The 59,309-nt window shown below is 44.0% G+C and overlaps 2 protein-coding genes across 5 annotated transcripts; one reads left to right on the forward strand and one right to left on the reverse strand.

Annotated features, from left to right (window-relative positions):
- Positions 1-18,727: 18,727 nt before the first annotated feature.
- Positions 18,728-36,290, reverse strand: LLPH (LLP homolog, long-term synaptic facilitation factor). Of its 3 annotated transcripts, none has more exons than XM_056574275.1 (3): positions 36,033-36,290; positions 24,063-24,276; positions 18,728-19,100 (listed from the first exon to the last, which is right to left on the reverse strand). In XM_056574275.1, exons 2-3 carry the CDS (start codon positions 24,268-24,270, stop codon positions 18,934-18,936), a joined length of 375 nt encoding a protein of 124 aa, XP_056430250.1. In that variant the 5' UTR covers positions 24,271-24,276; positions 36,033-36,290; the 3' UTR covers positions 18,728-18,933. The 3 variants fall into 3 exon arrangements, with proteins under 3 accessions (XP_056430250.1, XP_056430251.1, XP_056430249.1); XM_056574276.1 differs by lacking the exon at positions 36,033-36,290 and adding an exon at positions 35,967-36,017; XM_056574274.1 differs by lacking the exon at positions 36,033-36,290 and adding an exon at positions 35,861-35,965.
- Positions 36,291-36,302: 12 nt separating this feature from the next.
- On the forward strand, positions 36,303-56,803 carry TMBIM4 (transmembrane BAX inhibitor motif containing 4). 2 transcript variants are annotated; one of them, XM_056574272.1, is made up of 7 exons: positions 36,303-36,489; positions 41,805-41,913; positions 43,358-43,463; positions 47,160-47,193; positions 47,288-47,405; positions 48,318-48,363; positions 54,308-56,803. In XM_056574272.1, the coding sequence occupies exons 1-7, from the start codon at positions 36,396-36,398 to the stop codon at positions 54,512-54,514; spliced, it is 714 nt and encodes a 237-aa protein (XP_056430247.1). In that variant the 5' UTR covers positions 36,303-36,395; the 3' UTR covers positions 54,515-56,803. The 2 variants fall into 2 exon arrangements, with proteins under 2 accessions (XP_056430247.1, XP_056430248.1); XM_056574273.1 differs by lacking the exon at positions 36,303-36,489 and adding an exon at positions 39,068-39,217.
- The last annotated feature ends 2,506 nt before the right edge of the window (positions 56,804-59,309 follow it).

Consider the following 59,309-nt stretch of genomic DNA (forward strand, 5'->3'; position numbering starts at 1 on the left):
GTGGAGGCAGGTAGGGACTCTCCAGCCATCATGTAACCTAATTGGAACCCCGCAATTACCTTGCGGTGGTCCCAGGTGTTTATTTTTACTGTGCAAAACATGGGACAATCTATTCTGGTGCCCATTGTAGGGCATTCGCAATTAGTTATGAAGGGTTGTTCCCCCATCCAGTATAGAACATATTGTTACAAATCAGTTACTTTAATATTGATAATTCTAAGAATTGTCATAGTCCACTTACCGTATTTTTCGCTGTATAAGACGCACTTTTTCTTCCCCAAAACTGGGGGGAAAAATTCGGTGCGTCTTATACGGCGAATACACCCCTATCGCGGCGGTCCCTGCTGCCATCAACGGCCGGGACCCGCGGCTAATACAGGACATCACCGATCGTGGTGATGCCCTGTATTAACCCTTCAGACGTGGCGATCAAAGCTGACCGCCGCGTCTGAAGGGAAAGTGACACTAACCCGGCTGTTCAGTTGGGCTGTTCGGGATTTCACCGCGGCGGTCCCGAACAGCCCGACTGAATAGCCGGGTTAGTGCTTACAGGACACCGGGAGGGGCCTTACCTGTCTCCTTGGTGTCTTCTCCGTTCAGGGATCCCCTGTATGGCCGGCGCTCTCCTTCTTCGTCATCACGTCGTCGCGTACGTGCGTCGGCATGCGTAATGACGTGATGGTGGCGACGGAGAGCAAGGATACCCGGCCGGAAGCAGAGACGTTCCGGAGCGACGGCGACAGCGATGGAGCGACATCCAGGGCAGCGGTGACGGGTCCGGAGCGGCGGGGACACGTGAGTATTACCTCCTATGCAGTGGTCTTCAATCTGCGGACCTCCAGATGTTGCAAAACTACAACTCCCAGCATGCCCGGACAGCCAACGGCTGTCCGGGCATGCTGGGAGTTGTAGTTTTGCAACATATGGAGGTCCGCAGGTTGAAGACCACTATTGGGTTCAAAATCTTTATTTTTTTTAGATTTTGCACCTATAAATTGGGTGCATCTTATACGCCGGTGCGTCCTATAGGACGAAAAATACGGTATATAGAATGTTACACTATCCATTTGTTATTAATAAAGCTGCAACCTAAATCTTTAAGTCCATGGTGAGCATGTATGTACAGTATAAAAGTTGTCTACGATAACAGCAACAAACCCCAAAGAAAGACAGTATATAACATCACCTACAGGAGAGTATGTATTAAATGTAGAAGCTTCCATACTGATGAAAGTAGCAATTGGCATTGAAGCAATTGAAGATCTCATATGTCTAAAATGTATCATTGTTTTTAAATCTCAAGAAATCATATAACACTAAACTGTATGAGCCATGTCTTTATATTCTCAGCAATCCTTCACATTTCACAGCCTTAAAGGAAAGGTCTCATTGGCCAGTGAACTTCAAGGAGTCCATTCTATGGAGAGCTACCAAAGAAAAGATCTTGATTGAAAGCATCCTGCATGAATTGAAGTCAAATACAAAGCATCTGGAAACCCAGCAAATAAACATTAACAGTAACACACTATCTCTAGAATAGATCAATAAAATGTCATAACCATGCTGAGAAAAGTAATGAAATTTCAAGACGGTGAAATCAAAACATCTGATGTGCATTAACATATTTTCTCATTTGTTCTACTTCAATACAAATGAGCATTTAAGAAAGAATCTGGTTTTCAAAAACTTGTGTTTTGTGTGTTTCATTAAATGCCGACGAGTAATGGAGACCAGTAAAGCATTACATTCCTGCCGCACAGGTCAACATTTGTGTTTTTACAGACTTTTTATAAGGTACAAAAAGACATATTAATCCTCTCCATCTTTAAGCATGACTGTTCCATCTTGAAAGATACAAGATAAGACCAAGTAAAAAATGATTTTTTATTGTTTTCCATTATGATGCCAAAACATAACCTTCTGGGGGCATTGTTTAACCAGACACTAAATAACCAAACTGATCTGATAACAGTTTTGGGAAACAAATATATGCATTGCAACAGAAACTACAAGTATGAAATCTATTATTTTAAGGGAGGTTTCAGTATAGGACATTCAAAGCATATTGTTAAAATTGGGGGCAGTGCACATACAGCTTTTTGGCAGTTTCTATGGCATTTTTTAAGTGCAAAGGAGGGAAACCAAGGTATTAAGGTAATGGGTGGATTGCAGTTTCAAGACAGTTTAGCAAATTTGGGGTTAAGTCATATACTTACCTCTTCCTGGTCCAGCGGCTACCCTGGTCTCCTCTTTTCTCTGCCAATGGCACCGCTCTATTGCTAGGGTGACCAGACCACTGACATTAGGGCTGCTTTGCCTATCAGGGAGCAGGGACGCTGTGCCAATCAGATTTGGTGGCAGTGTCAGATTTAAAGGGGTATTCCAGGAAAAAACATTTTTTATATATATATCAACTGGCTCCAGAAATTTAAACAGATTTGTAAATTACTTCTATTAAAAAAATCTTTATCCTTTCAGTACTTATGAAGTTAAGGTTGTTCTTTTCTGTCTAAATCCTCTCTGATGACACCTGTGTCGGGAAACGCCCAGTTTAGAAGAGGTTTGCTATGGGGATTTGCTTCTAAACTGGGCGTTTCCCCAAACAGGTGTCTCAGAGAGGATTTAGACAGAAAAGAACAACCTTAACTTCAGAAGCTCATAAGTACTGAAAGGATTAAGATTTTTTAATAGAAGTAATTTACAAATCTGTTTAACTTTCTAGAGTCGGTTGATTATAGATATATATACATATATATATATATATATATATATATATATATATATATATATAAAAAGTAGAGGTGCACCAAAATGAAAATTTCAGAACCGAAACGAAACCGAAATAAAAAAAAATGTCCGGCCGAAACCGATACTAAAACCGAAAATTACTTCTCCTAGTCTTCTGGTAAAATGCAGCCAGGGCTGGTGCAAGGATTTTTGCCGCCCTAGGCAAAAGCTCATTTTGCCGCCCCTTGACTCCGCCCATTGGCTCCGCCCCTTGACACACGCCTTACCCTACTACTGGGGTGTCGCACTGTAACAAACCTCCTCCTCATATAATATCCTTACTACTTGGGTGACACACTGTAACAAACCTCCTCCTCATATGATCTCCTTAATACTGGGGTGACACACTGTAACAAACCTCCTCCTTATGTAATCTCCTTAATACTGGGGTGACACACTGTAACAAACCTCCTCCTCATGTAATCTCCGTACTACTGGGGTGACACACTGTAACAAACATCCTCCTCATGTAAACTCCTTACTACTGGGGTGACACACTGTAACAAACCTTCAGAGTGCCTCTAGTTGTTGCAAAACTACTATGTCAGGGCATGCTGGGAGTTGTAGTTTTGCAACAGCTGGAGGTACTCTGTTTGGGAAACACCACAATAGCCCCTTATAAAAGCCCAAGTGTACCTGTCCCTTTAATAAATTAAATTACAACAATAGAGTCAGACACAGGCTGACTATCAATGGCTGATGGACTACTATACCCAGCATGCCCTGAAAATCTGCAGCAGAGATAGTGCCAAGCGCAGTGCACATGCTGCAGCCCCATGTGAGGCCACTAACCCTACCCCTCCTTCACCATGCCGGTACCTGCTATGCTCCAACTTCCAGGGATACATGGCAGCATGGTGCCCGGGGTTTCTCGGCCCCAGGCGGTCTGTCCCAGGACGCACCAACTACAGCCCTGTAGGCCTTGGGGCTTTTACTAAGGAACCAGAGGCTGGCGGGCGGTATGGACCTGGCTGGTCACCAGGCAACCAGGGTGCAGAGGCAGCGGCCCATTCTGTCTATGGGTTGCGCCGGCCCTGATTGAAAACAATAGCAAACCTGCTATTGGCTATTTCAAAATGCAATAGCCAATCGCAGGTTGGCTATTGGACCCGCCCACTATCTGCAGAGGAGCGGACCTGAAGGAGAACTTACTCCTTCAGCAGGCAGAGGGCGGGTCCAAAAGCCAACCTGCGATTGGCTATTGCATTTTGAAATAGCCAATAGCAGGTTTTTCTATTTGGTAAATGGTATACGGGAAGCGGAGCTTGCAGAGGCCCCGGAGCAGATCGGCCAGCGGGAGATGGTGAGTTGGGATGGTCTTGGGGGGAGGTGGGTCATTATCGGCAAATTTTTTGTCGTTTCGGCATTTCCCCAAAATAGCTATTTTCGGCCGATACGTTTCGGCCGCCAATATATCGGTGCATCCCTAATAAGTTTTTCCTGGAATACCCCTTTAAACTGGTGAATGTTGTCCACGTGTTATCCTGAATATACAGAGCCTCACGTGTTATCCTGAAATTAGATTCCAGGATTGCTGACCCTTGCCTGACTTCTGATTTTGCCATTGTTGATCCCTCCTGGTTTGGACCCCTGCTTGGTGTACTGTTTTGCTTTGGTTCTAAGTCTGCCTTTCGGATTCTGACCCTGTATGTCTGACTATTCTCCTTTCCTTAAGCTCAGTGTTTCTCAAGCACGGTCCTCAAGTACTCGCAACTGGTCATGTTTTCTGGATTTCCTTAGTCTTGCACAGGTGACATTATTCTGGTCAGTGAATCAGACATCACGACAGTTGTATCACCGGTGAAAGACTAAGGAAATCCTGTAAACATGACCTGTTGGGGGGACTTAAAGGGGTACTCTGCCCCTAGACATCTTATCCCCTATCCAAAGGATAGGGGATAAGATGTCAGATCGCTGGGGTCCCGCTGCTGGGGACACCCGGGATCTCCGCTGCGGCACCCAACTATCATTACTGCACAGAGCAGACTCGCTCCGTGCCTAATGACCAGCGATACAGCGTCCGCAGCATCGTGACGTCACGGCTCCGCCCCTCGTGACATAACGGCGCGCCCCCTTAATGCAAGTCTATGGGAGGGGGGGTAATGGCCGCCATGCCCCCTCCCATAGACTTGTATTGAGGGGGCGGGCCGTTATGTCACTACCTGACATCCTGGTAGTTAAGAACCAGGGCGTACCTGTATGCCCGTGTGAATTTCGGTACCCACCACGTGTCGGGCTGGGACCGGACCGGAATGCCCGCTGAAGTCATTCAGCAGCAAACCCCCCCCCCCCCCCCCCGTGCAAACCCCTGGGGGGGTCCTGAGAGCCACCCCCCGCACACGTCACCTCAAATCGCCTGCCAATTCAGACCACCGATTTGCGGCGATTCCGGTTCAATCGGGTCTCTGGTGACCTAGAAAAAAAAAGGGTGAATGGGGCTGTGCGAGACAACTCCATTCACCCTTACCCAGCAGGAGTGATGTGGCATGGGTGTCACCTCACGATCACGATTGATCGGTTGGAAGTACCGACCAATCACTATCCTGCTGAGTGGTGATCGGGGTGGCAAACGGGGACTGGCGGGGTCTCTTACCTCTCCCTGGCTCAGGGAGGGTTCCCTCGGAAGCGGTGGCAGGGACAGGAGCGGTGGCAGCAGCGGCGGCGGTCCCGGCGGCAGGATACAGCAGGAGGTGAGGCCTGTTCACCTCCTGTTGTTGCTTAGCAACAATTCTCAGCATGCACAGCCAAAGGGCATGCTGGGAGTTGTAGTTTTGCAACAGCTGGAGTTCCAACTACAACTCCCAGCATGCCCTTTGGTAGTCTGTGCATGCTGGGGGTTATAGTTATGCAATAGCTGGAGGCACATTTTTTCTATGAAAAAGTGTGCATCCAGCTGTTGCATAACTACAACTCCCAGTATGCACTTCAATTGTCAATGTATGCTGAGTGTTGCAGTTTTGCAACAGCTGGAGACACATTGGTTGTGAAACAGTTTGTGTCCTAACTCAGTGTTTTGCGACCAGTGTACCTCCAGCTGTTGCAAAAATACAACTCCCAGCATGCACTGAGAGACTGTACATGCTGGGAGTTCTAATTTTGCAACAACTGAAGGCCCACTGGTTGCGAAACACCGAGTTAAGAAACAAACTCTTAGTGTTTCGTAACCAATGTGCCTTCAGCTGTTGCATAACTACAACTCCCAGCATGTATGGTCTGTCAGTGCATGCTGGGAGTTGTAGTTTTGCAACAGCTGAAGGTTTTTTGTGGTGGATGCAAATCCCCAATTTAGGCTTCAAATGCACATGGAGCTCTCTCGCTTTGGAGTGCTGTCATATTTCAAGGCAACAGTTTATGGCCACATATGGGGCATTTCCGTACTCGGGAAAAATTGTGTTACAAATTTTGGGGGGCTTTTCTCCTTTTATCCCTTATGAAAAGGTAAAGTTGGGGTCTACACCAGCATGTTAGTGTAAAAAAATAAAAAAATGTACACTAACATGCTAGTGTTGCCCCATACTTTTAATTTTCACTAGCGGTAAAAGGAAAAAAAAGACCCCCAACATCTGTAGCCCCATTTCTGTAAGAACATACTCCATATGTGGATGTAAAGTGCTCTGCTGGCGAACTACAATACTCAGAAGAGAAGGAGCACCATTGGGCTTTTGGAGAGAGAATGTGTCCGAAATTGAAGGCCATGTGTGTTTACAAAGCCCCCATAGTGCCAGAACAGTGTACCCCCCCCCCCACACATGTGACCCCATTTTGGAAACTACACCTGCATAGAATTTAATAAGAGGTACGGTGAACATTTGCATAGACCCCCCCATGAGTGAGCATAGACCCCCACAGCTGAAATTTAATTTTTCATTTGCACAGCCCACTGTTCCAAAGATCTGTCAACACCAGTGGGGTGTAAATGCTCACTTCACACCTTATTAAATTCTGTGAGGGGTATTGTTTCCAAAATGGGGTCACATGTGGGGGGGGCTTTGTAAATGCACATGGCCCTCGACTACTATTCCAACCAAATTCTCTCTCCATAAGCTCAATGGCGCTCCTTCTCTGCTGAGCATTGTAGTTCACCCGCAGAGCACTTTACATCCACATATGGGGTTACAAATTTTGGGAGGCTTTTTCTCCTATTACCCCTTGTGAAAATGAAAAATTTGGGGTAACACCAGAATTTTTGCGAAAAAAAAATCTCATTTTTAATTTTCATGTCCAACTTTAGCGGAAATTTGTGAGCCTTAACACCTGTGGGGTGTTAAGGCTCACTGTACCCCTTGTTACATTCCTTGAGGGGTGTAGTTTCCAAAATAGTATGCCATGTTTTTTTTTTTTTTTTTGCTGTTCTGGCCAGAGCTGTGGAGTCGGTAGAAAAATGTTCCGACTGACTCCTCAGTTTTTTGTACTTCCGACTCCTCTGTATTAATATGTGAATGTATTTATAAACACTTACATTTGAATCCAAGAAGCTGTTCCACCAAGTTCTTCTAAGCTCTTCTAGCAGAAAGAGATAGTTGGGCAGAAGCTGCTGCCTTCTCCTTTTTGTGTGCTGATCTGCTGCTGAAGATAGGGCAGTGGGAGGATCCAGGAAGGGGCATTTAATATAAAACATGATTTCCCTAGTAGAATCCCATAGTCATGTTTAAAGTTTAAGCTAACAATCAGAGTTTACAAGTTTCTATAGCCTTAGCTGAATGACAGCAGTTTTTCCAATGGTTTACAGCTTTATTTGGCATGTCCATTTTCCTTATAGCAGAGAGTTTCAAAGTAAAAAAAAAAATGCAACATTTTTATCAAATCCTTTCTTGGTGAAAAATCCCAAAATTTGATGAAAAAGTTGAAAATTTAGCATTTTTTTTTACTTTGAAACTCTCTGCTTATAAAGGAAAATGGACATACCAAATAAATGATATATTAATTCACATATACAATATGTCTACTTTATGTTTGCATCATAAAGTTGACATGTTTTTACATGACAAGTAACAACGAGACTTTACCACTATGTTAAAGTAGAATATGTCACGACAAAACATCTCGGTATCAGAATGAAAAGTAAAAGCATTCCAGAGTTATTAATGCTTAAAGTGACAGTGGTCAGATTAGCAAAAAACGCTCTGGTCCCTTAAGGTGAAAATGGGATTGGTCCTTAAGGGGTTAAACATGATTTTTACTTTTTGATTCCTTATGCCAAATAAATAACTTTTGTAATTGGCTTTCATTAAAAAACAAAAAAAAAACATTAGTTTTCCGGCTGTATACCTCTGGCCACCTTCTCCCTTCTTGGCCAGAACACATTCCGTCTGGTCAAAATCTCAGATTTTGGTCTCCTGCTTGTAATGGCAGGAGACCAAACTCAGGAAGTGTTTCTCTGCACTGAGCTTGATTGACAGCTGCAAAGATCCTCACTGACAGCTGCACAGACTAAAAGCTGCACAGAGCCTCAATGAAAGATACACAAACTGAAAGCTGCTACACAGAGCTTGAGGTCTTCTATTCATCACATCACCAACAATGTGAGGGCAGAAGTGGTCCCCCCAGAAGACTTCAGTGATGTCATGCCTGCTGGGAAACGCCCACCTTCTTCTGCCGGTAGATTTCACTATATGAGCAAGAAGAAAGGTATGATACACAGCTTTTTAAAGCTCTGAATTTTTTTTCTAAGGGTGGGAGGGGTGATAGGAGTAGTAAGGGAACAAAGCCTGAGTTAGTTTAGAAAAGTTTATTTAGTGACAGGTGCTCTTTAAGGACTTTTTTTTTTGTGCAAATCAATCATTTCACCACAAAATCTACGTTGAAACCCCCAAAAAATTATTTGTGGGGCCAAATTGAAAAACAAAATCCCATTTTGTAACTTTTGGGGGGCTTCCGCTTCTAAGGAGTGCACTTTTCAATAAAAATGACACCTTTATTGTGTAGGTCCATACAATTAAAATGATACCAAACTTATATTAGGTTTAATTTTTACTTTTTAAACAAAAATTAAAACTTGAAAATTAGTATGTTTTAAATTTTCCTCTTCTGACGCCTATAATTTTTTCCCGTTTACGGCAGGGGTACTCTATTTTTAGTGAGGGTCCGCTTATTCAGGTCTGCCATTGGTAAAGGTCCAAGCAAAGCGCTGAGGACTGGTTCTCACCTAGTGGCCGCAGTGCCATGCAGGAAATAGGCAAAATGACTGAAGTCTGGAGGATGTAAACCTACTTTTTCCTGTATTTTCTGAATACTGCCAGAGACTGTACCCCTGAATATAATACTGCCACACGCTGTGCCCCTAAATATAATACTGCCACACGCTGTGCCCCTAAATATAATACTGCCACACGCTGTGCCCCTAAATATAATACTGCCACACGCTGTGCCCCTAAATATAATACTGCCACATGCTGTGCCCCTGGTATATTACTGCCGGACACTATGCCCCTGAATATATAACTGCCGTACGCTGTGCATCTAAATATATTACTGCCGCACGCTGTGCATCTAAATATATTACTGCCGCACGCTGTGCCCCTGGTATATTACTGCCCACGCTATATCCCTGGTATATTACTGCCATACACTGTGCCTCTGAATATATTACTGCCACACGCTATGTCCCCAAATATAACTTGGATGAACACTGTACCATAAAACAATGAATGAGGCCACCGTGCTCCCACAATTATTGAGTACTGCTGGTATATATGAGTACAAATTTTTTTTCATAGTAGACTTTTTGATCGCTTTTTATGCACATTAGGTATACGCCATTGTCCGTGCATTTTAATTAACATTATATTTCATAGTTTGCACATTTACACATGCCGCGATACCACATATGTTAATTTTTGTTTACATATTTTCTTTTAAAATGGGAAAAGGGGAGTGATTCAAATTTTTGTTAGGGAAAGGGTAAAATCACATTTATTAATATATTATATATATATATATATATATATATATATATATATATATTTTAACACTATTTGTTAGTCCCCACAGGGGACTATAACATGCAATCATTAAGTTGCATACACTGTTCAATGCTATGGCATATCATAGCATTAATCAGTGTTATCAGTGCTCCAGCCTGCCATGGCTGACTGGAGCCTTGGGGAACCGATCGGACGGCAAGGAGGTGGGTAAGGGCCCTTCCGCCATCCCCTCAGCTGTTCGAGGCATCGCATGTTTTTTTATTTTTTATTTTAAACGCCATGATCAACTTTGATTGCAGCGTCTAAGGAGTTAATGCCAGGCATCACAGATCGGTGATGTCCAGCATTAGACACGGGTCCTGGCGGCTGATAGCAGCCAGGACCACCCCGCTATGACGTGCGCTCAGTTCCTGAGCCAGCGCCACAGAAGGGGAGCGGGCGCAGGGAGTACATGTATGCCCTGTGTCCTTAAGGGGTTAAAAGTGAAAAAAGCCAGCTGACTGGTTTAAAAATACAAGCAGCATGAAAACAGACACAAGCTTCCTTATTACAATGAGCAATGACTTATTCTGACTTGCTGTAGTGTTTAGAGAAATTATAAGTTTTAAGACAAGCTGGGAATAAGGCATATAGACAAAGAGACCATATATCCGCCAGCTACTCCCTACCTATGTAAGGAGACAAAAATGCCACCAAAACACCACTAACAAAAAAATCTTCTAGTTTTAAAATTGCACTATAGACTTCAATGTAAACACCTGGCCACACATATAAAAATAAGAAAAAATTTTATTTGTGAAAAGCAACGGGAAATAAAAAAAATTATTAAGTTAGAATTATATAACTGTATATATTTGGTAACAGTACAATCATTACAACCTATAAATAGAGTTAACATGTCATTTATGCCCCAAAAGGGTGTTACTAAAATCATTAACATTATGGTTAATGACCAATGAAAACGAATGAAAACAAAAAATTGCTGTATCCTTAAGGGGTTAATAAATGTACTTGAACAGAGTGGATATGTCCCAGTGTAGTAGCACTGATGCTATAGAATATACAGAAGAAAAATCTCATATGGTTTAAACCAAAGATAAAAGGTTTCAGGTGCTGCTCACATGTGGATGCCATTTGACATGATGAAAGTCCTCACTGTGTAAGCAACATACTGCAGACCTCTTCAGAAACTGACGCTGCAGATATAAAAAAAAAGGCAGCTGAACAAATGGAAGATACAGACCATACATATAGAAGTGTTACAAGTAAGGGGTTAGCACTAAATATAAAGAGGCGAAACTGGATCCGTTATCTGTTTACAGAGCACTTCCACTTTGGGATTTTATAAAATATCTTAGGGAATTGCTTAAACAGAATTCCCCTCAGATAGTATTCAGAGATGGACAAAACATTTTGAGATTTGCTGCAAAAGTAGGTTTTAAAAAGTGGAAAACATCCAGGTTAACCTGAACAGCAAATTAAATGTGGACCTTGGATCCCCCGCACCAAGAAAAGTTTGTGCACTACAAAATCCTATAATGTTGGTGTACTGTGCTATTTGGATTCTGTGGTGGCGGAGCCTTGTGGGGGTGTAGGGTAGTTAGGGTGTTGCTGTTCGGGATAGTTAAGGGCGCTGTTAACCCTTGTCACTCGTGATGCCAGGGTGAGGGTTAAATGCTGTATTCATGGTAGGCCTATTGCCACCCTTCCCAAGAGCAATAGGTGATGCAGAAATGAAGGATTGTCCACAACCACTGTTAACTGAAAACTTGCAGGAACTTTTACTGAAGAATTTATGTACATGCAGCAATAGTAACAGTCCAGATAACAGTCTCTATAGATATAGCTGAGCAGCGATTGACAGTTGGTTGGGATCAGATAAGCTCAATTTAGCTTCTTAAGGATTGTATAGCTGGATTTAAGGGTGCGTTTAGGTCCAGTGATCTTGCGGTGAGTGGCGGGGAATTGCTTAGTCTATCCGCTATGTTAGAGGCCTAGGCCGCAAGGCTTTGGCCTAGTAAATCATCTTGTAAGCTGCGGAGGTCCTACCTCTTCCAGAGTCAGCAACCCAAGAGAGATGCTGCTTGATTGGCAGCACAGGAACAAGAGAAAGATTAATGGCTGCAGCTCCCTTATATGGGCAGGGGGTTGAGCGGTTTTAGATTGGTCCATACAGCTGTCACTCACTATTACAATGGAATGTGGGTAATCACATGACTAAACCACCAAAGGTCCTGTAGCAAAACCAGAGTTCTAACCTAATCACGTGACCCGCAGGTCCTGCTACGCTTGAACAGGTAGGCAATTAAATGTATACATATCTATATATTTATATTGATAAGAACTTCCATACAGTCATTGACTAACTGAGGGGTGACAAGGGGGAAAACTACAAAAGAGGGACCCCGACGTCCTAGGGACTCTGACTATGGGGACCTCTATAAAGGTAATGTATACAATACGGTACAGGGACACCACAGATTCCAGAGATGCTGAAGGACATGTCAAATCACAAGGGTGATTTCAGAGTGCTGTATACATCAAATTTTTCATTACTGATACAAACAAAGCACAAATCAAAACATCAACACCAGTATCACCCTTATTACATAAAGGGAACCACTGCTCCCATTCTAAACTTAAGGGGGTTATCCACCACAAGTGATTTTAGTATGTACCTACCAGACAGTAAAGGACATGCTTAGGAAGGATCCATGCTTGTCTTGGGGATAACTGGCTATTTCCCCCCTCCATTAAAATACACCTGTGATCCTTTCCATGCAATACACCATCCATCTCCATCTGTTGCAAACCAGCAGGCAGAATGAATCTCACTATCACCAAGGAGTCGCTCCACTGATTAAAGCAAAGACAGGCTCCCTTTCAACACCTGACTAGTGATGTAATGTCTTGGGCCGCACTACAACTTGAAAAAATCTGAGACAACAGTAATTGTGTATGCAGTTAACCTGTCCTTAACCAGCCCTGATGTCCTGGTACTTAAGGACCAAGGGCGTACCTGTACACCCTGATCCTGATAACAGGGTTTAACCCCTTAAGGACCAAGCCCATTTTCACCTTAAGGACCAGGCCTATTTTATTTTAGCGTTTTCATTTTTTCCTCCTCGCCTTCTAAAATCTATAACTCTTTTATATTTCCATCTACAGACCCATATAAGGGCTTGTTTTTTACATGACCAATTGTACTTTGTAATGAAACCTCTCATTTTACCATAAAATGTACAGCGAACCCAAAACAATTTTTTTTAAAGAGGAAATTTAAATGAAAGCCAAAATTTTGCACATTTTGGAGGAGTTCGTTTTCACACTGTACACTTTACGGTAAAAATGACATGTGTTCTTTATTCTGTGGGTCAATACGATTAAAGTGATACCCATGGCAAGATACTTTTATATTTTTGTACCACTTAAAAAAAAATCTATTTGTACAAAATCAGTAATCTAAAATCACCCTATTTTGACCACCTATAACTTTTTCATTTTTTCGTATATAGGGCGGTATGAGGGATCATTTTTTGCGCCGTCATCTGTACTTGTTTTAGATACCACATTTGCATATATAAAACTTTTAGATCATTTTTTGTAAATTTTTAAAAATAAAATGTGACAAAAAAGCAGCATTTTTGGACTTATTTTTTACGCCATTCACCGTACGGGATCATTAACATTATATTTTGATAGTATGGACATTTACGCACGCAGCAATATCAAACATGTTTCTAAAAAAAATTACGCTTTTTGGGGGGGAAATGGGAAAAAACTGACAATTTTCATTTTTATTGGGGGAGAGGATTTTTCACTTTTTTTAACTTTTTATTTTGACATTTTTAAAGAATTTTTTTTTTTTATTACACTTTTTACGTCCCAATAGGGGACTATCTATAGCAATCCTTTGATTGCTAATACTATGCAGAGCTATGTATAGGACACAGCACTGCTCAGTATTATCGGTGATCTTCTGCTCTGGTTTGCTCGATCTCAGACCAGAGCAGAAGACCACGGGAGACAGCCGGATCCAGGTGAGGGGACCTCCAGCCGTCATGCTGGACGATTGGATCGGCATTGCAGCGCTGCGGGCGATTCGATCATCCAAAGTACTGCAATGCCGCGATCTGTATTGATCACGGCATCTGAGGGGTTAATGGCAGATATCAGCGCGATCGCGGGTGTGGCCATTACGGGCGGGTCCTGGGCTGCTTTTAGCAGCCGGAACCTGCTGTGTATGACGCGAGCACCGTCCGTGGTTGTTAAGGGGCTAAACCGTTTTCACGAGCGGAGAATGGGTTAAAACCGGTGAGTCCTGGTTGCTACCTTTTCCCATTTTTTAAATAAAATAATGTAATAAAAAATAATCATGTAGTACCACCGCGTGTGCAAATGTCCGAACTATTAAATTATAAGGTTAGCTAAACCGCACAGTCGATGGTGTACATGTAAAAAAAAAAAATACCAAAGTCCAAAAGTGTGCAGTTTTGGTCACTTTATATAACAAAACCTGCATGAAAGATAAGGTGTCATTTTTACCAAAAATTGCATTGTGTAGAAACGGAAGCCTCCAAAAGTTACGAAATAGCTTTTTTTATTTTAGCACACAAATATATATTTTTGATTTTGCAGTAGATCTTGTTATTAAATGATTGATTTAATTACAAAGTATAATTGGTGGTGCAAAAAACAAACCCTTATATGATATGAGTCTGTAGGTGCAAAATTGAAAGAGTTATGATTTTTAGAAGGGGAGAAGAAAAAAAAAAAAAAAAGTTTGAAAATGAAAATTAGCCTGGTCCTTAAGGGGTTAAAAATAAACATTGGGGTAAAAATCTGAAGAATTGCGAGACCCCCATGAAAAACACAGGTACAGACACTATATTATGAACTACACTAACTTTACAGCATAGTCAAATAAAAAAAAATCCTGGAATATCCCTTTAGGGTACATTCACACATACAGGATTTGTAACTGCAGATTAGATGCTGTGCTCAGTCATTTAGATTACATTGAAATCTGTTGCAGAAAATCCTGTGCATCAAATCTGCATACGTGAGAATGTATCCTTAACCCCTTAAGGACTCATGACGTACGTGTACGTCATGAGTCCCAGTCCTGTGATATAACGCGGGATCACACGGCGACCCCGCATCATATCGTGGCGGCCCGGTGTCATAGTGACGCCGGGACCCGCCGTTAATAGCGAACGGCACCGATCGCGGTGCCGCGCACTATTAACCCTTTAACCGCGCGCTCAAAGCTGAGCCGCGCGGCTAAAAATTAAAGTGAAAGTTCCCGGCTAGCTCAGGGAGCTGTTCGGGATCGTGGCGGCATAATCGCGGCATCCCGAACAGCTGCAGCACAGGAGGAGGTCTTCTTATCTTCTCCTGCGCTGTCCGATCGCCGAATGAATGCTTCAAGCCTGAGATCCAGGCTTGAGCATTCAATCGCCGAAAACACTGATTGATCCATTCTTATGAAGATGCATCAGTGTTAAAGATCAGTTAATGCAATTAGAGATGAGCGAATTTACAGTAAATTCGATTCGTCACGAACTTCTCGGCTCGGCAGTTGATGATTTATCCTGCATAAATGAGTTCAGCTTTCAGGTGCTCCGGTGGGCTGGAGACTCTTTCCTAGGACTGTATCCACCTTTTCCAGCCCACCGGAGCACCTGAAAGCTGAACTCATTTATGCAGGATAAGCCGAGCCGAGAAGTTCGTGACGAATCGAATTTACTGTAAATTTGCTCATCTCTAAACGCAATGTTATAGCCCCTTATGGGAGATATAATATTGCATAAGAAAAGTGTAAAAAAAATCATTAACCCTTTGAATTATCCCTTCCCCTAATAAAAGTTTGAATCACCCGTCATTTCCAAGAATAAAAAAAAAAAAAAAAAACTGTAAATAAAAATAAACATATGTGGTATCGCCGCATGCGGAAATGTCCGAATTATAAAAATATACCGCTTTTTAAATCGCACGTTCAATGACGTACGCGAAAAAAAAAAATCCAAAGTCCAAAATAGCGCATTTTTGATCACTTTTTATACCACAAAAAAGTGAATAAAAAGTGATCAAAAAGTCTGATCAGAACAAAAATGGTACCACTAAAAACTTCAGATCACTGTGCAAAAGAATTAGCCCTCATAGCGCCCTGAGCACAGAAAAATAAAAGTTATAGGGGTCAGAAGATGACCATTTTAAACGTATACATTTTCCTGCATGTATTCATGATTTTTTTCTGAAGTGATACAAAATCAAACCTATACAAGTAGGGTATCATTTTAAACGTATGGACCTACAGAAGATAAGGTGTCATTTTTGCCGAAAAATGTACTGCGTGAAAATGGAAGCCCCAAAACTTACAAAAGTGTTTTTTTTCATCAATTTAGTCGCACATTGATTTTTCTTCCCGTTTCACTGTCGATTTTTGGGTAAATTGACTAATGTCATTACAAAGTAAAATTTTCACCTAAAATTCTATATGATGGCTTATTTTTTGCGTCACTAATTCTAAAGAGTTACGGAGGAAAAATTGAAAATGAAAAAACTGAAAAAGTCTGAGTACTTAAGGAGTTAATGCTGCGTTCACACACTGGTAACTAGCAGCAGGTTTTCCTCTGCTGGAAATCTATTGCGAGTGACCATGGGTTCGCACCACGTTTTTAACCACTGTTTTCAGTTTTTCTAAAGAAAACTGTATGGCAAAAAAACGGATGGAGCAATATGCGGTATTAAACCATATACTGTTTCTAAAAGTGCATACGGTTCCGTCCGTTTAAAAAAAAAACACATACATTTTAAAAAATGTTGTCCATTTTTAATGGGAGGGGACTTTAGAATGCAAATGCGCATGTGCAAAGTAAAAACCATATACGGTTTCCCGTATGGAACTGTATACATCTGCGTTTCCCACTGACGTCCATGCAAAAAATTAAAAAAAATAAACTTAAAGCGGTTGCAGTACGGTTTTTAAACTGAAGACAAAACCGTGGTCAACCACGGTTTTGAGTACGGGGAAAAAAAAACATATTGCAAGCAAACCGTACGCAATAGGATGCATCCAGGTGCATACGGTTTTCAATTATTTGTATATGTATACGGTTCCATACGTTTTCAATAATGAAAACGTATACGGGAAACAGCACCTGAAACTACGGATACTGGAAGCCTGTGCTAGCATTTCTCCTGCGGTGTTGCTATCAGTGTGTGAAGAGTGGGAGAAGAGGGTTGCATTGACAATCCAACACAATGGGCAGCACATTGAACACATTTTATAAGTGGTCAGAAACTTGTAAATAACTTCTATTGGATTGGATTCAAAATGGCCGACTTCAAAATGGCCACCATGGTCTCCCCCCCCCCCCCCCCCTCACATATACTAATGTGCCACAAACAGGAAGTTAATATCACCAACCATTCCCATTTTATTAAGGTGTATCCTTATAAATGGCCCACCGTGTGTGTGTGTATATATATATATATATATATATATATATATATATATATATATATATATATATATATATATATATATATATATATATATATATAATGTGCGTGTGTAATAAAAAAAAAAATAATAATAATTATATATATATATATATATATATATATATATATACTTAAAAAGGAGACAACCTTTGGATATATGCTGCTTAATAAAACCCAACAATACAAGTCATAGAGGGAGCCCCAAGCTTTTACTCCCCACCCCACGAGCTTTGATTCATAGCTTCTCTATACACCAGGGGTATCAAACTCAAATTATCCGGGGGTAGCAGCTGGGGGAGGCTGGGCCACATGCGTCCCTTACATATAATGCCCCCATCATGCGCCCCTCACATACAATGACCCCATCATGCACCCCCCATCATCCACCAGCAACCCCTCCATTCCCCCTACCCCGGTGTGGTAATAGCATGAGCTGACGGATGATGGGGGTGCTACTTCTGTGGGTTCCCCACATTAGGTAGGTAGTAGCAGGTTCCCAACATTAGCTAGTAGCAAGGTTCCCCACATTAGGTAGCATTGACGTCCTGCGATGTGCTTCTCTCCAGCGGCGGCATGACGAGTGAGGTCACTGAAGTCCTCCTGTGCGGGTCTGCGGAGGAACGTCACATGCACAACGTCCCTCATCAGACTCGGGCCGGCCAACCGGAGACCGGGAGGAGAAGGGTGGGGTAAGTGGAGCCTTCCGGAATTTAGCGCTGCTTGCCCGAAGCAGGGCTAAATGCCTGAAGAAACCACCTGCCCGGTGCCCGGAACTGCATGTCCCGGGCGTCGGGCAATACAAATCACACATCCCTGGTGTGGGCCGCAAATGGCCCGCAGGCCGGGAGTTTGAGACCCCTGCTCTATACAGACATCATTCTCAAGGAGTCTCATTCTGCATGATATATGTACTTAAGACCTGCATTTGTTTTGCAGCAATTACTTTGTAGAGTATTCATGTGTAAAGAGCACTTGTGTAAAATGCCAAAAACAAATACATACACAAATGTAATATTTTCTAAACACTCTCTGCCATCCTACAATTATAAATGCTTAGCCATACATTAAAAAAAAAAAAAATAAAAAAAAAAAGGGGGGGGGGGGGGGTAAGGCATCCCGGGAAATTGTTTGCAAACTTTCTTATAAGTCAGTGGCGTAGTGTGGGGGTGCAGGTGGCACAGTTGCCCTGGACTCAAAACTTTTCTGCCAATCAACAAATTTGGTCAGTGGTGGTACATACATATGTGTATGCTCCGCCAACAGTTGCATTATTGGTTTGTGTATAGGAAACCTTTTTAAACCTTTTTAAACCCCACCCCTTGAGAAAATCCTATGTATGCCCCCGGTGAGCAGAGAAGTATTCACTGCATCTCTGCCTGCTTAGCACAAGGTGCTGGCAACCTACACTATACCACTGCTATGGGGTAAGAAGAAAACCCCCTTCATTTGTTTTACTTTGCAGTTTCAGACAACCTATTAAAGCTCAGGCAGAAAACGAAACAAGAAACAACATTATAAGCAGTTGTTCAATAAGTTCAATTATAATAGACAAAACTGAAAGACAAATCTAAAAGTAAATTTGTTTTTACTGTAAAGGAAAAATAAAAAAAAATATTTTGAAAAATGTCCACATTTTTCTTCTCCAGTTGCACTTCTGTAGAGGTCTTCTTACCAATACTATATACATTCACTTAGTATATAATTAGATCTGATTCTACCAGGCAAGTCCTTTTGTGTTTTTAGATTTTCCCTTCTTTTTTCCACGTTGAGCTCTCAGCTTCTTTCTTTGTCTCTGATTCATCCATACAGGATACTGGCCATGCTCATCTAGGAGACTTTTCTTATTTCGCTTTACATCTGTTTCCATCTTCATGGTATCACCTAAATAAGTGCCATAGGGAACAGACCGAAGAAAGTTATTACAGGTCTCAAGCCACAAAATACTTTCTATCATTTATACCTAACTTTAGCTTTTATGGTTAAGTCTTAGCTGTTAGTGGGTATACCCTTCAAGTAATAAATAAGCTGCATGCCCTCTAGGTTTTTTATGGGAGAGCCCCACAGAAATACTCCATGCAGCAGGAAGATTTGGCGCCCAGAGGTAAGACCCCAATGACTAGACACTTATCCCCTATCCTGTGGATAGGGGAAATGTTTTTAAACACTGGTATACCACTTTAAAGATGATCAAAGTAGTAGCAAGGTATAGCAAGCTAGGAGAGAGAGTACCTACATTTTCTACTTAACATTAAAACCAGCATAAGCATTGTTTTATTTATTTTAATCAGAAACATTGATGCTTAACAGAAAAGTGAACTAAAGTTAAAAGGGGATCTCCGTGATAGAAAAATCTACCCTAAGGATAGAGATAAGTGTCAGATTGCAGGGGGTCCGGATGGACATGTCCATTTGCCGTGCGGACACCGGAATCAGAATTTGTGTGCCAAAAACATCTGGCTCGGGAATTCCACCCTGTGCACAGTGCAGCAGAATATCATTGAAATCAATGGGACTCTGCTGTTGCGGAATCCCATCATGTGAACATAGCCTAAATCCAAAGGCCAAAAAGGGCATAAGAGCTAGGTAGGATTTCACCTTTTCTCTACTTTATAGCAAATGTTTAATGTTATAACAGTTATATATTTCTTTAAGGGTAGGGTCACACATAGTGAATAATTATTTCACGCTACGCCAAATCGGGTAGCTCTGTGTCTGTTTATAGGAGAATATACAGCTTATTTCCCGTTGTGCAGCTGATTTAGCGCAGTGTGATATTTTAACCCTACCCTTATGGTGTATTTGAAGAATAGCCCAGTCAGCATTTGATGGTATCAAACTGAACACAACATGATTTTTAAGCTTTAGAATGGAATAAAAAAGCCAGAAAATTCAATAAATAATAAACCCTTAAGGTAGATTTACATGCATGTGTGGTGGATTTTATGTGGTGTTCAGTTATTCTTCTACTATAATTGAACACAGCATACACAACGTGCAGTGTATACGCTACTTGTGAACATGCTGTAAAGTGGTTTATCCACAAAAGACATGCAACACCTATCTTTAGGTGATGTCATAATTTGGGGGTCGGAGTCCCACCCATTAGACACTCGAGTAGGGGTCCCATATGCCCCTGAGTGAATGGCAGTGGCTGGATGTGCACGCCATCATTCCATTCAACTCTATAGGACTGATGAAGATAGCCGAGAACAGCCCTGACATCTGTGTTGGAGCCTGGGATAGGACACAGCTCATAGCGCAGAAGTAAATACTAATAGGCAATACGGACGCAACACTATACATGTAAAACCAGCTCTAGGAGGCAATTGTGCTACAAAACACATATTACAATCCAAGGACCAGTCAAATGTTGTCAAAAAGAAAGCACTTTGCCTGTGACAGAATGAAGGCTAATGTGAAAGGTGCTGAGACCAGGACATCAGAGTTTCCATGTGCGCTGCAGGGCAACCCCTATAAGGTCCAGTATAAGTCTGAGAGAAGAAATAGACAGCTTCCATAGACATCAGAACGTCTCGCCTTTAGAAGCAAGTTAGTATTTCTTTTACGTTCCTTTGTGAAAGAGCAATAAAAGAGAAGTAGTAATTGGTATTGAACCATATAACATGCAATGTGGTAGATCCCTAACTAGAAGGAACACAGCTAAATATGTTTCAGTGTTTGTTTTGCAATTTACAACACTGGAGACTGCCCAGAAAATGTCATAAGAAATTCTCCAGAGGGGCAGCGGAATCCCTGCGCACACAGCATGGCCGGCACCCCCACAGGAAAATAAACGGCTCTTCTGAGGAGATGAAAACCGGTACCATAAAAACAAAAGTCTTCAAATAGACACAATGGAGTGTGTGCCAGGATCTCCCACCACCTCCCCGTCTGTAGACAATCATGTGGATTCATTTCAAAATAAAAAAAATTATAATCTCCTTTGTGAAAGGGAAATGTATTACAGATATTTCAAGATACCTTTAAAGTCTGATCACTCCAGCTAATCCAGACCATTAGAAATATTTTTAGGATTGTCGCAATTTTTTTCTTCTTTAAAAACATCCCCTATACATTCCTTACTAAATTCAGATACTTTGCTTAACCCCTTAAGGACCACAGGCTTTTTCATTTTTGCACTTTCGTTTTTTTTCCTCCTCACCTTCTAAAAATCATAATGCTTTCAATTTTCCACCTACATACCCATAGGAGGGCTTTTTTTTCGCACCACCAATTGTACTTCGTAATGACCACAAAATCTACAACGAATCCGGGGAAAAAAAACAAAACAAAAAAAACAGCACTTTTCTGTAAAAACAACACCACAATATCTTTATTCTGTGGGTCCATACAATTAAAATGATACCCTACTTCTATAGGTTTGATTGTGTTTTACTTCTTACACGAAAATTTGTATTCGTATTACTTTTTGCATGAAAATTTGTATGCTTAAAAATGTCCTCTTCTGACCCCCTAGAACTTTTAATTTTTCCGTACACAGGGCTATATATTTTTTGTGCCGTTGTCTGTAGTTTTTATCAGTACCATTTTGTTTTGAGAGGACTTTTTGATCAATCATTTTTTTTTTTTTTTTTTTTTATATTTTTTTTTAGGGAATACAAAGTGACCAAAAATACGCACCCCACTGGACCACCAGCTGGTGCTTACTGGTCCCTTTTGACGCAGCTGTCAGCTTTGACAGCGGTAATGTAAAGGGTTAATAGCCGCCCGCTGCGATAGCGGCATATCGGCAATTAACTGCGGCCCCCAGCTACAGGAAACAGCTGGGGGTCGCCGGGTATGGCACAGGCTCGAGTTAGGAACCTGCACCATACATGATTTGCCATCTTAGGATGAGCCAGCTCGTCCTTAGATGACAACCAATTAAAAAGGTAAACTGCACATTGTGACATTATTTACAACAGTCTACAGTAAAATGTATGGAAAACAGCAAGCCACTTTGCTTTACTTGTTTATCTTGTTTACATTACTTCTGTGGTGCACATTTTGGGGGAGATTTATCAAAACCTGTGCTGGTAAAAGTTGACTAGTTGCCCTTAGCAACCAACCAGATTGCTTGTTTTATTTTAGAGAGGCCTTTTTAAAAAAGGAAAGAAGCGATCTGATTGAAATCCACCAGAATGTAATGGGCTCTTTGGGTCAGGGTATTAAGACAGGTGGCAGGGACTCCTGTCTTAGACAGTTTGACTTTAGGCATGCATTGGAGAGCTGGGTTTGATTGAGAGTTGTGGCAAAGGTTGTTTTAAGAGTTTAAAGGGGTAGTCCAGTGGTGAAAAACTTATCCCCTATCCTAAGGATAGGGGATAAGTTTGAGATCGCGGGGGGTCCGACCGCTGGGGCCCCCTGCGGTCTCTCCGTACAGGGCCCCGGCTCTCCGGCCTGATAGTGGGTGTCGACCTCCGCACGAAGCGGCGGCCGACACGCCCCCTCAATACATCTCAATGGCAGAGCTGGAGATTGCCGAAGGCAGCGCTTCGGCTCTGCCATAGAGTTGTATTGAGGGGGCGTGTCGGCCGCCGCTTCGTGCGGAGGTAGACACGCCCCCTTCCCGCAGGCTGTCGGGGCTCCGTACAGGAGATCACAGGGGGGCCCCAGCAGTCGGACCCCCCGCGATCTGCAACTTATCCCCTATCCTTAAGATAGGGGATAAGTTGTTAACCACTGAGTCACCACTGGACTACTCCTTTAAAATGCCCACATCGCAACTAGGAAACCACACATTTGTACTGTCATCTTTTCAGGTCACATAGTTAGGGGTTTTGCCACACACTTTGAACCCAAAAATCCTATGCAAAGACTGTAGCACCCCTGAGGTGGTCAAAGAGTTCAGTAATCAGAGGAATTGGGTACATATTTTTAACTGTAACATACGAACCCCCAGGACAGTGCATCCGCTACAGGTTTCCATGGCTTGGTTCCAGGGGGTCAAGCCCTGGGCAGAAGGGGGGAAAAAAATAAAATAAAATGGGTGGGAACTCACCCAAGATTTTCACTTAAGGGCTGGTTCTGCAGGACTCCTGCTAATAGGAACAGTGTTCCTGCTGTGGAAAAAGTGCAGGAACTCCATTCCCACACATTCCTGCAGGACTTGAGCCCTGATTGGTTCTCTGCCAACAGAGAACAGAGTGTAGTCTCCACCCTTTGGAGGGCCTGTGGAGAGGTAGGGCCCCTGTCCATATCTTTATCAAGCACGTTGCTGCATTCCTGGTATTCTTAAGGAAGGGTAGAAACCCAAAGAGGTACAAAAGTACCTTACCCAGCCTATGTATGAACGTAATAGCATACTGAGGAGACCAAGACAAAACCTCAGCTGTCTGCCAGTCAAAATGGGGATTATGTCTCTATAACCAGGAATAACCAAGCTCAACAGGATGCAGAGAGTTAATCACCGGAAACTGGAGGGTCTCAAGAGAGTTCCCATCATGACAGACAAGGGAACTGTTTTATGGGTAGTAAGCGGGTTGTAAGTGTACAAAAGGCATTATCCACAAAAAAGAAAAAACGATTCTGTGGCAGCAAAAGTCAAAGGAAGCTCTAGGTGAGCCCTACAATTTTAAAGGGTCTGCATCGCAAATGCCAATTGCTCAATTGTCTTACAGATCATGAGAGTGAACAGGTAAAATCCAAAAGGAGTAAGATTTGGAAAATCTTATCAATACGAGGGAAAACATTTCTGTCAAAAAAAATAAAAATAAAGAGGAGGAAAACCTCACATCTCTGTAGGTGAAAAAATAAACTCCTAACTTTTTTTTTTTTTTTTTTGCTGGCTACTAGATTTAAATCATTTAAAATTTTGTCAAGCCCTGCATGAAGAACCCTCACCTTCTGCAGGTTCAGCTTCCATAGCAGCCTTCTCCTTCACCTTCTCAGCTGTGACCACAGTCGTAATATCTTTCACATCATCCATCAACATGTCTGCATTGGCTTTCGCTAAAACATTTTTTAAGTGGGCAAGTTCTTTTGGAGCATTTTTCTTCCTCTTCTCGGCCCGCATCTTCCGCTTCCATTTGCTTCTAATACTTTTAGCCATTGTGATCTAGGGGGATATTCATAGAAAATGCACTGTTAAATAATATCAATATAATAAAGACACTAAATCAACAACCAGCACCAATGTGTGGCATTGCCTGTGTCATGGGTATCCCAGCCCTTTGTGGTACTCTGTTCTGCAGTAAGAGGGTAAAAGGGGGAGATTTATCAAACATTGTGCAGGGGAACAGTTGCCCACAGCAACTAGCCAGAATCCAGCTTTCATTTACTCAGGAGCCTTTTTATATATAAAATGTAGCAATCTGATCGGTTTCTATAGGCTATTGCTCCACTGTTCCTTTGCACATTATATGATAAACATCCTTTATAGCTTTATCTGTAAATGGAGTTTAAATAACCAGAACCCATGTAGTGTTCACTAGTTAGGATGATGCCATGAGCTCAGAACTGGATCATGAATGTCATATCCTCTGCACAAGTACTCCCTCTGCTGGTATTACTGGATCTCTGCAAGTGAGAATGTAACGACGGGGGGAATCATGTTGCGATGTGCAGTAAACAGGTAAGGCTGGGTTCACACTACGTTTTGTACTTACGGTTCCCGTATACGGCTGGGATGAGGGGGCGGGGCTTAATCGCGGCGCCCGCACTCAGCCGTATACGGGAACCGTAATTAAATGCATGTCTATGAGCCGACCGGAGTGAACCGCAGCCTCCGGTCGGCTGTGTTTTCGGCCGTATGCGGTTTCCCGACTGTAGGCAAAAAACGCGGTCGACCACGATGCAAAAGATGGTTTATTGTAAAATCACACAGCAAACGGCAACAGGGATCATGAAGTGACGCGTTTCAGTGACCTTAGTCGCCTTAGTCGTACTGAGATATGTCCAGATCCATCTGCCCCTTCTAGTGGTCCGCCCCGCCCCGCCCTCCCCCACCAGGTGTGTGCACCCCCACACCAAGAGGCAGATTTACAATTGTATTCACACTGGATAAAACAAACACATTTATTAGTACTGATCGCAAAACAAAAAATAACTGCAAAGAAATACAATGCCGGAGACAGAGAAAGGTGTGATAATACAAAATAAATCTTGATAACTAAATACAACTTGTACCAACACAAATATATAGAATCTAACAAATCTCCTTATATGTTCTCATCTACCTAATGCCATGGGGAACAATTCAATATGGAGCACTTTGTAAATTGCAATACTCCCCATGTAGTATATCTCATTACGTGTCGGAAGTGTAATATTCAATATGTGGGGTGCACGACAGGTGCCCTGAAAGTGAGAGTTCGGAGGCACCTGTCGGACATCCCCCATTTTAACTCCCGGCACGTATCCATGGCGAGTCGACATTGTGCCGAAAAACACTCAGGCTCGTTCCGTAGCCTGTGTGTACAAGGCATAGAGAAAGTTACTGCACCTCCACGAGGTGGAGACCACAGAAGAAAACTATTAGACGGGGAGGTCTATTGGATTTTGAAACTTAATACGAGGTTTCCGATGGGCATGAACAGGAGACAGGACACCATGTTATACTATTAGATATATATTCTTGCATTGAATATCATTCAAGTAACAATGTTTGTTACATGGTGCCCTTCTCTTGTCCCTATACATCGTGGAACGCTGCGTTACCCGTCACTCTCATTGAAAAAAAATGTCATCATATTCTGAGGGTTCTAAATACGCTGCCATCTTTTACCTTTCTCCTGTGCCACAACCACCTAGTATTAGTAGTCCGCCTCATTGAGTGATATCCCTGACATATCTGCCACAATATGCAGACATTTATTCATATATGTATAGGTAATAATATTGTGTGGCTCTGTATATATTTCTCGGATAAATGGCCGCTCCCTATTCGTGTTTTTCCTCCTATAGAACCCTGGGTATTAATATCCTTTTGTGCACCGTGCCGAACTCTTGTTGGCTTAATAACATGGTATAACCCTGATCTCGTGGTATTATTATCATGGTATTGACATGGTGGCATTTAATAAGATTTTATTACTTTTTATCAGTGATTTGAAATATATATTTTTTCCTTTTCTTTTATATAATATATATATATATATATATTTATACTGTGTACAACTTAGGTTGTGGTTGGTATAATCGATTATCACCGACGATGTGGGTTCTATTCTGTTTTTCACATAGGTAGATGAGAACATATAAAGGAGATTTGTTAGATTCTATATATTTGTGTTGGTACAAGTTGTATTTAGTTATCAAGATTTATATTGCATTACCACACCTTTCTCTGTCTCCAGCATTGTATTTCTTTGCAGTTATTTTTTGGTTTGCGATCAGTACTAATAAATGAGTTTGTTTTAACCAGTGTGAATACGATTGTAAATCTGCCTCTTTGTGTGGGGGGTGCAACACACCTGGTGGGGGAGGGCGGGGCAGAGCACTATAAGGAGCAGATGGATCTGGACATACCTCAGTATGACTAAGGTCACTGAAACGCATCACTTCATGATCCCTGTTGCCGTTGGCTGTGTGATTTTACAATAAACCAACTTTTGCATCGTGCTTACAGTGCTGGACAATTTTGTTCTTCTATTGGCTGTGTTCGTGGTGTCGCACGAGTCCGTGCACGGAGGCGGCGGTGGGGAGCTGAACTACAACCTGTTTTGCATTAATTTTAATGGGTACACAGACAGTCCGCAATAGTGTCAGATTTGTGGACTATCCACGGACCTATTCAAATGAATGGTAGCGTAACTTGCAGCTGGTTTCCTGCAGCGGGAAACCGTCTACTAGTTACTAGCGTGTGAACGCACCCTTAACCCCTTAAGGACAAAGCTCATTATGACCTTAAGGACCAGAGCACTTTTTGCACATCTGACCACTGTCACTAAGCATTAATAACTCTGGGATGATTTTCCTAATCATTCTGATTCCGAGAGTTTTTTTCGTGACATATTCTTCTTTATGTTAGTGGTACATTTTCGTTCATCCTTTCTTGGTGAAAAAGTACAAAATTTCATGAAAAATTTGAAACTTTTGAATTTTTCTAACTTTGAAGCTCTCTGCTTGTAGGGAAAATAGAACATTCCAAATAAATTATATATTGAACTGAGAGTTCTATTATAAATGGATCACATAGGATTACACAATTTTTTATAACACATAGGTTATATTACATGCCGCTACTTATGGGTAAAAATAGACAAATCAAAAAGATATGTGAAGGGGAAGGAGTGGGGTTTTTAATATGTACTTTGATTGGCCAAAAATTAAGACATTCTGGTTTGAGGTAATAGGGATGATGGAGAAAAGGTTGGAGATAAAAGAAGGAGATAGGAGGAGGAAGATCGGAAGGAAGAAGGATGGACCAGGTGTTGAGAGGAAAAGTCCAATTCATAGCTAGACTGTTAATAGCAAGAAAATGGAAGCACCAAATACTGTCGAATTAAATGCTACAATACGAAAAATAATAAAAATAATACATTTTGAGTTTGGGTGGACAGTTAAGGCTGGTTGTTTGTCAAAATGTCATGCCATTTGGATAAATGGATTAAAGGTATGAAAGAGATCATGTTTAATTGAAAATTTGAGATAAGAGCGTCTCCCCCCCCCCCCTTCTGCCAGTGGGTGGGGGGGTCTTTTGGAGAAGGGTAGGCAGGGTTGGGAAATTAAAAAAAATTTAAAAAAAAATTGCTTGTCCAAGGGACGAAAACGGAACACAATCAAAATGTCCCTCATAATGAACCACTTGCCCTGGTACATAAAATAATTTCAACCAAAATAGTCTGCAAATAAGGTCTTTATTAATAGAAACTATAATAGGCAGACCAGTATGTCACCCCATTAGGTGGATAAGGCCCCTGATAAGTCCGCCCCATTAAATAGGTAGTCCCCACTTCAGGTAGGTATGTCCTTTTATCAGATAGGTACGTCCCCTCATCAGGTAGGCAGGCATGAAGGGCTCCCCTAGTATGTAAATAGGACCCCAGATATATGTGTCCCCGACAGTTGGTAAAAAGGTAGGGCTCCCAGACAGAGCCCCAGATAGAAATGACCCCATTAGGTAGAGCTCCCCCAGTAGGTAGACAGGCCCAAAGATAGATATGATCCCCATCAGGTAGGGCTCCCCATTTAAACAATTACACTCCCTAAGTCAGAGCTTTCCAAACTTTTCATGGTGACGCCCTTACATAGTTTGGTGACACTCTCCTTGCTATACTGCCAATTGCATGCATCGGGTTGCGCGTCGACAAATGCACAACATAGTACCAGAATCAGCATTAGAAAAGCTGCTACCATCCTGTGCCATTATATTCCAGCCCCCACCCCTCCCCATGCCATTATATTCCAGCTCCCTTCCCCCGTGCCATTATATTTCAGCCCCCCCCTTACCCTCCCCGTGCCATTATATTTCAGCCCCCCCTTACCCTCCCCGTGCCATTATATTTCAGCCCCCCCCCCCTTCCCCCGTGCCATTATATTTCAGCCCCCCCCTTCCCCGTGCCATTATATTTCAGCCCCCCCCCTTCCCCCGTGCCATTATATTTCAGCCCCCCCCCTTCCCCCGTGCCATTATATTTCAGCCCCCCCCTTCCCCCGTGCCATTATATTTCAGCCCCCCCCCCCTTCCCCGTGCCATTATATTTCAGCCCCCCCCCCTTCCCCCGTGCCATTATATTTCAGCCCCCCCCCCCCCTTTCCCCCGTGCCATTATATTTCAGCCCCCCCCCCCTTTCCCCCCGTGCCATTATATTTCAGCCCCCCCCCTTCCCCCGTGCCATTATATTTCAGCCCCCCCCCCTTCCCCCGTGCCATTATATTTCAGCCCCCCCCCCTTCCCCCGTGCCATTATATTTCAGCCCCCCCCCTTCCCCCCGTGCCATTATATTTCAGCCCCCCCCCTTCCCCCGTGCCATTATATTTCAGCCCCCCCCCCTTCCCCCGTGCCATTATATTTCAGCCCCCCCCCCTTCCCCCGTGCCATTATATTTCAGCCCCCCCCCTTCCCCCGTGCCATTATATTTCAGCCCCCCCCTTCCCCCGTGCCATTATATTTCAGCCCCCCCCCTTCCCCCGTGCCATTATATTTCAGCCCCCCCCTTCCCCCGTGCCATTATATTTCAGCCCCCCCCCCCTCCTTCACCCGTGCCATTATATATTTCAGCCCCCCTCCCCTGTATGAATGGAAACTGGATGCAAGTATGTTAGAGTTATTGTAATTGATAAAGGAATAATAAAAAAAAAAAAAAAAATTATATATATTGATTCATATATACAATATGTCTACTTTATATTCGGGATCGACCGATTATCGGTTTGGCCGATAATCACGATTTTGGGCATTATCGGTATTACTTTGCCAATATGCCGATAATGCCCCCCGCCGCACCGAGTCACCGAGTTTATTTACTTTCACTAAAATGCAGTTTTCCCACCCAAATTTTACATTTTACAAGGGGTATTAGGAGATAATACCCCCCAAAATTTGTAACCCCATTTCTTCTGAGTATGGAAATACCCCATATGTGGATGTAAAGTGCTCTGCAAGTGAACTACAATGCTCAGAAGAGGAGGAGCGCCATTGAGCTTTTGGAGAGAGAATTTGGTTGTAATAAAAGTCGGGGGCCAGTGAGCAATAAAGGGTGCAGTGAGCATTGACACCCCACTGGCGTTTGACAGATCTTTGGAATAGTGGGCTGTGCAAATGAAACTTTTGTGTGTGTGTGTGTGTGTGACCCCCCGTGCATTGTTCTGGCACTATGGTGGCTTTGTAAACACACGTGGCCTTCAATTCCGGACAAATTTTCTCTCCAAGGGTCCAATGGCGCTTCCTTCTCTTCTGAATTCGCCCGCAGAGCACTTTACATCCACATATGGGGTATGTTCTTACTCAGAGGTAATGGGGTAATACATTTTAGGGGGCTTTTTTCCCCTATTATATATGTGGGTACATAATGTACATAGTCTGCTCTCACTAGAGATGAGCGAAGTTACAGCAATTCGATTTGTCACGAACCTTGCAGCTCGGCAGTTGATTACTTTATCCTGCATAAATTAGTTCAGCTTTCAGGTGCTCCGGTGGGCTGGAGACTCCCTCCTAAGACTGTATCCCCTTTTCCAGCCCACCGGAGCACCTGAAAGCTGAACTCATTTATGCAGGCTAAAGCCTGTGAAAATGAAAAGTATGGGGCAACACCAGCATGTTATGGGAAAAAAAAATTTTTTTTTTTTTTTTTTTTTTTTTTTAAACTAAAAGGCTGGTGTAGACCCCAACTTTTCCTTTTCATAAGTGGTAAAAGGAAAAAAAGCCCCCCCAAAAGTTGTAACGCAATTGCCCCCGAGTACGGAAATACCCCATATGTGGCCCTAAACTTTCCTTAAACTAAGACAGGGCTCAGAAGTGACAGAGTGCCATGCGCATTTGAGGACCAAATTAGGGATTGCATAGGGGTATTATACGCCAGTGATTCCCAAACAGGGTGCTTCCGGCTGTTACTAAACTCCCAGCATGCCAGGACAGTCAGTGGCTGTCCGGAAATGCTGGGAGTTGTTGTTTTGCAACAGCTGGAGGCACCGTTTTGGAAACAATGCTGTAAGATACGTTTTTCATTTTTATTTGGGGGGGGGGGGGGGGGGGGGGGGGGGGGGGGGGGAAGTGTAAGGGGGTGTATATGTAGTGTAGTGTAGTGTTTTTAGGGTACATTCACGTGGGCGGGTTTATGGCGAGTTTTCCATTAGGAGTTTGAAGCCGGAAACTTGCTGTAAACCTCCAGTTGTTGCAAAACTACAACTCCCAGCACGCACTGACAGACCGTGCATGCTGGGAGTTGTACTTTTGCAACAGCTGAAGACACACTGGTTGGAAAACCTTCAGTTAGGTTCTGTTACCTAATTCAGTATTTTCCAACCAGTGTGCCTCCAGCTGTAGCAAAACTACAACTCACAGCATGTACTGATCACCGAAGGGCATGATGGGAGATGTAGTTATGCAACAGCTGGAGGCACGCAACTACAACTCCCAGCATGGCGAGACAGCAGTTTTCTGTTCGTGCATGCTGCAAGTTGTAGTTTTGCAAGATGTAGTGGGCCACAGTTTAGAGACCACTGCACAGTGGTCTCCAAACGATAGCCCTCCAAATATTGCAAAACTACAAATCCCAGCATGCCTAAAAAACTGCTCTTGGGAGTTGTAGTTCTGTATAGTGGTCTCCAAATTGTAGCCCTCCAGATGTTGCAAGCCAACAACTCACCAGCTTCCGTAGTCTGCACCAGGGAGCCGCAACTCATCAACGCCTGGACTAGGGGAACCGAACTTTAACCCCCGCCCCCAATGTGCTATTGGTCGGTCGCTTCTGACCGACCAATAGCAGGGGTAGCACCCCTGCCACCTCACTCCTATCTAGGGCTGCAGCTAACGATTATTTTAATAACCGATTAGTTGTCGACTATTTTATCAATAAATCGGAAAAAACATCAAAATGCCAAAATAAGGGGTTCAGCTGATTCTACTTGAAGAATTATGAACAATGGCCATATTAAAAGTTTCTAGAATGTTCGGTTACCAAACAACAGCAATTTTGGACCTTTTTTTTTACGTTTACGCCGGTTGCTGTACAGGATCATTATTAATGATCTTGTACAGAAACCAGCGTAAATTTTATATTGCTGCATGGGTAACTGTCTGAACTATTAAAATAAAATGTTAATTATTTACTTACATTTAATTTTAATAGTTCAGACAATTAGCCACGTATATCAATAGGAAAAGGGGGAGCTAATTTTTATTGGGGGAGCAGTTTATTTACATTTTGTTTTTATACTTTACACTTTTTAAATCGCACTCCTATACACATGGGGGTATTTTCAGACTGCAGAGCATTGCACCAGACCCATGTCTGTAGTACAGACTCTAGGATGCAAATGCTCTGCACCCCTCCCCCCCCCCATGTGTATAGCAGTGTATATGTACTACATACACACTGTTTTACCCAAGGGGGTATATGCAGAGCATTGCACCCTTGTGTCTGTACACAGACACAAGGGTGCAATGCTCAGCACATACCCTCATGTGTATAATAGTGTAAGTGTGTACTACATGCACACTGCTATACACATGGTAGTATGTGCAGAGCATTGCATCCTAGTGTCTGTACTACAGACACAGGGGTGCAAAGCTCTGCATATACCCCTATGTGTATAGCAGTTTGTGCAGAGCATTGCACCCGTGTCTGTAGTAACGGCAGTAGGATGCAATGCTCTGTACATACTACCATGTGTATAGCAGTGTGCATGTAGTACACACTTACACTACTATACACATGGGGGTATATGCAGAGCATTGCATCCCAGTGGATGACACTAGGGTGCAATGCTTTGCAGATACCTCCCCCATGTGTGTGTCAATATGCAATAACTGCAGTAACAGTGGCAGGGCACATTAAACTGCAGCAAACTGTCCTACCGGCGGCAGTAGTATGGAGTCCTCCAGGGCAGGCTGAGAAGGCGAAATGCAGAGCTTCCACAGGTGGCGGGGGAGGGAAGGAGAACAGAGCAGCAGTAGCAACACTCAATTGGTGAGCAGTGGGTAGCGGAGGGTGTTTCAGGGGACTTAACTAAAAACAAAGGCTGCGGCGGTGCGGACTAGCGTGTGACCGCACGGCCGCAGCACTGTTATGACAGCTGGTGCCCGGACAACAAACCGGCCTATCCCCCTGAAGGGATAGGAGTAGGGCTGCAACGATTAATCGATGTTATCAAATTTCATTGATAACATCGATTAATCGTTGCAGCCCTACTCCTATCCCTTCAGGGGGATCTTGGGTTTCTTGGACAGCCCCGATCCCACTTATTTTCCAGGTTATCGGAGACCCGTTTGACCTGGAATCACCGCAGATCGCTGGTCTGAATTGACCGGCGATCGCTGACGTGGGGTTTGCATGTGGGGAACCGGAATTCCCACGGGCGTATAGGTACGCCCTGGGTCCTTAAAGGAGTAGTCTAGTCCTGAAAAACGTATCCCCTGGAGACTGTTGGGGCCCCCGGCAGGAAGTATGTACGGGGCATATTGGTGCACAGCTCTTGCAGGCTTCAGTGACATCCCCCCTGCTGGGAAATGCCCACTTTCTCCTGCCGGGGGCTCACACAATGTAAGAAAGGGGAATGGTATGACACAAAGCTTTTAAAAGTTCATTAAAAAAAAAGTTTAACCTGTTGGGAATGAAGGGCGTATGCATACGCCCGTCGGAATTTTGGTCCCTGCCGGGCGGAGACCGGAGTGACTGCTGATATCGATCAGCAGGCACCCCGCGCAAATGCGGCGATCGGCGCAAGTGTCACACTTGCGATTTGCACTGATTCCGGGTCATTACGGGTCTATGGTGACCCGGAATATAAGGGGGATCACAGTTGTCTAAGACACCTAGCATCACCCTGAATGGATAGGAGTGAGGTGGCAGAGGTGCTACCCCTCCTATCCCTGCTATTGGTCGTCAGAAGAGACGACCAACAGCTGATTGGGGGCGGGGGGTGGGGGGGGGGGGGTTAATTTTCGTTTTCCCTGTCCTGCCCACCCACAATAGGCGGGGCAGGACGGGGAAACGACAGAGGATCGGCGCCGAAGTCCACTTACCCGTCCGGAGGCAGCGGGCGACGGTGATCGGCAGGCGGCGAGGACGACGTGCGGCAGAAGAGGACGGCTCCCTGGATCCTACGGAAGCCGGTAAGTTGCCTAGCATCATCTGGAGGGTTATAGTGGTCTCTAACTGTAGCCCTCCAGATGTTGCAAAACTACAACTCCCAGCATGCCCAGACAGCTTTTTGGGCATGCTGGAATATGTAGTTTTGCAACAGCTGGAGGACTGCAGTTTGAGACCACTATACAGAGGTCTCTAAACTGTATCCCTCCAGATCTTGCAAAACTACAACTCCTAGCATGCCCAAACAGCTCTTTGCTGTCTGGGCATGCTGGGATTTGTAGTTTTGCAACATCTGGAGGGTCACAGTTTGGAGATCACTGTGCAGTGGTCTCTAAACTGTAGCCCTCCAGATGTTGCAAAACTGCAAATCCCAGCATGCCCAAAAAGCAAACAGCTGTCTCAGCATGCTGGGAGTTGTAGTTGCGTACCTCCAGCTGTTGCATAACTATATCTCCCAGCATGCCCTTCGGCGATCAGTACATGCTGGGAGTTGTAGTTTTGCAACAGCTGGAGGCACACTGGTTGGAAAATACTGAGTTAGGTAAATTAACCTAAATTAAGGTTTCCCAACCAGTGTGCCTCCAGCTGTTGCAAAAGTACAACTCCCAGCATGCACGGTCTGTCAGTACATGCTGGGAGTTGTAGTTTTGAAAAGCTGGAGGTTTGCACCCACCCCCCCCCCCCCCCATGTGAACGTACAGGGTACATTCACACAGGCAGGTTTACAGTAAGTTTCCTGCTTCAAGTTTGGGCTGCGGTAAACTTTTCGCCGCAGTGCAAACTCCTAGCATGAAACTCACCGTAACACGCCAGTGCGAATGTACTCTAAAAACACTACACTACCACAAAATAAAGGGTAAAACACTACATATACACCCCCTTACATTGTGTCAATAAAAATGAAAACGTATTGTATGGCAGTGTTTCCAAAACAGAGCCTTCAGCTGTTGCAAAACAACAACTCCCAGCATTTCCAGACAGCCACTGTCTGTCCAGGCATGCTGGGAGTTTAGCAACAGCTTGAGGCATCCTATTTTGGAATCACTGGCGTAAAATACCCCTATGTCCACCCCTATGCAATCCGTAATTTAGTCCTCAAATGCGCATGGAGCTCTCTCATTTTGGAGCCCTGTCGTATTTCAAGGAAACAGTTTAGGGCCACATATGGGGTATTTCCATACTCGGGAGAAATTGCACTACAAATTTTGGGGGGCTTTTTCTCCTTTTATCCCTTATGAAAAAGGAAAAGTAGGCTACACCAGCCTGTTAGTGTAAAAAAATAAAAATGTTTACACTAATATGCTGGTGTTGCCCTATACTTTTTATTTTCACAAGCAGTAAAAGGAAAAAAAAAGACCCCCAAAATTTGTAACGCAATTTCTCGGAAATACCCCATATGTGGGCCTAAAATGCTTTGTGGGCGCACAACAAGGCTCAGGAGTGAGTGCACACTATGTACATTTGAGGCCTAAATTTTTAGGGTCATAATGGGCTCCATCCCCAAGGGGTTAAGGGCAGGAGGGGTGTTAGGAGTAGTTAGGGAATATAATCTTAGTTTAAGAAATATGATTTGATGGCAGGTACTCTAAGTTACATACAGCGCAGGACAACTTTTAAACTTATTTTCTTCCCTATTACTGCCAGCTCGAAGGCGTCCACATATTGTATGCAAGCTTATTTTACCCCATATATCCTGATGCCAACCATTATATAGGGTACAATCAATAGACATGTCCCCTTTAAATACTGTACTACAGAATATGTCTAGGTACAACCCTTAATGCCATCTTGCCCCACTACACACATTTGTTGCTGAGCTTTTGAACCCTAATGTTTCATTTAGGTCCTGGTATATTCAGTTATTATGGAAGCTGTATCCTATCAGGATCCTTTTTGGTAGGTGTATGGGGACTAGAATATTATTTGATCTATGGCAAGGACTTTCACCTGGACCATGTAGGGACCGATGGCAGTCTGCTATATATGCTGCTCCCCTGCTGTAATGGAGGACACCACATCTTTACATATAACCAACACTAAAACAACAACATACACCACATGACACCCTATAAGTCAGGATACGTCCTCTAGAAACACACGTGACATATACCCGACTTACCTGTAACAGAAGAGAAGTGCGTACTTCCCAGCAGAGATCACCACGCTGCACTCACCAGCCCGGATATGATCCACACTGCCTGCGGACACTAGAGGCCAGAGAAGAAAACTAACCCGCCGCCATGTTTCTGGAGACAACCTTGTAGTCAGCTCCGTCTTATCTCTACACTGTGTCCATTCACCTCAGAGCCGCACTAGGAGACATAATCGTGTAACTTCCCGAGCTCTGCCTGTGGAGCCGCACACAGGATACAGGAGGAGACAGGTGACTACGTAATCGCCGATCACAGAACCACCGTAGACTCAGTGAGGGATCAGGAAGCGGCACGAATTAGAAGGTTGGCTGTCGCTTGTTTTGGTGATAATGGCGGCTGCGGATCGCTATCCCCGCTCCTCCATCGAGGATGACTTCAACTACGGGAGCAATGTGGCTTCAGCCAGTATCCAGATCCGTATGGGTAAGAAGGCAGATCGTGATGTCACCATGGCTTCCTGTAAACCGGTGTCACCGTGTAGTGCACCGGGGCTGACATCACCTGAATCACCGAGAATGCATCCCATTCACCCACTAGAACAGTGTTTTCCAAACAGTGTCTCCAGCTGTTGCAAAACTACAACTCCCAGCATGAACAGACAGCCAAATCGGTCAGCACTAGGACTGTTCGTAAATGCGTGTTCTATATATATATATATATATATATATATATATATATATTAAGAGAAAATACAGTTATAGCAATAATAGCTCACTGTAGGGCAGTGTTTTCCAAACAGTGTGCCTACAGCTGTTGCAAAACTACAACTCCCAGCATGAACAGACAGCCAAATCGGTCAGCACTAGGACTGTTCGTAAATGCGTGTTCTATATATATTTTAAGAGAAAATACAGTTATAGCAATAATAGCTCACTGTAGGGCAGTGTTTTCCAAACAGTGTCTCCAGCTGTTGCAAAACTACAACTCCCAGCATGAACAGACAGCCAAATCGGTCAGCACTAGGACTGTTCGTAAATGCGTGTTCTATATATATATATATATATATATATATATATTAAGAGAAAATACAGTTATAGCAATAATAGCTCACTGTAGGGCAGTGTTTTCCAAACAGTGTGCCTACAGCTGTTGCAAAACTACAACTCCCAGCATGAACGGACAGCCAAATCGGTCAGCACTAGGACTGTTCGTAAATGCGTGTTCTATATATATTTTAAGAGAAAATACAGTTATAGCAATAATAGCTCACTGTAGGGCAGTGTTTTCCAAACAGTGTGCCTACAGCTGTTGCGAAACTACAACTTCCAGCATGAACAGACAGCCAAATCGGTCAGCACTAGGACTGTTCGTAAATGCGTGTTCTATATATATTTTAAGAGAAAATACAGTTATAGCAATAATAGCTCACTGTAGGGCAGTGTTTTCCAAACAGTGTGCCTACAGCTGTTGCAAAACTACAACTCCCAGCATGAACGGACAGCCAAATCGGTCAGCACTAGTACTGTTCGTAAATGCGTGTTCTATATATATTTTAAGAGAAAATACAGTTATAGCAATAATAGCTCACTGTAGGGCAGTGTTTTCCAAACAGTGTGCCTACAGCTGTTGCAAAACTACAACTCCCAGCATGAACAGACAGCCAAATCGGTCAGCACTAGGACTGTTCGTAAATGCGTGTTCTATATATATTTTAAGAGAAAATACAGTTATAGCAATAATAGCTCACTGTAGGGCAGTGTTTTCCAAACAGTGTGCCTACAGCTGTTGCAAAACTACAACTTCCAGCATGGCCGGACAGTCGTTGGCTGTCCAGCCATGCTGGGAGTTGTAGTTTTGCAACAAGCTGGAGGCCCACTGTTTGGAAAACACTGCTGTAGTGGATCAGTAATTCACAGTCAGGCCGGGTTCACACCACGTTTTTGCAATACAGTTCCCGAATCAGGTTTTTGATAAACGGATTTCTCAAAACTGGACTAAACTGTATCAAAACGTGTGTACAAGTTTTAACCGGTATACGGTTTGAAAAATGATGTCCGGCTGCATCCGTTTAAGCAAAAAAAGTACACATTTATAACGTTTCCCTCCGTTATGAATAAAGTTTCACTTGTTTGATTAAAATTCCAAGAAAAAAACTGCAAAGTCAAAAACCAGATGGTGCAAACCAAACGGAACCATATGCACATATGGTTTTCTACGGTTCCCATTGACTACCATGATTAAAAAAAAAAAAAGGGTTTAAAAAGGTTTTTCACCCAAACCAAAAACCGGGGTAGGCTACAGATTTGGGTAGAGGGAAAAAACAGACACGACCGGATGCATCGTTTGGTATATGTTTTTCAATAGAGAGTCACTGCATACGGTTTTCAGTACGGTTCTGAACGGTTTTCAAATTGAAAACGTATACGGAACTGTATTGCAAAAACGTAAAGCAATGCATAAAGAACCTGGCACACCGAACATGCGGTCCGCTCTGCCAGCATCATAGAGCAGGAGTTGCTGAGTGGATATAGTGGGGGAGATTTATCAAAACCTGTGTGGAGTAAGAGCGGTGCAGTTGCCCATAGCAACCAATCAGATTGCTTCTTTCATTTTTAAAGAGGCCTGTGAAAAATGAAAGAAGTGATCTGGATGCTATGGGCAACTGCACCGCTCTTACTCTGCACAAGTTTTGATAAATCTTCCTCATAGTTCTCTCTAAAAAGTTATAAACATACTATCCAATCTGCAGGCAGCATGCTATAGAGTAGGAAGAGTTTTATGGAAGACTATTCAGTATAACTTGTATTTTATAAACAGTAGGCTGCCCTACTCAGTGCTTGACAGCTATCTTAGGATGCCTTCTTATACATTAAGTTGGACCACCCACTGGACTACTTAGCCCAAAGTAAAAGGATATATTTTTTTTTGTACTCACCGTAAAATCTTTCTCGTGTCCTTTATTGGGGGCCACCTTACTGATGGGTATATGCTCTTGACACTAGGAAAAAAAAGTTGGCTCCTCCCTGGCAGGATATACCCACCCACTGGAAGTGAGGTAATCAGTTTTGGCACCAAGCAGTAGGAGAAGCCAACAAAGAAATATGTCCGAAGGACCCTAGAAAGGAATCCCGGAAAAAATAATCCAGAAAAAAGATGAAGAATGGGTGGATGCGGTGTCCCCCAATGAAGGCTGCGAGAAAGAGATTTTATGGTGAGTACAAAAAAAAAATCTACTTTTCTTGGTCGCTCTTCATTGGGGGACACCTATACTGATATACCAAAGCAGTCCCCTAGGGTGGGAAAAACCGACGAACAGCGAAAGGGGAATCAGTCCAGAGACTGAACCCACACGAACGTAAGGCCTGCGGACGAGATCCTGGCAGAGACAACCGAGGCTCAACTGAGCTTCCGGAAGAACCCCCATCCATGGAGATGGACTAGGACTCCAAGAAGAGACTGTCCTATGAAGAGACTCCAAGCCTAAGAAAAGGTCGGAAAATTTCCGCCCGGAGATTTCGAGTTCCGCCTGCGCCGATTGAATTAGTCAGCGCTAGGACCGCGCGGGCACTGCAGTCTCCTATAGACTGCTATGTGTTCCGCTAGGATTTCTGCCTGAAGAAAGAGCAACCCCTTTCTTCTGGCGGAAATTTTCTAGTGGATTTTTCGTCCGGAATTTGTGAAGCGGAAAATCCGAAGTGTGAATTTGTGAACGGAAATCCATTCACTACACTATGCATTATAGTAAGCAGAATTTCTGCCGGAAATTTCAAAGCAAAAAATTCCGGCGGAAATTCCGTAGTCTGAACCTAGCCTTAGGAACACAGAACCAGACAGGGGAGCAGCGTATGCCTGAGCAGAAGGCGAGTACAGGAGGTGAAGACTAGAAAAAACACTGGAAAGAAGAATGAAAGTTGGAGACTGGATCTGGAGAGGCCTGTTGTATAAAAGTGATGACTTGAACAGCTGCAGACCAAAACCCCTGTCCCAGGGGCCTGTCACGAGCACTTGGGAGGCGAAATAAGCTCAAGTAATCCGGAGAGAACCAAGAAAAAGGAAGAGAGCCAGGTACCCCACCTATATAGGTGGTCGCGATGAAAACCAGGCCCAGACCATGCCAAGCTCCCTGATCCCCTACTCCTGTGGAAAGGGGATATCAAATGTGCCAGGCACTATAGGAGCAGGGAAATGCCGCCCAAAAGCAAGGAGGCAAAGTACCGGGTGGACATAGTCCCCAGGAACCCTGCAACAACATATCGAGGAATGGAGGAGCTAATTTGTGTCCCCGGAGAGATTGGAAATCTGGACACTGATGCTGGGCAAAGATACAAAGACGTGACTACGAATGGAAGTAAAAAGTACACGCCCCCACAGTAACCAAAGTGTTGAGAGGAACACCCCAACATGGTGAAACCCTGGACCAGAAGGGCGTCAACAGAGCCATCCTGGTAGTTTTCTAAGGCAACAGGGCTGGCATCTGAACCATCCCATACAGGAGCCCAGGACAGATACCTGGAGGCATGGGGGGGGGGGGGACTGAACTGACTATCGCCCCATGCCAGAACAGAGGTGCTCAACTGTCAGAAACCTGTGGAAACAAGATCACAGGAAGGCCCAAGGCACAGCCCACCGGAAAAAAGCGGACGGCCACGTGGGAGAGGAGACCCGCTGCCCCAGAAGACAAACGGGCAGCAGGATAGAGTCTCCGGCCGATAGAGAGGAAAACGAGGCCAGGGCAGTGTGCCTGGCTGCGATATATGTGGGACCCGAAGAGAGAGGGGGGGCAGGTCCTCCGGACTGCCCCCTCCAGGAAGGTGCCTGAGGCCATGAGGGGTCTGGTCCAGCACAGCCATGTGTAATGGCGGCTGAGGAGCTGGGCACAATAGAGAAAGGGGACCCCCGGATGAACAAAAGGGAAGGAGGGAGAGGGGGAAGGGGGGTTGTAGTACATACTCACCCTGAAGTCTTTAACCAGCTTATGGCCACGCTGCATCATACCAGGCTAAGATAGCAGGGTGAGCAGGGGCAAGTGGGGGACCCGGACCCAGGGTACAACCTCCAGGCGCTGGCTGTTGGTGAGAAGGGGTTAACAGTACATACTGTCTGTGCCCTTTCATCGCATATGGGGGAACAGGTAGCACCATGCTCCTGAACCCCCACCTGAAAAGGAAACAAAAGGGAGTAAAGAACCTAACTAAACAGCCCTTACTAGAAAATAATAAAAAAGACCGGGTCTGAAGAGCACCAGACCTGTCTTGCCTCCTTCTGACACTAGCTAAGACTGATTACCTCACTGCAGGTAGGCGGGTATATCCTGCCAGGGGAGGAGCTGACTTTTTTCCCTAGTGTCAGTCCCTCCTAGTGGCAAGAGCATATACCCATCAGTATAGGTGTCTCCCAATAAAAAGTTATACTGAATCTTTTCCATTAGGGCATGGTCACAAGGCTTATTTCATGCTGCAGATGCGCCGACGACAGTCGCAGAGGGACTCTGTGTGTCAGTTCGTAGTGGTGGATTTTCTGCTGTAGAAATCTCCCGCTATGAGTGCGGCCCGTGTTACCCTGTCCTTAAACAATATTCAGTCTATCTGCTCAGATCCTCTCGCTCTATTAGCATGCTGTCAGTAGATTAGACTATTTTTTTTTTTTTAAGTGCATTTTGGGATGTAAACAGGCCTTTGTCAATGTCACCGAGCTCTTGGTGTATCTTTGGGTATCCTGTGTGACAGTATCTTTGTGAATGACTTGCTTCTCATTGCCTTCACCGCACTAATTATGTTTTTTAATTATTTATGATCTAGATTTCCTCCGGAAGGTCTACACTATACTGACACTGCAAGTTCTGTTGACCACCATCACAGCTGGAATATTCCTTTATTTTGATACTATCCGGACATTTGTCCATGAGAGGTGGGTTTGTTATGTTTGGTTAAAGTGAGTCCGTCATCAGATTATACTGCCTGTAGTATGGGGACAGCTCAGCACTCCTATTGGTGACAGCAGCACAAAAAATATTGGGGGGAAGAAAAAATTATCATTATGTTTATTATAGGTTTTAGTGCAAGATTTGTAATATTTTAATAGGTTTATGCAACCTTCACTACTTTGAAATAATTGGGTGGTTTTGGCTCGAAAAGATCAGTGCCTTCATGGTAAATGGCATACACCTAGAGCAGTGCTTCCCAACCAGGGTGCCTCCAGCTGTTGCAAAACTTCAACTCCCAGCATGCCCAGACAGCCTTCGGCTGTCCGGGCATGCAGGGAGTTGGTTTTGCAACAGCTGGAGGCACCCTGGTTGGGAAACACTGGCATAAAGCTAGTACAGATTTTTACATCCAGCAGGAATGAGCCCAGATGGTGAGCAGAGCCATATTTCCATTTACAAAAAGTAACAAAAATGTACTGCAGACAGTAGGACACAGATGAAATTCAGCCAGGGACCTTTTTTTCTTTTTACCGTATTTTTCGCCATATAAGACGCACCCAATTTTAAAGGGTGAAAATGTAGAAAAAAAAGATTCTGAACCTTCAACCTGCGGACCTCCAGATGTTGCAAAACTACAACTCCCAGCAAGCCCGGACAGCCACTGGCTGTCCGGGCTTGCCGGGAGTTGTAGTTTTGCAACATCTGGAGGTCCGCAGGTTGAAGACCACTGGTGTCCCCGCCGCTCCGGACCCGTCACCGCTGCCCTGGCTGACGCCACGTCCCCGGGGTGTCCCTGTTGCTCCGGAACGTCTCTGCTGCCGGGTATCCTCGCTCTCTGTCGCCGCCATCACGTCACTACGCACGCCGCTCCTATTGGATGACAGGACGGTGTGCGTGACGACGACGACTGAGAGCGCCGGCCATACAGGGGATCCCGACACGGAGCAGACACCGAGGAGGCAGGTAAGGTCCCTCCTGGTGTCCTGTAAGCTGTTCAGTACGCCGCGATTTCACTGCGGCGGTCCTGTACAGCCCGACTGAGCAGCCGGGTTAGTGTCACTTTCGCTTCAGACGCGGCGGTCAGCTTTGATCGCTGCGTCTGAAGGGTTAATACAGGGCATCACCTCGATCGGTGATGTCCTGTATTAGCCGCGGGTCCCGGCCATTGATGGCCGCAGGGACCGCCGCGATAGGACAGGATTTAATGTGTATTTGCCGTATAAGACGCACCAACTTTTCCCCCCCAGTTTTGGGGAAGAAAAAGTGCGTCTTATGCGGCGAAAAATACGTAAGCTGAAGGGTTAATATATCTTTTGTGGCAAATGAAATAACTGTTTCTTCGGAATAGAAAACTGGGTGTTGTACATTAATCTACCACACAAGATGGTACTGCCAAACCTTTTTGACTCATATTCTCTTTTTTTCCAGCCCTGTTTTGCTTATGATATCTGCCCTTGGGTCCTTGGGTACAATCATTGCCCTGACAGTTTACAGACATCAACATCCAGTGAACCTCTATCTGCTGTTTGGATTTGTAAGCCTCTATATTCATCTTGGCTATAATAAATCATCTGTGTAGTGTTTATTCCTTGTGAGTAGGTGCACATGGAGCATGTCTTTGTGTTAGTGAGCATCATTGAATATTCTAGTAGCCATGCTGGTTTTGTCTGGAGAGAGAGTATAATATATGCTCCATCCTTTAGGGCGCTTTCATACGGAATAATATTCACCTGTATAAATTCTGGGCAGATATTCTGTGTGTGACAGAATCAGTGTGTGCTAGGAGACTGCTCAGATATCCACCGTCTCCATAGACAGCAATGCATTTCCGAGAACATTTTGCTGAAAGAATGCATGCGTTTACCACTGTAAACAGTTTTCCACTGTGAAAATTCTGCAGTTTGCGCGGTGCAGCAAAATCCCATTGAGAATAATAGGAGGCTGCTGCATTGCAAATTTCTGAGAGGAAATTCGGTCAATGGGCCCTTAGCTTTACATGCAAAGTGAAAATAAAGTTACATACGTAGCCAGTAGAAATATGCAGGAGGCACTACCGATTCCCCACAAACGAGTATTCTTATACACCCGGATAACCGCTAAGCAAGGTGTAGATGCCAACCACAATAAATAGTCCAGCAGCGGTGCTAGGAAGTATGAATAACACAAACTTCAGTGTAGCATAACACAAGAAGACAGAGGCTATCCTGCACTCACCGCAAAATACTGGATTAAAGGCTCCTACATGGATTGGACCATTAGATCAGCTTTCAGAACCTCCATGGGCGCTCAGAGGCGACTGCCGGATTGCGGTTTCACGCATCTGCGCTTCTTCCGGCCTCCTTTAGAGGCTGGAAGAAGCGCAGATGCACAAATTCGACAGCAGTCGCCTCTGAGCGCCCACAGAGGTTCTGAGAGCTGATCCAGCGGTACCGTCCATGTAGGAACATCTAGTCCAGTATTTTGTGGTGCGTGCAGGATATCCTCTGTCTTCTTGTGTTATGCTATACTGAAAATAAAGTTAGTAAATTCAAATGGTTTTCTCTTAAACATATGGTCAACTAAAGCAAATACATCAACGTGGCACTATCACTGACATTGCCTGGAAAACAGCACAGAACCACAAACAATCTTCTATTGCAAAACTTGGGAACTTTAAATGTCAAGCCCAAGAAAAATCAAACCCGCTATTGTGTTACTAATCCTGCAAGGTAAAGTGAAAGCCATACATCTCAGTCTTCAGATGAGTGATGAGATTTTATTCTTAGTTTCAGGATGTGTTCTCATAAATCAAAAATAACTTATTTAGTATCGTACAGCCAGAAAGTTTAAAGAAATGATGACTGTCTTAGGAAAGCGTTATTTCCATATCCTTATGGAATATCTGCAGGATGGAACTCGCATCTATTTAATGGCCAGGACCCTGTCCTGTTTTTTGCTGTTTCTGTTACTCTTGTAACAGTTGTGGTAACAGTGCAGCACCGCATGCTACGTTGTTTTTCCGTAGCTCCCATTAGCGTCTGTAGGAGTGAGGAAACAGAAAAAAATGGTTCACTGTTATTTAACCCCTTAAAGGGGTACTCCGCTGCTCTGCTTCCGGAGCTCCGCACCCCAGGGTCCGGAAGTTTATTATTCCGAACGATGTGTGCGGGCTTCCGTGTTCAGGGCCGCCCCTCGTGATTTCACGAGGAGCGGCCCTGAACACGGAAGCCCGCACACAGCATTCGGAACAATAGACTTCCGGACGCTGGAAGCAGGGCAGCGGAGTACCCCTTTAATGATGCAGCGATTTTACATTTTTTGTGTTTTCATTTTTTCCTCCTCTACTTTTAAAATCCATAACTCTTAAAATTTTTCATAAATTTTCCATCTATAGGGCTTGTTGTTTGCGGGACTTTTTGTACTTTGTAATGATCACCACAAAATGTATGGTGAAGCAAAAAAAAAAAAAAAAAATTTGTGAGGCAAAATTGAACATTTTTTTTGGGGGGAATTGCGTTTCTACATAGTGCACTTTTCGGTAAAAATGACACAATGGCCGGCATTTATTATTGTACGTGTAAGTGAAGAATTTTTCTAAATAATTTTTTTGTGTGCTGGTAATGTGTAGGAGCACCAAATTTATTAAAGGGGTTCTCCTTTGGATAGGGGATAAGATGCCTAATCGCGGGAGTCCCGCTGCTGGGGACTCCCGGCATCTTGCACACGGCACCCCGTTTGTAATCAGTCCCCGGAGCGTGTTCGCTCCGGGTCTGATTACTGGTGACCACAGCTGTTATAGCTGTCACGCCCCCTCCCATAGACTTGCATTGAGGGGCGGAGCGTGAGGTCACACGGGGGCGGAGGCATGAGGTCACACGCTGCCGGCCCCGTGATCGACAGTAATCAGACTGATTTACAAACAGGGTGCCGTGTGCAAGATCACGGGGGTCACCGCGATCAGGCATCTTATCCCATATCCTTTGGATAGGGGATAAGATGTCTAAGCATCGGAGAACCCCTTTAAATAGTCACAGAGCAATGATAAATTTTGTACAGGTCACATTTTCCAAAATTTTTTTCTTCATGTACACCAAAAAGCTAAGCTAAGTCTGGGCTGATGCAGTTTTAGAGACTTTTCAGTGGCTTTGCGCCTTTTTTGTACCTTTTCACAAAAAGGCGCAGTTCATAAAACCCGTCCATATCATGTGTATTGCCAAAATCAGTGGATTGCAACTCAAAATCAGCAGAAATGATAAATGTCGGCCATTATCTTTATTCCGTAGGTCTATACGATTACAACAATACCCAATTAATATAGGCTTTGGGCCGCTGGGACCCCCCCTCCAAGATCTCCCTGAGGCAGGGGGCGTGGCGTGATGTCACGTCCCAATCCCAGAAACTCAGAGGTTTCCGAAACTGTAGACGCAGCTCCCGCATAGAATGCGGGTGCTGCAGGGAGATCAAACATCTTATCCCCTATCCAAAGGGGATATCCAAAGTGTTTTTGCCCGGTATACCCCTTTTAATACTGGGCTATTACAGAGCATTGGTCAGTGTTATCTGTGCTCTGCTGCTCTAGCCTGCTGAAGTAGACTAGAGGCACAAAGAGATCATCATCTGGCATAGAGGCAGGTAGGGACCCTCCGGCTGTCATGTAAGCTGATCAGGCCCGGGCGATTACCCCGCAATGGTCCCGATCAACCATAGCCACCAATCGGCAACGCCAAATTGCTGGCACAATCCCACTCTGTAGCTAACCCCCCCCCCCAAGACGTAGCCATATGTCCTGGGGAGGAAAGGGGTTAAAGAGGACCTGTGGCCAACCAACAAAATATGAGGTGTTACTTTCATTAAATAGCTCAAGGTGCACTGATCAGTATAATCCCACCAATCACCTGATCAACATCCGGTGAACCTCTCCCGTTTTTAAAGTTAACTTCACACCCATCTGACTGATTCCCTGAATTATACCTCAAAAAAATACAGGCAACCATTAACCCAAATCTAACACAACATCTCTGTGCAGTGTAGCCTAACTGGAAACTCCTAACAAAAACACTTGTCAAAGTGACTGATTCAAAAGCTTTATTGCTATATTTTAGTTTCCATTGTGTGTCTGTGCCACAAATCCAAGGCATACGCTGGGTTTCTGCTGCAGATTTATCTTTTCTGTTTCTCTTCACATACTTTTCCTTTGTGGCCTAACCATATTTAGTACCTATGAATTTATTGCTGTCCTCTTATTTTGCAGACCATCTTAGAAGCAGTAACAGTTGGTATTTCAGGTAACTAGATTTCCTCTCTTAATAACATTGGCGGTGGCTATACATTATTTGTTTTTATGACATATCCAATAATTTTGTCCTATTTTATCTTTAGTGACATTCTATGACGTGGCTGTGGTTCTTCAGGCTTTTATTCTTACAACCGCTGTCTTCCTTGGTCTCACTGCATTTACATTCCAGTCAAAGAGAGACTTTAGCAAGCTTGGAGCTGGGTATGTTTGTTTTCCTACACTACATGGATTTGGGAGTGACCATGTACACAAACCTAGTGTTGTGGTTTAGGCTAGAATATAGTTTTTGTTAGTTGTAGCCCTGATAATCTGGTGCTTAGCTTTCTTGAATTCCTTATAATCTAACATTAGTTTCAGCGTCAGATTTGGAGAAACTGCCTAATTTTCTTGCTCATTGTATCAAATGTTGTGTCAATGCTTAAAGGCGATATCTCATAAAAAAAAAAAAAAAAAAATAAGCCATTTTGCCCTGGTGCCCAGAATATGAAATAACATTGGGGACTCACTTGCCGCCATTCCCTCGGCTCCAGTTCTCCGATGGTATCTTCTTCCATGTTGGCCGTGGTCAGCGTGTCACACTGAGGCTTAGCTAATCGCCGGCCACAACGATGTCCCACCTTGGGCGGTGATAAGCTGAGTGGCAATGTTATGCAATGTTATGACCCCAGGATTTGTCGCCTATCACTGGCCGAGACGGGACATTGATGCGGCCAGAAATTAGTTGCGCCTAATTGTGACACACTGACCACGGCCAACACGAAAGAATACTGCAGCAGAGAACATCGAGGGAGCGTCGGCATGTGAGTCCCCTTTGTTATTTTATATTCTGGGTGCCCGGCCATAATGGCTTTAATATTTTTCTATAGGAGATATATTTAAAGCATGTTCCATAGGTTTGCCACTGATTCCTGCTAAAAAAAAAATGAACACATGAGAAGGTGCCGGTTGAAGGGCACCCCCTTTTTTTTCCCCTACATGGAAAGCTCTTGTCCACCTGCTGTGCAGGAAACCTCAACATAGTCACATTCTGTGCTAAGTGGGTAGATGGGAGCTATGAAGCAGTGAGCTTTTTACAACTATCCTGAATAAACTGTTTGCAATTTATTGTTGCAGGCTGTTTGCTGGCTTGTGGATCTTGATCATTGCTGGATTTCTAAGGGTAAGTAAAGGAGTCATAAAACCATCTACCGTATTTATTGGCATATAACACGCACTGGCGTATAACACGCACCCCCATTTTAACAGGGAAATTAAAAAATAAAATGTAAAATAAATGACTTGGACTAAATGCCACATCATCCCCCCCCAACTTCGTTTTCTTCTGCACCTCGGTTTGGTCCCGTCCCCTCCAGTGCCACATCATTCCTTCCTTTTTATCAGTCACTGTGCCACATTTACCCCTTTCATTGCCTCCCTCCCCCCCCCCATGTCTCATCATCCCCCCCCCATGTCTCATCATTTCCCCCTGTCATAGACCACCACTAGTCATACAGACATTAAGCATTTAGTGCCTCCCCCGCCATCATTTCCCCCTGTCTCATCATCCCCCCACCCTGTCTCATCATCCCCCCCCAACCTGTCTCATCATGCCCCCATCATTCCCCCCCCCCTCATAATTTCCCCCTGTCTCATTATCCCCCCATCATGTTCGTCCTTCAGTGGTCTTCAACCTGTGGACCTCCAGATGTTGCAAAACTACAACTCCCAGCATGCCCGGACAGCTAACGGCTGTCCGGGCATGCTGGGAGTTGCAGTTTTGCAACATTTGGAGCTCCGAAGGTTGAAGACCACTGTATGCTATTCTTCCCCTCCATCATTCCCCCTTTTCCCTGCTTTTCATCGTTTTTTTTTTTTTTTTTTCCTTACCTGGCTGCGCTTTGGCTGTCTTGTGGGCTGCGGTCAGTGAAGCAGATGAGTGACGTCATCTCCCGACTTCTCTGCGCGGCATCAGGGATGTCACTTTTCTGCGGTGACTACAGGAAATGAAAAGTGACGTCACTGATGCCGCGCAGAGAAGCCGGCAGAGGACGTCACTCATCTGCTTCACTGACGGCAGCCTGCAAGACCCTTCCCCCCCCCCCCCCCCCGCCTGACCTGACCTGCCGAAGTGCAGCCAGGTAAGGGAAAAAAAAACAAAAAACTATGAAAAGCAGGGAAAGGGGGGAGGTAGGGAAAATAAAGTAAAACTGTCACTTGTTTTCTCCCGCACTATCCACAGGTACTGGTGGATAGTGCGGGAGACGCTGATTAAAAGGTAGGGCAGATCCAGACAAGGTAGGGCTCATTTTAATCAGCGTCTCCTGCACACAGTACCTGTGGATAGTGCGGGAGAAAACAAGTGACAGTTTTACAGAGCGAGGTGGAGACGCCGCTGGTCACTGATTTAAAGTGGCTGCAGCCGTGCTTTAAATCAGTGAACAGAAGATTTATCGGCGTATAACACGCAGGCAGGCTTTTTGCCTTAAATTTAAGTTTTAAAAGTGCGTGTTATATGCCGATAAATACGGTATATAAAACTCTCCATGTGTCCTAAATCCTTCAGTACAGGATGTTACAGGACTGCACATAATGTCATAGCTGTCTCCATTCCTTCCTTCCTCTGGAGGGTGAGTGTTATAAATGCTAGAAAAAATTGTATTGGCTAAAGAAAGGGAGTAGATACAACCCTGTCTTACACATTGTAACATATCTATTCAAGCAGTTGTATGTGAGAGGAACAGAATCATGTCAACTATAGTCTTTTCTTGGTAATTTCACTGAACAAAAACAATTGTGCTGCACAGAGCTGGGCCGAATAATGAGTATGTTAAAGGGGTACTCCGCTGCCCTGCTTCGGTAGCTCCGCTCCCCAGCATCCAGAAGTTTCTTGTTCGAAATGCTGCGTGAGGGCTTCCGTGTTCAGGACCATCCCTCATGACGTCACGCCCGCCCCCTCAACGAAAGTCTATGGGAAGGGGCGCGACGGCCGTCGCGCCCCCTTCCCATAGACTTTCGTTGAGGGGGCGGGCGTGACATCACGAGGGGCGGCCCTGAACACGGAAGCCCTCACGCAGCGTTCCAAATAAGAAACTTCCGGACTCTGGGGAGCGGAGCTTCCGAAGCAGGGCTGCGGAGTACCCCTTTAAGTATCTGCAGGTACAGCTAAGCTATAAGGATGCAAAAGTCATCACAGGCCCTGGTGCACAAAAGCCCCACTACCAGAGTTACAGCGTTACAAAGCTCATAAGATTGAAGAAAAAAAAGGCAGATGCCAATCTCTCCAGACAAGCGGAAACATTTCTTGCTGATTCCAAATAAGATATCAGAATAAATCCCTGGAACAATATCTCACCTCCAGAAATCTATTTACCATAACTAGTAATATTAGAAAGGTATCCAGGCCCCTGTTAAACATGTTTACTAAGTCAGCCATCACATCATCATGCGGCAGAGAGTTCCATAGTCTCACTGCTCTTACAGTAAAGAATCTCTGTCTGTGATGATAATGAAACCTTCTTTCCACTAGACATAGAGGATGCCCCCTTGTTGTGGTTACCGACCTAGGTATAAAAAGATCCCTAGAAAGATCAGCTATGTCCTTCTTATATACAGGAGCCCAAAATTAAGCACAATGGGGGAGATTTATCAAAACCTCTCCAAAGGAAAATTTGCTGAGTTGCCCATAGCAACCAATCAGAATTCTTCTTTAATTTTTGAAAAGGCATTTGAAAAATAAGAGAAGCGATCTGATTGGTTGCTATGGGCAACTCAGCAACTTTTCCTCTGGACAGGGTTTGCTAAATCTCCCCCAGAATTCCAACTGCGGTCTTACTAGTGATTTGTATAGAGACAAAACTATGTTCCTGTCACAAGCCTCTATGCCTCTCTTGATACATCCCTACTGCACATGTGCCGCTTCCTGTGTACACTCGGAAGCGGCCTCAGCGCAGTGGAGTCCTGTACAGAGCGGGGAGGAGAGGGAGAGGCAGAGGGAGGGGATGAATATTCATAAGCCGGGCGGTGCTGCTGACGAGTGGCGCTGACGTCATAGTGCCAGATGAAGCCTTGTAACCCCGCCCGTGCCAGTTAGAACATTTGCATATCAACAATAATGAAGATAACAGGCGAACGGCGGGACGGATCCGGGCATGGTAGCCAGCATATTGATCAGCGTCCCCCGCACTACCAACCAGTACCTCTGGTTAGTGTGGGGGGGGGGGGGGAGTTTAGAGACAGTTTTCAGTTGTCCACAAGTACTACCAATCCTTTTCAATGGTAGATTTACCCAGTGTTTTACAATCTAAGCACATAGTTATGTATCTTGTTACCTCAAACCAAGTGCATAACCATACGTTGTCCATGTTAAACTCAAAGGGATTCTCCACTGGAAAAAAAAATGTTTTAAATCAACTGGTTTCTATTTAAAAATATTAATCCTTCCAGCACTTATCAGCTGTGTATGCTCCACAGGAAGTAATTTTCTTTTTGAATTTCATATGTCTGACCACAGTGCTCTCTGCTGACACCTCTGTCCATTTTAGGAACTGTCCAGAGTAGGAGCAAATCCCCATAGCAAACCTCTCCTGCTGTTTAACAAATCAGTTTAACTTTCTGGCAGCAGTTGATTTACAATTTTTTTTTCCAGTGGAGTACCCCTTTAATTTGCCATGTATGTGCTCAAACCTTCAGCTTCCCCAGATCCCTCTGTGATATTATGTTATCATCCTCTGTGGTGATCACCTTACCCAGTTTAGTGTCATCTGCAAATGTAGAAATTCTACTAAGTAATCACTCTACAAGGTCATTAACCCCTTAAATGGGTACTCTGCCCCTAGACATCTTATCCCCTATCCAAAGGATAGGGGATAAGATGTCGGATCGCCGCGGTCCCGCTGCTGGGGACCCCCGGGATTGCCGCTGCGGCACCCCGCTGTCATTACTGCACAGAGCGAGTTCGCTCTGCACGTAATGACGGGCAGTACAGGGGCCGGAGCATCGTTACGTCACGCCCCCGCCCCTCGTGACGTCACGGCCCGCCCCCTCAATACGAGTCTATGGGACGGGGGCGTGGTTGTCGTCACGCCCCTGCCATAGACTTGTATTAAGGGGGCGGGCTGTGATGTCACGAGGGGCGGAGCCATGACGTCACGCTGCTCCGTCCCCTGTATCGCCCATCATTACGCACAGAGCGAACTCGCTTTGTGCAATAATGACAGTGGGGTGCCGCAGCGGCAATCCCGGGGGTCCTCAGCAGCGGGACTGCGGCGATCTGACATCTTATCCCCTATCCTTTGGGCGGAGGGGCGGAGTACCCCTTTAAGGACCAGGTTTTTTTTTTCCGTTTTTGCACTTAAATTTTTCCTCCTTGCCTTTAAAAAATTATAACTCTTTAAATTTTGCACTTAAAAATCCATATGATGGCTTATTTTTTGCACCACCAATTCTACTTTGTAATGACATCAGTCATTTTACCCAAAAATCTACGGCGAAACGGAAAAAAACACCATTTTGTAATTTTGGGGCTTCCATTTCTACACAGTACATTTTTCGGTAAAAATGACACCTTCTCTTTATTCTGTAGGTCCATATGATTAAAATGATACCCTACTTATATAGGTTTGATTTTGTTGCACTTCTGGAAAAAATCATAACTACATGCAGGAAAATTTATACGTTTAATATTGTAATCTTCTGACGCCTATAACTTTTTAATTTTTTTGCGTTCGGGGCGGTATGAGGGCTCATTTTTTGCGCCATGATCTGAAGTTTTTAGTGGTACCATTTTTTGTATAGATCAATTTTTAATTCATTTTTTCATTATATAAAAAGTGACCAAAAATACGCTATTTTGGAATATTTTTGCGCCTACGCCGTTGACCATACGGTTTAATTAACTATATATTTTTATAATTCGGACATTTCCGCACGCGGCGATACCACATATTTATTTTTATTTACACAGTTTTTTTTTTTTGTTTGTTTTTTTAAATGGGAAAAGGGGGGTGATTCAAACTTTTATTAGGAAAGTGGTTAAATGATCTTTATTAACTTTTTTTTCCACTTTTTTTTTTTTGCAGTGTTATAGGTCCCATAGGGGACTATAACGCTGCACACACTGATCTTTTACATTGATCAATGGTTTCTCATAAGAAACCATTGATTAATGATTCTGCCGCTTGACTGGTCATGCCTGTATCTCAGGCACTGAGCAGTCATTCAGCGATCGGATACCAGGAGGCAGGTAAGGGGTCCCTCCTCGTGTCCTACAGCTGTTCGGGACGCCGCAATTTCACTGCGGCGGTCCCGAACTGCCCCCTGAGCTAGCCGGGGGTAGTTTAGTTTCACTTTAACCCTTTAGATGCGAAGTTGATCGACACGTCTAAAGGGGTACTCCAGCCCTGAGACATCTTATCCCCTATCCAAAAGATAGGGGATAAGATGACTCCCCGTGGGGGTCCCGACGCTGGGGACCCCCACAATCTTGTATACGCCACCACTCCTCTGGGCTCTCTCCTGTCTGATAGCACTCCTCTGTGCTCTCTCCTGTCTGATAGCACTCCTCTGTGCTCTCTCCTGTCTGATAGGACTCCTCTGTGCTCTCTCCTGTCTGTTAGGTCTCATCTGTGGTCTTTCCTGTCCTATCAGATACAGACAGAGGAGTGCTCGCCCACCCTCACTTACTGGACTTTGTCCATGCCTGTGCTTCACCTTGGACAAAGCTATGATTTCTATAAAAAGGAAATAAAATTTTCTTATGAAGTATATTAGAAACGTTAATGTTTTGCCAAGATGTACAACATATAAAAAGTTTTTGTATCTGACAGTTCCCATTTAAACTCTTAACAAACAAAAAAAAGTTTAGAATGGTCTAAGGAGAAATAATAGCTGGAACAGAATCTATATTTTGTGACATTACCTTCTACTGATAAGTGTTATTCTAAAAAAATAAAAAACTGCTGGTATTTGCTCATTCTCATTTATGGCATATCAACAGGAAACAAACCTGCATCCCTAACAACTATGTCACAAATGCCTGATAGGAATAATTCTCTAATAACTAGATATCTTCTGCAGATCATTGTGTGAAGGATATTAACACATCTCTGATTTTTTTTTCTTTGCAGTTTTTCTTTTATAGTGAGACTATTGAAATAGTTATGGCTGCTGGTGGTGCATTGCTATTCTGTGGATTCATCATTTATGATACACATCTGCTGATGCACAAACTCTCTCCTGAGGAGCACATCTTGGCTGCTATCAACCTCTATCTTGACATCATCAATCTCTTCTTACATCTGCTTCGCCTACTAGAGGCAATTAATAAGAAATAAGCCACAGTATTGTGTAATAAAGTCTTGACCAGTGGTGTTGTTGTTTTGTTCCACAGAAGTATTTCTTTGCACAATTTCAAGTGTTGACATGTCAAATGTTTTGATCGGTAGGGGTCTGGATGCTGAGACCCCCACCGACCGTTAAAATAAACTGGGAGAAGCGCTGAGCTGTGTTTTGCTTGTCCCTGCTGCCTCCTCACTTCATGACACAGACTTTGCAGAAAGTTTATGGGCCTGTCTCTTGCGACGAGGAGAGAGAAGCAGAGGGATGTACTCAGCTGAGTGCTTCACCTGTTTGTTTTAGTGATGGGGGGTGGTCTCCGCACCTAGACCCAGGACATCTCAGTGACATGTCAAAAAGTTTTTAAGTTGTTTACTTTTGTTGTCTTTCTCTTTACTTTGTTGTTTAAGATCTTTACAAATTTTATGGGCAACGTTGCACACCTTTTTCTAAATTAGAATTGCATGTATTAAAGGAGTAGTCCAGTGGTGACCCAGTGGTGAACAACTTATCCCCTATCCTAAGGATAGGGGATAAGTTTGAGATCACGGGGGGTCCGACCGCTGGGGCCCCTGCGATCTCCTGTACGGAGCCCCGACAGCCCGCGGGAAGGGGGCGTGTCGACCTCCGCACGAAGCAGCGGCCGACACGCCCCCTCAATACAACTTTATGGCAGAGCCGAAGCGCTGCCTTCGGCAATCTCCGGCTCTGCCATAGAGATGTATTGAGGGGGCGTGTCAGCCGCTGCTTCGTGCGGGTGTCAACACCCGCTATCTGGCCGGAGAGCCTGGCCCCCGTACAGAGAGATCGCAGGGGGCCCCAGCGGTCGGACCCCCTGCAATCTCAAACTTATCCCCTATCCTTAGGATAGGGGATCAGTTTTTCACCACTGGACTACCCCTTTAAATAAAATGTTTTTAAATTAGATTTATTTTATTATTTTTTTAAATGTGGACCATTTGTTGCAGATGGCATATCTTACAATATAATACGAGCTGCTGAATGCTGTCTAGTGCTCATTTTATGAGACCAACTCGTTGACAGCTCAGTATGCAGTCCCTCTGTCTGCTCTCCTGAACGTAAGGTCTTTTTACAATAACGTAGAAACGAAGGCAATCAGGCACTGCTGCACTTCGCTAGCCAAAGGGTTAAACTCCCTACACACTGGATACACAGAAGGAACCTCCTTGAGGGTGCAGACCAGGTTTGGATAAACAGTATAACTTCAATGCAAAAGAGCAATAAGTCACACTCACCCGATTGTAGTGAAGTTCAGATTCAATGCTTTATTCTAAACATGCGTGCAGATGTACAGTAAAGCACGTGGGGAGGGAGACCCTCTCAAACACTGGGGTATACCACAGAAGGCTACTAGTTTCACATCATGGAGACGCTTCGAAGAAGCGTCTCCATGATGTGAAACTAGTAGCCTTCTGTGGTATACTACCTTCTGAAGAAGCGTCTCCATGATGTGAAACTAGTAGCCTTCTGTGGTATACCCCTGTGTCTGAGAGTGTCTCCTCTCTTTCACCACGTGATTTTTACTGTACATCTGCACGCATGTTTTGAATAAAGCATTGAATCTGAACTTCACTACAATCGGGTGAGTGCGACTTATTGCTCTTTTGCATTGAAGGCCTTTTTACACTGGCCGATTATTCGGCAAATGATTGTTCCAAGAATGTGTATAAAATGGTCAGAGATCAGCCGATTCCTCGGCTGATCGAATCTTTTATGTGGCCTTGTAAAGTATCGTTGCCGGCTGCACATCACCATGTGTAAACAGCAGATGTGCAGCGATCAGTGATGAATTTAATGGGCCACAGAAACAATACAACAATCGTTCCTACAACCCAACCGTGTGATTGATCAAGCCATGTGAATGCTCTGTAGACAAGTGCAAATCAGTAAGATCGGCGCTTGTTGTCAGCCCGTGTAAAAGGGCCCTTATTCTAGGCTGGCATCTTTATAGTCCAAGTATAAAGATAGTTGCTGGATAGCAGAGATGACGGATAAAATTCAGGATAGTAGAGAGAGGGACTGCAGACTGAGCAGAATACTGTCTAATAAAATGAATAAATGGTCTGCAATTTTTAAAGAAAACCAATTGTTAGTATGATTTACTTAATGAAATCCATTCAATAAAAAATGTCTGCAACAGTGTTCATAGCGGTCTGTAATTCTATAACGAAATGAAAAGGATAATATATATTTTTCCAGCAACTTGTATGTCTATATGATTTATTCTTGTTTACAATTATTACATTAAAAGATTCGGTCTAATGTGATATTGTTTTTTTACTTATTTTAATTTGTATTTTAAAGGGGTACTCCCGTGGAAAACTTTATTTTTTTATTTTTTTTTAAATCAACTGGTGCCAGAAAGTTAAACAGATTTGTAAATCACTTCTATTAAAAAAAATCTTAATCCTGCCAGTACTTTTGAAAAAGAAATGCCTTTCCTCTGATGTCATGACCACAGTGCTCTCTGCTGTCCATTTTAGGAACTGTCCAGGGCAGCATATGTTTGCTATGGGGATTTTCTCCAGCTCTGGACAGTTCCTAAAATGGACAGCAGAGGTCAGCAGAGAGCACTGTGGTCATGACATCGGAGGAAATGCATTTCTTTTTTGGATTTCTCTTTAGTATACAGCCCCTAAAAAGTACTGGAAGGATTAAGATTTTTTTAAAGAAGTGATTTACAAATCTGTTTAACTTTCTGGCACCAGTTGATTAAAAAAAAAAAAATTAATAAAAAGTTTCCATGGGAGTACCCCTTAAGGACGCAGGACATAAATGTACGTCCTGGTGAGGTGGTACTTAACGCACCAGGACGTACATTTACGTCCTAAGCATAACCGCGGGCATCGGAGCGATGCCCGTGTCATGCGCAGCTGATCCCGGCTGCTGATCGCAGCCAGGGACCCGCCGGCAATGGCCGACGCCCGCGATCTAGCGGGCGTCCGCCATTAACCCCTCAGGTGCCGGGATCAATACAGATCCCGGCATCTGCGGCAGTTCGTGATTTAAATGAACGATCGGATCGCCCGCAGCGCTGCTGCGGGGATCCGATCATTCATAACGCCGCACGGAGGTCCCCTCTCCTTCCTCCGTGCGGCTCCCGGCGTCTCCTGCTCTGGTCTGTGATCGAGCAGACCAGAGCAGAAGATGACCGATAATACTGATCTGTTCTATGTCCTATACATTGAACAGATCAGTATTAGCAATCATGGTATTGCTATGAATAGTCCCCTATGGGGACTATTCAAGTGTAAAAAAAAAAAAAATGCTCATTCTGCTTAGGGAACAGAGCGATGAGGCGGGCAGTCAGTCAAGCTGAGCTGGGATGTTTTCCAATAGTAAACACAATTATGTCCACCCTTAAGGCTATGTTCAGACTACGGAATTTCCAACAGAAATTCAGTCGTAAAATTTCCGCTAGAATTTCCAATGGCTATAAAGTACATGCGAGTCAATGGGATTTCCGTACACCTGTTCATACTGCAGAATTTTTCCGTCATAATTTCCGTTGCGAATTTCCGCTCGAAAATTTCCACCTGAAGAAAGGGGGTGCTCTTTCTTCAGACGGATTTTTGCCGCAGAATCCCATTGAGTTCAATGGGACTCTCATTTCCCTGCGGATTTTTAGTCGAACGCGGAACGTAGGCAGATTGCAAGCGGATTCCATGCGGAAATTCCGTCCGGATTTGAGTCAGAAATTTAAATATGATCAGCCCACTGGTTCTTGGACTAGCCCACACTGAAAAAATTGACTGACCTGGTTTGGGTCATGTGATCACATGGTCCAAAAGGGGCTGAACTTGGCTCTTAGCACTCCCACTGTTTTCTGCTTGTAACTGAAGCGGAAATTTAAGGCGGATTTGGTGGTGTCATTTCCGTGCGGAATAGCGGCGGAATACTCGCGGAAATGACAAAATTACGCATGAAACTGAAAAACGCCTTTGGAGGCGGAAAATAGTCACGGAAAATTTTGCAGGCAGACAGTCGGAAATTCCGTAGTCTGAACCTAGCCTAATTCTCCAAACAGACCATTTTTACAAAAAAGCATCTATTAGAGGCAATTCCTAAATTTTACCTGCAGGTGCTATTGTACCCACAGAATAGGGCTTCCAATCTCAATTCAGGGTGCCATGTCAAAACCTAGCCATAGGCTGGGGCTACATGAAGATTTTGGCTGCAACAGTGCAGCATTGTGTAGATCTCTCTGCATCGCACCTAAAGTAAATAAATGTCTGAATGATTTCTGTTACTGTCAGGGCTGCTGCCACTGGGGGGTCACAGTGTGAGCCCATCTACTTACATTAGGTGCAATGCAGAGAGATCTGGTCATGTGACCTCTGTCACAGCCATAATCACACTGTAGTCTCAGCCATATGCTAATAAAGGTGCCCTGTGTCCTGATTTGATGGAGGCACTATGGCTGTGTTTCCCAACTGGGGTGCCTCCAGCTGTTGCAAAACTACAACTCTCATAATACCCAGACAGCCAAGAACTGTCATTCTGGGAGTTGTAGTTTTGTAACAGTTGAAGTGCCCTGGTTGGAAAACATTGCACTTTGGGTTGGCACCAGGCAGCGATTGAAAAAGAAAACTAGAGGACTAGAAGACTAACCTGCAGACACACAGCTGTTGCAAAACTAGAACTCCCAGCATGCCCGGAGAGCCATTGGCATTGGACATGCCGGGAGTTGTAGTTTTGCTTTAATTTTCCAAAAAGGCTCTGAAAAATGAATTAACCTCTGAGCCTCTAATTGGTTGCCAGGACATGCTGGGA

Source organism: Hyla sarda, chromosome 4, assembly GCF_029499605.1.
Source record: "Hyla sarda isolate aHylSar1 chromosome 4, aHylSar1.hap1, whole genome shotgun sequence".
Taxonomy (NCBI): Eukaryota; Metazoa; Chordata; class Amphibia; order Anura; family Hylidae; genus Hyla; species Hyla sarda.

Coding starts and splice junctions, on each gene's coding strand:
- TMBIM4 (XM_056574272.1), top strand. CDS start 36,396: ATGGCGGCTGCGGATCGCTATCCCCGCTCCTCCATCGAGGATGACTTC. Junction 41,914..43,357: donor CGGACATTTGTCCATGAGAG/GTGGGTTTGTTA, acceptor CTTTTTTTCCAG/CCCTGTTTTGCTTATGATAT. Junction 48,364..54,307: donor TCATTGCTGGATTTCTAAGG/GTAAGTAAAGGA, acceptor TTTTCTTTGCAG/TTTTTCTTTTATAGTGAGAC.
- LLPH (XM_056574274.1), bottom strand. Junction 19,101..24,062: donor GGAAGCTGAACCTGCAGAAG/GTGAGGGTTCTT, acceptor GCACTTATTTAG/GTGATACCATGAAGATGGAA.